The 70,257-nt window shown below is 41.0% G+C and overlaps 6 protein-coding genes and 1 long non-coding RNA gene across 9 annotated transcripts in view; 3 read left to right on the top strand and 4 right to left on the bottom strand.

Annotated features, from left to right (window-relative positions):
• LOC143134297 (protein FAM43A-like) overlaps positions 1-2,705 on the top strand; it is a 3,487-nt gene extending 782 nt beyond the window's left edge. The window contains exon 1 of the mRNA XM_076294561.1: positions 1-2,705. This exon is cut by the window's left edge and continues 782 nt beyond it. Within this exon, the coding sequence (XP_076150676.1) occupies positions 1-326 (326 nt within the window). The 3' untranslated portion in view covers positions 327-2,705.
• Positions 2,706-14,210: 11,505 nt separating this feature from the next.
• Positions 14,211-16,769, top strand: mul3 (mitochondrial E3 ubiquitin protein ligase 3). Its single transcript, XM_076294560.1, has 4 exons — positions 14,211-14,698; positions 14,783-14,870; positions 14,998-15,118; positions 15,472-16,769. The coding sequence occupies exons 1-4, from the start codon at positions 14,585-14,587 to the stop codon at positions 15,962-15,964; spliced, it is 816 nt and encodes a 271-aa protein (XP_076150675.1). The 5' UTR covers positions 14,211-14,584; the 3' UTR covers positions 15,965-16,769.
• A 22-nt stretch (positions 16,770-16,791) lies between these two features.
• eif2b5 (eukaryotic translation initiation factor 2B, subunit 5 epsilon) lies at positions 16,792-25,460 on the bottom strand. The gene is made up of 16 exons (XM_076294559.1): positions 25,292-25,460; positions 24,655-24,779; positions 24,369-24,554; positions 23,703-23,880; positions 23,473-23,553; positions 22,717-22,794; positions 22,295-22,607; positions 21,955-22,100; positions 21,720-21,864; positions 21,440-21,541; positions 21,133-21,240; positions 19,899-19,989; positions 19,684-19,807; positions 19,083-19,208; positions 18,674-18,784; positions 16,792-17,276 (listed from the first exon to the last, which is right to left on the bottom strand). The coding sequence occupies exons 1-16, from the start codon at positions 25,442-25,444 to the stop codon at positions 17,220-17,222; spliced, it is 2,124 nt and encodes a 707-aa protein (XP_076150674.1). The 5' UTR covers positions 25,445-25,460; the 3' UTR covers positions 16,792-17,219.
• Positions 25,461-25,850: 390 nt separating this feature from the next.
• On the bottom strand, positions 25,851-44,954 carry acap2a (ArfGAP with coiled-coil, ankyrin repeat and PH domains 2a). Of its 2 annotated transcripts, XM_076294557.1 has the most exons (25): positions 44,651-44,954; positions 39,944-40,001; positions 39,687-39,806; positions 39,521-39,574; positions 39,275-39,333; positions 38,829-39,012; positions 38,491-38,535; positions 38,143-38,238; positions 37,895-37,969; positions 37,166-37,278; positions 36,842-36,862; positions 36,672-36,723; positions 36,202-36,302; positions 35,524-35,629; positions 34,722-34,927; positions 34,279-34,348; positions 33,895-33,989; positions 33,286-33,479; positions 32,413-32,505; positions 31,656-31,870; positions 31,363-31,472; positions 31,044-31,154; positions 30,564-30,625; positions 27,018-27,137; positions 25,851-26,852 (listed from the first exon to the last, which is right to left on the bottom strand). In XM_076294557.1, exons 1-24 carry the CDS (start codon positions 44,701-44,703, stop codon positions 27,058-27,060), a joined length of 2,373 nt encoding a protein of 790 aa, XP_076150672.1. In that variant the 5' UTR covers positions 44,704-44,954; the 3' UTR covers positions 25,851-26,852; positions 27,018-27,057. The 2 variants fall into 2 exon arrangements, with proteins under 2 accessions (XP_076150672.1, XP_076150671.1); XM_076294556.1 differs by lacking the exons at positions 25,851-26,852; positions 27,018-27,137 and having other exon boundaries at positions 27,415-30,625.
• Positions 44,955-46,051: 1,097 nt separating this feature from the next.
• dis3l2 (DIS3 like 3'-5' exoribonuclease 2) lies at positions 46,052-59,911 on the bottom strand. 2 transcript variants are annotated; one of them, XM_076294554.1, is made up of 21 exons: positions 59,847-59,911; positions 58,719-59,433; positions 58,416-58,549; positions 58,278-58,331; positions 57,201-57,302; positions 56,708-56,891; positions 56,280-56,359; positions 55,229-55,458; positions 54,927-55,100; positions 54,522-54,601; positions 54,303-54,415; positions 53,785-53,892; positions 52,989-53,222; positions 51,867-51,946; positions 51,390-51,573; positions 50,884-50,970; positions 50,328-50,475; positions 49,229-49,359; positions 49,056-49,160; positions 48,151-48,255; positions 46,052-47,799 (listed from the first exon to the last, which is right to left on the bottom strand). In XM_076294554.1, exons 2-21 carry the CDS (start codon positions 59,413-59,415, stop codon positions 47,701-47,703), a joined length of 3,129 nt encoding a protein of 1,042 aa, XP_076150669.1. In that variant the 5' UTR covers positions 59,416-59,433; positions 59,847-59,911; the 3' UTR covers positions 46,052-47,700. The 2 variants fall into 2 exon arrangements, with proteins under 2 accessions (XP_076150669.1, XP_076150670.1); XM_076294555.1 differs by having other exon boundaries at positions 59,205-59,433.
• A 1,431-nt stretch (positions 59,912-61,342) lies between these two features.
• Positions 61,343-62,693, bottom strand: LOC143135223 (uncharacterized). The gene is made up of 4 exons (XR_012988858.1): positions 62,512-62,693; positions 62,262-62,361; positions 62,017-62,091; positions 61,343-61,529 (listed from the first exon to the last, which is right to left on the bottom strand). It is a non-coding gene; the product is annotated as an uncharacterized LOC143135223 (long non-coding RNA).
• Positions 62,694-67,367: 4,674 nt separating this feature from the next.
• ccl20a.4 (chemokine (C-C motif) ligand 20a, duplicate 4) lies at positions 67,368-68,516 on the top strand. The gene is made up of 4 exons (XM_076295932.1): positions 67,368-67,506; positions 67,686-67,800; positions 68,084-68,161; positions 68,265-68,516. The coding sequence occupies exons 1-4, from the start codon at positions 67,368-67,370 to the stop codon at positions 68,284-68,286; spliced, it is 354 nt and encodes a 117-aa protein (XP_076152047.1). The 3' UTR covers positions 68,287-68,516.
• Positions 68,517-70,257: the final 1,741 nt, after the last annotated feature.

Genomic DNA, 70,257 nt, shown 5'->3' with positions numbered 1-70,257 from the left:
GCGCACCGAAACTCGGCTCCATCACCGAAGACTCGATTGGGGAGGAGGAAGAGCAGAGAACGTCTGTACTTTTCGAATGCGACGAGTTTTTAGACGGAGACTGTTTCGAAGACAGAAAAGAAGAACTGTGTGTGATGATAAACGACCTGGGAGAGCTGTGCATGGGAAACGATCCACACACGTTGAAAACGGACATGCAAGTCACACGGTTGCTCTCCGGTGAGAGTACGGGCAGTGAATCTTCCATCGACAGCAATCAGGACTTTTGCTCCATCACTTATGACTCTGATGAATCGTCAGACGACAAAAGTTCAGAATCTACGTAGGACAGAACTGCTTTGGTCGTTATGCAGTAGGCTGCTAAGCCTGTGCAGGACTGTATTGTATTCACACACGAGTAAACCTTCATTTTCATATTCAGTAATAGCTATAGGCTATCGGAGACTTAAGGACTTTGGCTATAATGGACTGAATGAGTTGATGTTTTCATGGTCATAGACCTAACACATTGTTAGAGGTCTTTAACTGTATTTAGCGTCCCCTAGACATTGACCTTCGTGATGGTCTATATTTCTGTCTAGTTATTGTCTGATCAATACTTTACATTTGTATTGTTTTTATTGTTATCAAACTTTTCCAAATATATATTTGCTATGCAAAAGTTGGATAGTTCACTATAAAGCAGACCTGCAAGTGAAAGTTCCATGTGCTGCTGGAACTCACCGTGTTTTCCATTTTTGTTATGTATTGTGGCTGTCATATGCGGGAAATAAATTCCAAATCATTATGCAAAAATGTTTTCATTACCAAAACAAAGTTATTCAGCAATTGTTTTTGATTCAGTTTACAATGAAAGGAAATTGAAAGGAATGCTTTATTGAACAACATTAGATCATGGAAGTAATATTTAGGCTTCTTTAAGTAAGTAAGTAGGCTAACACATTGAATGAATTGTCACTTTTTTAACAGAATTATGTCTGTTCTGAGAAGGATAAACAATAGAGATGTGATAAAACTAGAGTGTATCTTAATTGCAATTGTGCTGACTTCAGCATAAACTTTCAACTCCAGCAGCATACACATTCCATATCAACGAGGGCAAAAACAATCAACCAAGGACACTGCACTTTAGTGCATTAAGAATGGCTGAGTGCAGTTTGCTTCAGCCTAACAAATCCAGATGCTGTTCAAGTGGCAAAACATCACGAAAAACAACACTTAAAAGAGACATCACTGTGTGTTCCACACTTGTGAGACAGGAAGCAACCAGGATCATTTGACATCCTGAGCAACATGACCTGGTAGAGAGAAGAGGAGCCATGTTTCCCTTTGTGGGATAGCAAATCTCCATTGTGTCCTGTCTCTCTCTTACCAAGCTCAATTTTGAGTTTTAAGCTTGCTAATTAGCATAATTCACATACTTTTTGGTTTTGCCATCATAGGAATTGCAAAAAATAAGGCATTAATATACTCTTTATGTTGTAGGACAGGACAGGAATTACCCCAATGACCCTCAAGTAGCAAATGAAAATAAGATACAATTAAAATATAAATTGAAATAATAGCTAAAATTCAGTATGACATTTAGAAGCAAAATAGATTCCTTGATAATAAATTGATACAATAGTAGGTGACTGCTCATTTTTCTGTAGAAAGTACTTTGTCACTACGTAACTATTATGAACAGTTGTCAGTCTTTACATTTACACTGTATTTTTTTTACTGTAAAGGTGACTGTGCTTGCCTAGTTAAAACATCTCACTGGTGCTCTTTCCTATCATTCAAATCCCAGCCATGCAAAAAAATGGAAGAGTGTGCATGTTTGAGGGTTGCTGAGGAGTGCTATGGAGATTGCATTATTTGCAAATAAAAATAAAATTTAGACAATATATCCTTTATAGTGCAACAAAAAGAAACATTCTCCAGTGCATCATTACATATGATGCTGAAAGGGAAGTGGATCTAGGACAAATCCTCAGCTATGAGCTGATTAATGTCCCTGTACTGTAGCTATTGCAGATAGCGATGGTTATTTGTGAAAAAATGGAAATAAGTCATCCTCACTCAAGTGCTGTCTAGCAATGTGGAATGTCCAGTTGTGATCACTACAAAAAACTGCTCATTCAACACTGGTAATAGATGCTCTAGATCTAGTTATGTCTTTAGGGCACCCATCTGACTGCAGCACATTAAAGAAGTATGCAGGAAACTTTGTAAGAAACTTTTGTATTGTTATTTGGTATTTGTTATGTGGTATCAAATGATGTTGACTATCAAAGAAATAGACCTAATGTAGGAATGCACACAGATATTGCAACAGATACGCTCAGGCCAATCCAAACAGGCCAATCCAATCCAGTGTTACTAGAAGTAAAATGTTTTTTACTTGACGGTTGTTGCTGACGGTAGATGCAGTTCTGCATTAGCCTTATTCCCGCTATCTAAGTTCATATGTACTGTAGGATATATTCTGAGTTGAAGGTTATCTGTGCAATTTGTTATTGTGATGAAATGCATTAAACACTACGAGTGACTCACTATGTTAGCAATAAAAATATGGTTGTGTTTTGATTAGAATTTCCGAGTTTATTACATGTTAACTGTAATCATGTTCCCATTAAATACGTTAATAAACTATAGTATGGCTTCTTTAATGCTCAAACATGTATTTAGAGAACACTTTTATTTGGTTTTAGTGATTACTTTTGAAATCAACCCGATTTAGGGAAAATAAACAAAAATAATCGCTATTTTATGTTAAAATTATGATTATGCAGCTTAGAACTCAGAAATGAGCTTGGTAAACAAAATATTCAGAATCAGCACCCTCAAATTAGGTAAGAAGGGTTTACCAACTTTTCCTCAAATTTGCCGTCAGAAGTTCTCTTCTGTGAAGCTGCTCTCCCTCTATTCTGGGTTTTCCCCTGATTTGGGCTCACATTTTTTACGACATAGCTCCCCCTGCAGCTTCGGTAGCAAGTCACTGCTACGCTAAACCCCCACTAGCTAGCGAGCTAGCCATCAAGAAACCAAGCTAAACACATACAGGGCTCACAATAAAACGGTCGAGCAAACACATTGTTCAAGAGACTATCAAACCACATTACAAAAACGAAGTTCACCCAAGGGGAGGCTACTTACAATTTCAACAGCAACAAAGCCAAGTCGGAGTCCGTTTTGCATTCTTCTTAGAAACTACAATCTGACTACATTTTCGAGGCCTTCCGCTGAGTCACATCCGGATTTCTTCGGTCCGGGACCAGAAAGTTGCATATTCGGTTTTTCCACGGAGAAGCACTTGGGGGAGACGAAGCACCCACCAAACGACCCAAAAAGTGTTGTAGAACCATCAGAACGACTCTCAACCTGCATAATTAAGGTCATTTTTGCTAAAATTGTTGCATAGGGCTTCTTTAACTTTCACGAGTTGAGTCATACCTCTCCCATGTCTGTACGTGTACTCAAACGCTCTGGTGCGCGGCGCAAATGTGTTAGCATGTTGCTATGCTAGCGGGCTCAGACGTTGCCATAGAGGGAGGAAGATAGCACTAATCAAAAACATCCACGTTTTCCATACTTTAATACAGTTGCAGATAAAAGTTGATAAAAATGTGTAAGGTCACACGACATGAAACGTGGTGATTTTCCAAGCGAATAAACAGAACTACAATGTGTGGCGCAATAGCACTTGGGAGTACTTCGACCTAGCGTAGAAATATTAGTTAACACCTAATTGTAGACCAGAGCATTGGAGTGCACGTACAGACACGGGAGAGGTATGACTCAACCCGTGAAAGTTAAGGTAAGAACATATATTACTACTGACATTGGGTGGCGTGTTCCTTTAAGTGTCAGTTTTAGAATGAGGTTTGATCAATTTTATCAACTACTCGTGCAACTGTATTTAAGTAGGGAAAACGTGGATGTTTTTGATTAGTGCTATCTTCCTCCCTCTATGGCTACGTCTGAGCCCGCTAGCATAGCAACATGCTAACACATTCGCGCCGCGCACCAGAGCGTTTAAGTGCACATACCGACACGGGAGAGGTATGACTCAACTCGTGAAAGTTAAGGTAAGAACATATATTACTACTGACATTGGGTGGCGTGTTTCTTTAAGTGTCAGTTTTAGAGTGAGGTTTGATAAATATGTGTAAAGCCAAGCAACCAGTGAGCCTTGAAGTCAAGGCTAGATCAGATCAAAATGCTATTGGGTGAGAACTCTTTGCCAGTTATCAGCTCTGGCTCTGATGGTGTGCTGAATGTGCTTTCATTCCATTAATTCAATCAATCTCTCTATTCCCTGAAAGGCCACAGGAGTCAATATTTATCCAAGTGAAAAGTCCTGAAAATGACTACTTAGGTTTTATCAGCCCGGCTGATAATAGCCTTAGCAAAATTATTTAACTGAATCCTTCCCATAGTCATTATTCAACACCACTTCTTAGCATTTAGCATTGTCACCACAGTCTCTCTCTCTCTCTCTCTTTCTCTCTCTTTCTCTCTCTCTCTCTCTCTCTCTCTGTAATGCCCTTATTCTTGATATTGACTCTTTCACTGACTGCATAATGTCCTGCATCTGTTTCTGTGAGTCTGTGTGTATCCCCACTAAGACTGTTACCATCTACAGTAACAACAAGCCTTGGTTCAACAAGGAAGTTAAGCGCCTGTGCAAGGAGAAAAATGACGCTTTTAAAAGTGGGGACAAAGAGCAATAGGGCAGTTCCACGGAAAATTGACTTTTTGTCACATCCATAACGCCAGTGAAATGCCTTGGCATTTGTATGATGTGAATGATAACATTCATTTTTTTGTGCATTTTTCATCACACCATACCATCCTATTTTATTGGTGTTATGGATGTTACAAAAAACATAATTTTCCATGGAATTGGCCAATACAAACTTCTCAAATACAAACTCCGGAAGGCATTCAATACAGCTAAAGCCAACTACAGAGACAAACTTGAAAGCAAACTTCAACATCAAGGGAGTCTGGCAGGCCCTACAGGCCATCACCGACTACAAGACAAAACATCATATTTTTGATTGTGACCCCACCCACCCAGAGTGGCTTAATGACTTTTTTGCGGTTTTGAGAACAACAGTGCCCAGATAAGCACTGTCCCTCACCCTCTGGGGGAGGGGCACTCTCTCCTTACCATCACAGAGCATGATGTCCGGAGACTGCTACGGCAACAGAACATCAACAAAGCAGCCGGACCTGATGGTGTGACACCACCAGCTACACTAAAGAACTGTGCAAACGAGCTTGCTCCTATTTTCACTTACATCTTCAACTGGTCTCTTAGAAGTGCAACGGTATACCTGCATGTTTTAAATCAGCTATGATCATCCCAGTGCCCAAGAAAACTAACATAACCTGTCTCAATGATTATAGGCAAATAGGGGAGTGGACGATGCAGTCTCACTTTGCACACATTTCATTCAACAAATTCCTGATACTATGTCCACCTATGCGTACTGTTCATTGATTTTAGCTCAGCCTTCAACACCATCCTGCCTGTCAAACTGTACAATTCTCTTCTGTCCATGGGAGCTAATCCCTCACTCTGTCAGTGGCTACTTAACTTCCTGTCTTGCAGGACACAGTGTGTTAAAATCCAGAACAATGTGTCATCACCCAGGGTTCTGAACACTGGCGCCCCACAAGTTTGTGTCTTGTCACCTCTGTTATTTTCTCTTTACACCAACAATTGTACATCAAACTCTGCATCTGTCAAACTGCTTAAGTTAGCAGACGACACCACTGTTATAGGCCTCATACGCGACGGGGAGGAATCTTCCTATCGGAGTCAGGTCGAACAGCTGGTGCAGTGGTGTGTAGACAATAACCTAATCCTCAATACAACCAAAACCAAAGAACACATAGTTGACTTTAGGAAAAAAGGCAGGCCAGCACCTTCACATCTCCATTAATGGCCAAGTAGTGGAGTGGGTCCCCTCATTCCGTTTCTTAGGCACCACTATCCACCAGTCCCTATCATGGAACCTGAACACCAGTCTCATTATCTCCACCAGTCCCTATCATGGAACCTGAACACCAGCCTGATGATCTCCACCAGTCCCTATCATGGAACCTGAACACCAGCCTGATGATCTCCACCAGTCCCTATCATGGAACCTGAACACCAGTCTCATTATCTCCACCAGTCCCTATCATGGAACCTGAACACCAGCCTGATGATCTCCACCAGTCCCTATCATGGAACCTGAACACCAGCCTGATGATCTCCACCAGTCCCTATCATGGAACCTGAACACCAGTCTCATTATCTCCACCAGTCCCTATCATGGAACCTGAACACCAGTCTCATTATTTCCAACGCCCATCAGAGATTACACTTCCTCCGTCAGCTGAGGAAATTTGGGGTCAGTCAAGCAGGCATGATCCACTTCTATCGGGCTACCATCAAAAGCGTGCTCACCTTCTCCATCCTCGTCTGGTGCCACCAGCCAGGACAAACAACAGCTTGAGAGGGTAGTACGCAGGGCCTCTAAAGTCATTGGCTGTAGTCTGCTTACCATAGCCTGCCTCACACTACAACACCAGAATTTCCAGGAAAGTCAAAAACACCATCTCTGACCCCTCACGCTTCAGGGATAGTACCTATTCACAAGTTATTCGTCACCTGAACATGCACTAAGCACTTTATGGTTTACTTTACGGTTTACTTCATATCCATCTGGAATGTGTCCAGATCAGTTAAACCCGAGACTGAAACATGCAGTCCATTGTTTATCAAATGCATCAGATAGATAGGCTACTGAATATTGACAAATTTGATATGAAATATTACAACAAGGTCAAAGAAAGTAGAATGCTGTTTTCCAGGGTACAGCAAAACAATGAATTATCCCATAAACCATCTCGCAGCCATAAATCCGCTGGCTGAGCATGGTTCCAGGAGAACACTGCGTCTTAGTGAGCTTGCTCAACATGTCTACATGAGGCTAATCTCTCAGAGGCCAGCATTGTTATTCAAACTCAAACCTCTGACATATCACACACTCGCTGTCTAGGAATAAGTTCTATCTCTCACTGTTGTAGGTCACCACCCGTTGGAATGAAAATGAGAAAGATGAGTTGCCTTTGACTGCTGTGATAATGTGTTCTAATTCTCATTCTATTAATGTGTTGTTTAGCCTTTAGTCCTGCTCCTCTCTGTGTCATAAAATGGTTATTTATTATCTGAACAGTACATTGTATCAGTACTGTGTCCCTCACGTCCAAGTGATTAACCTGATAACGTTATTTAGTGTGTTCAAGGCACGAGGTCAGAGGTGGGTTGATGGGAATACACAGTGTACATTTATTGTTGAACTCCCAGGCTTATAGTTCCACTGGTCACAGTTGAGGTGTCCTGAAAGAGTAACCCACATCCGTATTATAAAGAGGCAGCAAGACAGCCAGCAGTCTCCACACCAGAAGCCTCTCGTCTGGAACAGGATCCTAGAGCCTTAAACCCCTGATCAATCACCTGGCCAGGTGCTGTTAATTAAGGTCCTCACATGCCGTGCACCTGCAGAGGTACAGAATGGGAGGAGAACAGGGACATACAGCACTGGGAACACATACAGCCGTACTCAAACTGCACCAAATAGCCATCCTGACCCTGAATAGATGATTTGTTTCTTTCATTCTGATTGAGATGAAGACTGAAGCCCCCAGGGTTAGCTGAGATATGAACATGACTGGAACAGGACCTCAGACAGACCTGGGTCAGGTGAGAATCAGCAAGAGTCTGAGCTGAGCTCGCGTGCATGAGAGCGTGAGGAGCGTGAGGAGCGTGAGGGGTGTGTGTGTGTGTGTGTGTCTGTGTGTGTGTGTGTGTGTGTGTGTGTGTGTGTGTGTGTGTGTGTCTGTGTGTGTGTGTGTGTGTGTGTGGGTCCAGCAGGCCTCCACGTGCCTCTCTTAGCCTCTCAACCCCCCTCACTGCCGGCAGCTCCCCAGAGAAGGGCTCAGTCAGCCGGCACTCCGTGTGCCTGCCTGCAGGCATGGACATTGGATTTCCACTGGCACCACCACCAATCATTGCTGTTATGTAAGATGTGGTGGGTCAAAACAGACCCAAGGAATATTGTTTTTCTGGCCAAAGTACTACAACCACAGGCTCACAGAGCAACCTACAGTACCCAGAGAGAGTTCACATCTTGGTGAACCAAGAGCAGAGGCACAACAAAGCCACAGCCTGGGTCTGGTGTGTGTGTGATAGGAGCACTGCACACGTTACATCACCCAGAATGATTAACCATGAAAATCACTGTTATTATCAATTACAGCAATAGGTGCGGCTCTCCAGAATATAGGACTACATTTGATTTAGTTAATCATACATTTTCTCTTGAGAAGACAAAATTATTGACTTCTGCAGAAGAACATTGACACAAGAAAATCAGAATGCAATATACAGTAGCATCGCAGCTTCCTCTGTCTTCAGAATTGGTCTTTCATTGCTCATTCCTTATGATTAAAATAATGGTATTAATTTATATATATATATATTAACATGCGGATTGGTGTAGCAATGTGGTGTGGATGGTCACAACAAACAACAAAACAGCTCCCAAATTCTGTGATTTCAGTGAGTCACACTAATCAGGATGTGCTGCATGTGTTGCACACAACTACAAAAGTCTTTCTGAGACAGAACATTCAAACGGTTCTGCAATTAGATTACCATGGCAACATGACATTGGTACAGACATCTGAAGACATTGCTTGGAGACAACACAGTTAAGTCCCAAACATTAGTCCCTCTGTCTGAGAAATAGAGCCGTGAAGTGTTTCCCCCTCAATGTAGCACTCCTGACGCCTAACTTTGTTTCTGTTCTTCTTGGTGTATTCAAACATGAGACCTAATGTTATGCTTCATCATTGGACATAAAGTGCTAAACTAATCTTTTGACCAACTTTATAGGTCAGATCTCACAAGCATAATGCAGTAATAAAGTGTAGCATATTTTTTGTATAATCTCCCTCACACATTGATTATTAGATTACAGAATTTGGGTGAAACGTTTTCTGTACAAATCTCTCACTTGTATGTCTGTGTTTTTGTATTGCCCTAAGTAAAAACTTTGCTGGGCTTGTTCCACAGTGTGTAATCTGGTGAGGTTTGATCAATCTGTGAGTGGCACCCCTCTCGACAGTAGCCTTCCTTGTTATCCACTCTCTGCCCAGACTCTCAGCCAATACCAGGCTTGTGAGTCTAAGCACCAACGTATAATTATAACTACCTGTTTTTGCTTTATTTTCTACAGCTTTTAGGCTACACTTCTATTTTTATTTATTATTGTGCACTACTCTACGTGGTTGTGGAAACTGCCCATTGGGGTTAAAATGTTTTGAATTGAATTTAAATTAATCTTATTCTAAAATGCGGTTGATCAGCAATGCAAAAACAAAACAAACAAAAAACAGATGGGGTTAATAAGGGTTTGCTATCCAGCTGTTTCAATCCCCCTACATCACAGACACTGCAGTGCTCAGTCACAACATCATTATGCCCCCACCCCGGCTCCAAACAAAGCATTTACTGCCTTTGCCTCCATACACGTGTGGGTAAGAAACGTGGCTCCTTCACATTCATCTAATCATTTCAGTGACATGACAGTGAGGTGATTAACACAGAGAGGGATTTGTGTGTTCCCTGTACATAGCACCATTTAGATTAGATGTTTTTCTTTCTCTCTGAACAGATGTCATGAATGTTTTGGTGTTGTTCGTGCATGGCAGGGTATACGAAGTATGTTATGAAATATGTTGTCAGATGTTGTCCCTCTCATATCAGGAGAATGCAAATACAGATCTATACTAGTTTGAAAATTATTTTTGAATGTCATAGTTTACTTTGAGCTAATTTGATCATGCATGTGTGTGGAATCTGAAGCCTACTACATGGTACTATACACAATGTAGCTCTACTGCATTCTGTGCACATCCTCAGTTGAGTGTAAAAGAAACTCTTAGACAATTTCTACATTGTCAAGAACCGTGGCGTATGACAACAGTTGGCCTACATGACCAACAGGCATGCTGGTGTTATTTAAATAAACTTACTTTAAAATGGCATACAGTAACAAAGTAAACAAAAAAAGAGCTGCATATAATGAAAGAAAATGTAGGATAAGGCTTTTCATCCAATTGAGTTTATTCTTTTAGCTGCATCTTTCCATGTTTCCCAGCATGCTCTTCTGGGGTTTTTTATTCATAGAGACACCAGAGGACCTTTTGCATTATATCTGTTTATGTGCCATTTATTTTAATCTGGGAGGCTTAATCTCTACAGAATCCATCCACTGGATCAGGTATGTCACTCTCATCACTCTCAGGAAGGCACGTGTGACCTGGTGGGGTCAGGTCCGTCACTCTCATCACTGTAGGCACGTGTGACCTGGTGGGGTCAGGTCCTAATTACATTAGGATTCCTTGGACTTCTTTACATAATCAATGTATATCAACCTTCAATGTGTTATCTTTAACCAAAAATAATTCTTTTCACCTTAAAATTGAAGTGATATCTTAGGCCAGGGGTTTTCAACCAGTGGTCCATGGCCCACTTGTGGTCCGCGAGGACATTGCTAGTGGTCCCTGACCATGGAATTAGTAAGTTGCAATGTGGGAATGAGTATTTTTATTCAGTGGTGGTCCTGGGGTTGCGTAATTAGTCAGAATGGTGGTCCCTGGTTCACAATCAGTTGAAAACCCCTGTCTTTTTGGCTATTGTTAATCAAAATACCATAATACCACAAAACTGATCTCTACATTTACTGTAAGCACTGTAAACAACATAGCCAAGTTAGTGGCTACAGCAAGCTGCAGTGAGTCTGACATCCCCAAACAGGAAACACTCTGCTATCAGTCTGCATTGAACTTCCTGTTTGTGCGCACAAGGCTGGATTGGAAGCTTGTCAGGAGTGCTGGAATCTCTTCCTGGCCACCTGGGGAGGTGTGTTTGGCTGAGATAGCATAGTCTGAAAGCAGATGGTGGGCCAGTTTATATTTATACACAAAGGTTACCCCCCCCCCAGACAGACAACCCATTAATGTCTTCATTTCATGTCAGTTAATTAATTATTCAGCCCTACATGTTTTTACATTTGTGAGACATGATTGTTATCTTGAATTACAGACATGACTATAACACATTTCTCAGACTGGAAAATAGGTAATTTCACTCTCAAATCCTCAAGAAAATGTTATAGATTTGAAATGAATACTATGACCTTCAAAACTTCATTGAGCACAAATCACTCATGCCATTGCAAATAAACAACTTCCTAACTTCCATATTTTCACCTAAAAAAATGTTTGCTTATTTGTTTGAGATGATAACTGTTGAGTGTAACTGTTGACAGAGTGGCTCAGATAAGCTCAATGTACAGTACTGTGTATACATTGCTATCACTAATAATCACCTGACTCTGACTCATCCTATACTTACAGACTCTGACTGTAAGTATAGGATGTACAGTTACAGCTTGTCTCTCTCTCTCTATCTATCTCTCTCTCTCTCACACACACACAAACACAAACTCTCTCCACTGCCAAAAATGGGCACATGAGCATCAGAACTGGACCATGGAGCAATGGAAGGCTACCTTTGAGGACCACAACAATTAATTCAGATACCACAGCTTGAGAGTACACGCCTCAGTCAATGGGTCAAGATTGTCATGGTTGATTGGTTTATATATATATTCCATCTTTATTTGGAACCCTGATGTTATTTTATTCTGAGGACACCTAAAGCATTATTGATGTAACGTGACAGATGTTATCTCTAGAAAGGATGTTTAGACAAGTGTCAGGAAGTTGAGTCCCCACTGAAGGCCAGGTTAACTGGGAGAACGCCTTGGTGGTGCTCACGTTTGCTCACCAAGACCTCAGCTTTAAACACGAGGCATGAGCTTCCCCTGGTTTATTTTTAGCCATATTGATTGTTTTCCAAGTTCTTTTCTTAGAGCAACTTTGTCAATAGAGGAAAGGCCACGAATCCTCACAACATCAGAGTAAACGACTGCTGGATGGCTTTTGATATCATTATATTCATTATTATTAGACATTATTGGTAGTACTAGTTAATGAGACAGTGGTCATGAGACAGATCACAACGTGCTATTTTTCATATGCGCCATCCAAACAGCTTTATTATTTGATTATATAGTTCCAAAGAATGTTCCGAAAGACAAGGGACAACAGGCAGGCTGGAAAATGGATTCCCACTTGGTGAGTCAACCAGAAAAATGCAGTCAAGGGCATCCTGTTGTTGTAAACCAAAGCCATGACCTTCAGGATATGAAATCACTGCAAGAGGAGTTTCCTGTGATTCTCACTGTTAGTCAGACTTGAAAAGGCCACATGCATGAACGATGGGGATTTTATTCATGCTGAAAGCCTTCATTTCTGTGAGGAATGTCTGTACCTCTGACAAGGAAATAATAATAACAAAAAAGTATGCCTTCATAATGGCTTCTCCCCTACACATAGGTGTACTGTCTCCAACTATACAGAATAACATGTCGAGACCTATGTTATAGCTATAGCTTATACGGCACTGACCTCAGTGTGACAGTACTGCCACCCTGTGTTCCAAATAGGAAATTGAAATATCATAAAGTTCTCAATAACATGCCATTTTGACACGGGCTTACCACCTTTATTGAAACACATTTATGCTAGCACTTTATTTTCTTTTCAATTTCTGACGAACACTATTATTGTGCCATTTTATTAAACTTGACGTCCCAAGATCGTGCACTGAGTCGTGCAAAAAAGTGAAATAGGTTTGTAAATTGCACATGATCATTGTCATTGTGTACACTCTAACCTACAATAAGGTTAACATGTAAGAGCTTGTGTCTTTTGGTCAACACATGCCCTGTGCTGCTCTATTTGTCCACAGGCAACTCAACTGCTTATTGATGTAAAGTTTAGAAGTTGAAAGTTCATAGTCTGCAACAGATCTGACAAAAACCTAATGTGTCAACAATAACAAAGGCAGACGCTATTCGTTCTAACCTGCATTAGTATTAGGCCTATTGTAGGCTATTTGAAAGAAACAAGTCTTAATAAATGCAAACAAACAGCAAAGTAAGGCTTCCTAAAATAGGAAACAACAATAATAATCAATAAAACAATAATCTTACAGTCTAACAATAACCACAAATAGTTTGAAAGAACAGTAGTTGATGAGGCCTATGATGATTGATCAAGGTAGCCTAGCCTAGACATTCAAGATTTAGTAGGATTCTTCCATCTTCCATAACATGTCTATTAATAGCATGATTTTACAGGAGTTTTTGTTTACAACTGCTAATACACTTTTCAAAGCTCTGTTTCTTTTCTATCTACGCACAAATCCAACTACTGCATATACAAAATGCCTCATATCTTCTGCTAAATGAACACTTACATCATGTACACTGTTGCTCAAAACCTAAAGCTCTTCTGTCTTGGGCTTTCATGGAACTTTCCATTCAAGAATGAAAGTCATCTGCAGAGAGATACAGTAAACATGTAATTAACAATTCAAAAATATTGACTTTTCCTATTAATCACCTGTTTGTTGTGCGAATACAGCATTTTACAGCACACAAGAAAAATAAACAAAGCAAAAAAAACACCACATGTAGATGGACAGAAGCCAAAAAGCTTATTTTTCCAATGAAAGAATTGTGTGTGTGAGAGAGAGAGATAGTGTACATGTGAGGAGTGTGTGATAAAGTGTTGCATTTGATAGGTTGTGTTAGAAAAAGGGAATCAAAGTTCCTGTTAGATTTGTGTGTGTTTGGTGGAGAGTTGTATGCAGAATTTTGCTAAAAGTGTTTGATGAAATTAAAAACTGATTGGAAAAAAAGCTGAGAATGAGTGTACGGTTTTGCAGATTTGGTATGGAGTTATGGTGTTTGAGTGACAGGTTTCAAAAGTCATGTGACATGCAAAAGATTTTATGTGAAAGCAATTGAAAAAAACTGTAAATAGTCTAGGACAGGGCCAACTAAATTAAGGACAGAATTCTGATTATTTGAAAGTCAGCCTATTGGATGTAGACTAGTTCTAGTCTATGTCAAAATCCTATTGGCTGCAGGTACAACCAAACACCAACTACATCACCGGCCTAGGACGGTTTCAGAAGAAATGCTGTTTTTCGATTGGAGGGGAAAGAGAGAGGAGGCTGTCACCTGCTAGCAAACAAGGAAGGGCAGTCAGATCCTGCTGATAGCCCTCGTTACACTGGTTTTGGTTTCACTCACTCACACTCAACTCTTAAATGATACAAGAAAATATTGTTTTAGTCGACATAAAACGGGTGAGTGTTGCAGTACGTTTGAAAAGACTAAAGGCCCAGCTTTGTGTGGTTCGTTGTGAAGTTGCTTGGTCTTGAATTCCTCCCCTCAATGCGTTGCGTGCATGCTTGCTTGACTCCAGGTAGTTTGGCTTACAGGTAGAACCTATAGCCTACTTGTTTGTAAATTCTCAGATCGATATACTGGATGTCGATGTCTTTACTTGAACATATAACTTTCATTATAAATTGAAGTTCATACGTTTTATAAGAATGAGCGACACATTCGCTACGCCCTTTGCACTGCTAATAGGGTCCAGTTTCGCTTTCTCTGGATTGTTCTACCACTTGTACCAAGAAAAGAAGAAGGAAATAGTCAAACTTAAGGTAAGGTGCCAAGAGGATACTCTTTACGTTGGCTAGACCTACATGATGGCCTAATTTCGTCGTTTGTGTTGTGACACACTGTAGGAGATACCGAAATTCCAACCAGATCATCACCTTCTTAGAATTCTAAAAGCATCTCCGCAACATCGACTTCAGTATGTTGCAGTTGAGGGTAAGTTTAGAATGATTGCCAAAACTGCCACAAAGACGCTGCCTCATCCTTAGTTTCTGTAATGGGAGCAAGTATAATATTTTGAAGATGTCTATCCAAAATAGCCATGTTCTCTCTTCCTACTAAGGTGTGGTTCAACCTGATGGTGAGCCCTTGGCCAGCCAGTTTGTGCCTAAATGTTTTGGAGTTGTCCAGAAAGTTATTGTTCAGGAGGACTGGAAAGTGTGGAACAACATAACACAGAGATGGTTAGTATGGAGCTCTACAAGACAATATCTTAAAGATAAGAAATAGCAAAGGTTGAAAACACATGGTCATCAAAATGAACCATGATGCACAAGTGTCATAGCATAATCTATTATCATATTCTACACCAGGTTTTCTCACATTAGATAGATAATAGATACTTTTAAGATATGAGGTTCAATGACTTTCTTCTTAGTCCCAACTTGTGCTCTATTGCATGACAAACATGGAATCTAGCTGCAGTTTTGAGACTGAAGGGGTTAAAATTGCATGCTGCTAGAAGTGGCCAAAACCTTGGGTGTATAAGGACCTTATTTTTGAAATCTATTATCTGCTTTCAAAATTTATATCACAGGTCTAACAAGACAATGGACCGGAAGGTGAGCAGCAACACAGTACCGTTCAGCTTGGCGAGTCTAGGAGCCTATTACACAGACATCCTTGTGAAGGTGCAGTCCCCACTGGACTCCTCGGAGGACTTCCTGGAGCTTGTGCACCAGCAGCGGAAGCGCGCTCAGACAGGCCTAGTGGACGCGGTGTTGCAAGGCGTGAGCGGCGAGAAGCCCGTGAGCCAGGACGTGCGGGAAGAGATGCTGAGGGTCGGCACGCCACTCACCGCCTTCGGTGAGGTGGTCCTCGAGTATGGCGATGGGGTCCGGATACAGCCACCCCGGGACGGCCGGACCTATGTCTTGTCCGTGGGTGATCACCGCAGCTTCATAGAGAGGCACGAGAGCACAGCAGGGTGGTGGAGAGCACTATCGGCCTTCTGTGGCATCACAGGATCGGCCGTGCTGGCGGGGATGATCTACGACGGTAGCAAGGGACGAGGTGGCAAGAGGAACTAGTCTTAACTCGACACACAGGTGGTGGGAATCATTATATGGCAAGGCCTTGAACAGAAACTAAATACAGCCGGTAACCTGAACAATTTTGAACAAATCAGTTATTTAAATTTAATGACTACCAGTACTCCTATTATGTCTTTGACTTTCTACTTTTTATCAAAATGTGAAACGTGCCCATGGAATGTGAGGAGAAGCAAAACGCTTGGCTGCAGCAACAGCAGCCTTCTGTATCGCCATGAAAATGCACTACCTCTCCAGAGTGAAAAATCATACGGTCAAGTATTAGGTCATAGATATGAATACCTAGATACCACATTGGTATTCATATCTATGTATTAGGTGCTGCAAGGTTAGGGGTGTTCATTATCCCGGAGAGGCTGAGGGGAATCCTTCCGACCTTGGGTACCATGAAAGGCGCTATATTATGTCCCAGTTATTATTATTTTTATTATTAATCAATCAATCCTCATTTGTCAAAACAATGGTGTTTGTGTTTAAGCCACCTTTTCTTTCACAGGAGTTTGCCATTAATACTAACATGAAAAAAGTACCTGAAGCAATGTTTCTTTTAACAATTAATCCCATCATTGTCTTTTCCTAAGGTCATACCACTGTCCACCCTCCACTGTTCTTACCGGTGGTTTCGTTTCCTCGTAGAGTGGTTTTGTAGCAGTTGCCCCACTTTCACTTTAAGTGTGATTGACTTAACCTCTGGTTCTGCACTGCTAGTCCGCATTCTTAAAACATGACTTGTTCAATTGCAACACTGCTGCTCGCCCTCTCCTTAACGCCTACAATGTAATGTTATAAAATCAGTGGTGCGCCAATCAAATTGCTTTCCATCATATTGTTCTGTTTACTGGGAATTATAAGCAATGGTTCAATCATACAGTATTTTGTGTTTTTCTCTTTTGATTAACACAAAATATTTAATGAGTACATTTCAACAAATATGCCTCACCTGTATGTGGATTTCCACAACCAACTAATTAATTGTTGCAACCATGAAACCGCTGACAAAAATATCAAACAATGCTAAAATCAGCCGTTTCTCTGGCAAACTTGATGACCCTGATTTAGAGGAGTTAACATTGTTATGCCAACTATTCACAGGCACAAAATAAAACGGCACCAGATGCAAAATATCTATAAGAAGAGTTCACACAGATGTCCATGTTGGAGTAATCCCATGCTGTGCGCTGGGTCAGGGTGTGTACTTGGTGTGTCCATCTATCAGGCTCCTGCAGTTCCCACGTCAGTCCTCCTCTGATGACTCCTCTGCCTCCTCCAGCCACTTGATGAACTTCAGTAGCTGAGGAATGACACAGCTTTTTACTTTTATTATGAAATCAACTTTCACTTCTAGAAACACTATTACCAAAGTGCACATGGTGGTGCTAACAAACACATGATTTTGTATTAGGTGGATTAAATCCAAATCAGCATGCTGCTATAAAGGCTCCATAATAAAACCCACTGTCTGTCTGTTCCATTTATTTAGTATTATTACACGTCATTTAAGAAAGGAATGGTATATAAACATTTAAATTCAGACAGATTCAGTCTTTTAGAGCAGTGGTTCTCAAATGGGGGTATGTGAAGGCACTCCAGGGGGTACGTGAGATTTTAAAATGTAGCCTACATATATTTAAAAAGTAGAATCCATACAAAAATACTAGGGCTGTCAAAATAACTGATTCATTTCGATTAATTAATTTGAGGAAAAAATAACTGATTAAAAAAATTAGTGCAGATTAATCGATTCCGTATGACCTTTGACCCCGAGCCGTTCTAGTCAGTAAAAATTAGACTGTAAAATGAAGAAGAGAGAAGAAAACGTGCTGCCTGGATCATTGATTGGAACATTTACTTTTAAAAAACAGCCTGATGGTGTTGATAAAAATAAAGTGTTGAAAATAAAGTCCTCTGCAATGTCTGCAGCAAGGAATTTGCATATCACCGGAGTTCATCAACTCTATAGTCGCACATCAATGCAAAGAAATAAGTGTTGACATTGAGGGGGGTATTAATTTATTTTCATTGTGTCCCCTGTTATATCTGTGGCCTGAAATGCCTTGTATGTGAAAAAAAAAAACTTCTTCCCGAAGCACTTTTGAATTTATTTCCTCAGCATATTAGGTCATATCATAGATTATTATGGCCATTATTTGAACAGTGAAAATAATAATAAAAGAGTTTTTGAACTTTAATGTCACTAATGCTGATTATTCAATGATTCATTTGAATTTAAATATTTAAAATACTTTCACAGCAAAAATTATATATGCGATTAATTTAGATTAATTAATCACAGCGTATGTAATTAATTAGATATTTTTTTTAAATCGATTGACAGCCCTAAAAAATACTTTAAAAACAATTATTTAATAAATATTTCAGGAAAATATAAGTTCATAAAATGAATTTTATATTTCAGTTTCAGTATTTCAGGAGTCCCCCCCCGCCCATACCAGAATGGTTCGCCCCAACCTGTTACATGCCACCTGCCATCACCTGTTTTAAGTCTTTTTTTCTCAACTAAAAATGCTTTGCGCTGGTTAGGGGGTACTTGGCTGAAAAAATATTTCACAGGGGGTACATCACTGAAAAAAGGTTGAGAACCACTGTTTTAGAGGCTATTTCCTATCAGCTCAGCAACAACTCTATTTAGGACTTAAAAAGCTCAGGCCCTGTTAGTTGTGGGCTTACCCCTTGGTTTTTGCGTAGCTGTTTGCCTTTGTCTGAGGTGGCCCCCTGAGAGAACCATCGCATGATGGCATCCTCCTCCAGAATCTCCAGCTGGTATGTGTTCATCAGCACCTGAGGCAGGGTTGATAGGTTAGCTTAGCCAGTATGCCGAAACTTCAACTCCGACAGCTCCAAAGAGAATGGCCGTTTTGTGATGGCATATAGAGAGACTGTGTGTATGAATCTGCAAATCAGATGACTCAAACCAGGAAAGTAAAGTTGAAAAATATAAAATTCAAATCAAATATCAAATAACCACTACATTTACCATTTTCCACTCTACGCATCACTATACCCATACTGTATCTCTAGCCCTTTTCGTGTCAGGCTCCAGACAAGATAGGACAGGCTCTGAAAGAGCCGCTCTTACTTTGACCAGCGCTCCCCAATGACCCTCGTGTTCCAGGAAGAACTCTTCCATGGAGCCCAGACAGTCTAGATGGTCCTGGGCTCTCTTCACATAGTTCTTGAAGACAGGTGCCCATTTCTTTAAAAGCTGTGAAAAGGGAACAGAGAAGCTTTTTTTTTAACAGAGAGCTAGGGAACAGAGAAGCCTTTTTTTGAACAGAGAGCTAAGGAACAGAGAAGCATTTTTTGCTTGGAGAGCTAATATCATTTCCTGGCGAGCTTTAATAATCAATCTTTAATTGTCATACAGTAATTATCCTATAAGAACAAATGGAATGGATTAACTGATTAGCCATACGCTGCTCAAAAAGTTGCCTCATTTATCACCTTTATAAGCATTCAGTTATGACCTCCAACATGTATGCTTTACAACACTGGTCTCTGATTTGAGATAAGCCCAAATATACCAAGCAATCTTATGTTGGATGATTAATTATGTACACATTTAGAGTTAGAGAATTTGTACATGTGTAGATTCCATTGAACAGTCCTGTATACTATTACACCACTGGTGTGTTACCACCTCACTGTTAAATGAGACTACTGATATCAGGGCCACCCACCGGGACGAGTAATGTGCAGTACTGGGCTGTGTTCAGCTGCTCCCCCTGCTGGTAGAAGGGGTACTCCAGCACTACTCTCATTAGGATCTGCATGACTTCCTTCAGGGTGATATTATAAGCATACCTGTTGGAGAAAGCAAAACAAAACAATAATTATATAAGACATTTTTCTTTATTCATATGTATGCAGGTAAATTACTGTGTAAATGTCTTACTTGAGCGAGTTGATCTCTAACACGAGATTGTCACAGCCAATGTTCTCCTCCAGCCCTCTCTGCAGAGTGCCTTGAACCTCTGTCTGGAACACTACACACGCAGAGAACAAGAGAAATGCATGCACAGAATCCAGACCCATTCTGAAATCTCAGTTGAGGTTGAGAATTGATCAGGGGACACATCGTTCACTTCTGATTTCCACTGGGGCGTAATCAGAAGTGAAACTCAGTTGGTCAAAGTTGACTGATATATTTACAGATGCTTTCTTCCAAAGCAATATGGGCTTGCAACGGTTGGTTTGGGAGCCGAACAACTGTCAACTCTACCACCGCTCCACAAATTGGTACATTAGGCTCTTACCAAATGCTTTCGGAAGTACAGCAAACACATCTTTCTTCTTCTTGTAAACAAAGCTTTTAAATGCAGTTGTTTGCTTAATTCCAAAGAACAACCAACACTGACGCCATCAATGCAGCCAATGGTAGTGTTCAACTCGCTGCTAACTGTGCTCCTCTGTCTATCATCATATAATGCCCGCCCCATGCCAGATAAGTGGTTGCGGTTGAGACGGATCTGCTGAGTAAATTCAAATGCACTCACAGATTCAACTGGGTTCATCCAGGCTTGGTGCTTAGACCATAAACTAATCCCATCCCAACACTGAACATTATTGCTGATTGGAAAGCCATTTCGAACTTAGCCACGCCCACAAAATTTGAGGTCGGGAAGTTCAGTCTAGCCTTGGTCCATTGACAAGCCTTTATGAACACTTGAGAATTGGGCGGACCAATCCAGTTGTCAGGGCGGGCTTTATACAATGATGGACAGATTAGCAAAGGTGTCTATTCATTCATGTGACCTGAGTGCACTTCGGTTGAATTTGTTTACAGCAAAAAGCTTGTCGCTAGAAAAAGCTACACATCTATATCGCTATTGTGTCTGCTGTACAAGATATTGCCGGCGCAATAACTTTAAAAAACGAACAGAAAACAGTGATTAAGGCATTTGTCGAGAAGAAGGATGTTCTGACTGTTTTAAGCAGGATTCACTGTAAGCGGTTTCATTGCTCTGATTGGTTAGGTCTATCCAAGTGTGTGCAGAGGCATTTTCCCCCCAATATCTGTTGGACACACGCCCCATAATCACATCCCAATGCTTCAGTTCCAGACTCAAATTCTGAATAGAATTTTGAGTATGGCTACGTCAGGCTAGACTCCAGGTGGTCCTCCGCACCTTTCACGTCGTCGAGCTCTGGAGACATGCCCCGGCTTCCTGGGTCCTGGGAGCCTTCGCTGGCCTCGCTCTCACTGTCACTCTCCAGGTCAGCATTCAGCACCAGCCCTAACAAACAAACGCACAAACAAATATCAGGTTACCTCAATACAGGTAAATTAGCCAGGACTAACTGGCTACAACGCTGGGTGACTAGTTAAGCTAAGAAGCATAGGTCTATAGTATGGATCTTATGTATTGGAGAGATTGGACATGAAGCAGTAGTGTGCACATAGATCTGGCTTTGCAGAGAGCTGGGAAGCCTCACCCCATAAGCACTGAGCGAGCTCATCGTCCTCCGTGTCATCCAGACTAGGGTTCCTCCAAATATAGCCTTTGCCCTCCGCTCCGACTTCAGCAGGGTTGAATGCTATAAATTAAAACATCAACATGATGACAGATGATAACAGATGACAAGGACCACCCAATATAAAAACTACAAACGGAGTTGTACTTGAGCTATGAATAAAAGGATTCAAATGTCTTAAGCAAAGTCCAGAACACAGCACACACATCCTAAGTGGCTTTAAAGTTAACCTTTAACGTACCCTTCTGCTTCATTACACCTTTGCTATGGCCAGTCTCAGCGTCATCGCTCAGGAACTCATCTTCATCCTCCTCCTCCTCCTCATCTGGATGGTGCATGGACACCACGGTCCCCTCTGACAATGTGAGATTAGGTCCAACCACAACCTGTTCCAATCAGTGTGACAAAACTCCTTGAGAGCTGTTCTTCGGATCAGTCAAGCAATTACACAGTAATGATGAGTGAGTAAGCCTTACATTGAATGCCAGGACACACTGTTCCTTCAGAGTGACGCCCTCTTTAACCACCACGTTATCGCAGATGACTGACTGATGGACCTCCACATTGCTCGCAATGGTGACGTCACTCCAGATGTAGGCTCGGTCCAACACCACATTATCCCCTGAAAGAGCAGCATTTGCAGAGAGGGTTGTATTATATTACAGTAGTATGAAGTAAACATGAAGCAGCTTTCAAAAAATACCAATGCATTCCCAACATCAGCAATTTCAAAGATGCTTCTTGAAATGGTACATTTTCAAGTCACTTTGCAATAGGAGTAGAGGAAGAAAGCTTGTATGTAGTTTTGGGCGGTACCTATGGAGCAGTTAGCTCCGATGACACTATTGGAGATGAAGCAGTTGGCTCCGATGCTGGTGTCTCGTCCAATGAGAACGTTCTCCTCCATCTGACTGCCGTGCCCCAGACTGACTCCTGGGCCCCGGTACACGTTGTGCCTGGAGTGGGTGCAGCGCTGGCCCTCCTGGTCAGCGAAGTTGGCCTCTGGGGTGAGGGGGTAGACCCACCGCCGGACCATGTCTGACGAGACGGCGTCGTACATGAGCATGTTGGAGACGCGAGCCCCGTAGCCATCCTTGGTGACGTGCATGTGAATCTGGTTTCCCAAAATCTAACAGGAGGCAAATTGTGTGAAACAAAGTTACACTTGATGAAAATATGTAACACATATAATAATGTGGAACTTTCTTTAATTATTGAATTTTCTCTGTGGAACATACCTCCTCATTGACCAAAAGCCCTCGGACAAAGTCATTTCTGGTTTGGTAGTCAAAATTGTCAGTAAACAGCTCAGCCACCTAAATAAAACCAAATCAAATTCAGTAATAATCATGTCTTTGAAAAGTCAAAAGAATAATGGACCCAAGCACATAATAGATTATCATGTAAAAAGCAACTGCCTTGGACCCTATTTAAATCATATGCTGTAGATTATAAAATATTTCCATATACTGTTCCTGCTGTTGCACTACCCTTACAGAATCCCTCTATGAGTGATAGTGCATGTGAGTGATCCAAACCTTTGACTCCCTGAGTAGGACAGAGTGAGTATTTCATAAACAATTACTTTATAATTAGTATAACTAATATAACTAGTTTTTGCATGTGTATAGAAATGACCATAGATAAGGCACTTCACACAGCCCTACGCTGAGCCCTGAGGGCAATTCCATGGAAAATTACATTTTTTGTAACATCCATAACGCCAATAAAATGTGATGGTATGGTATGATGTGAATGATTACATGGAATTTGAGCATTTGCTATTTTTGGCTGAAGAATGTAAATGAGAAAAAATGCACAAAAAATGAATGTTATCATTCACATCATACAAATGCCAAGGCATTTCACTGGCTTTATGGATGTGACAAAAAGTCAATTTTCCGTGTAATTGCCCCTGATAAGGCTCCACGGTGTGTGTTCTGCAGAGATATTGTATGCCATGCACTACAGAGATAACAAAGAGACATGCTCACTTGTAGGGAACAGATGCTGATGTGACAGTCTAGGAGATCATGTCGAATCTCATATTCATCACTCCCACTGTGGAAAATATTCTGAAAACAGAAACAGATTTTACAGTAGTCATTCATTCTGATTTAACTATTGTCTCAATCATGGTTGTACCATTGTTATTTTACTGTTTTACTAACAAAATGTTCTAACAATCTAATTCACAATAATAAATTAGCTGTGTATACATTACCATGGGAAACTGAAGTTTCTTCAACCCCTGAGTCTTCTGGTAGTGAAGAACACGCTTACTTTTGCTGTCCATGGCCACTATAATATCATCTTCACCACAGCGGGACTTATGTCCAGGGGAGGACTCTTTGAAGATCATGGTCATCACAGACACATTCTTTTCCAATTTGCGTCTTTGCCTAAAGGTAAAAGTGTAGTTTATGGAACAAATTCATCATCTATACTTAAATTACCAGTATAAGTATAAGTATATATACTCTTTTGATCCCTTGAGGGAAATTTGGTCTCTACATTTATCCCAATCCGTGAATTAGTGAAATACACTCAGCACACAGTGAGGTGAAGCACACACTAATCCCGACGCAGTGAGCTGCCTGCTACAGCGGCGCTCGGGGAGCAGTGAAGGGTTAGGTGCATTGCTCAAGGGCACTTCAGCCGTGGACTACTGGTCGGGGATCGAACCGGCAACCCTTGGGTTACAAGCCTGAAGCCCTAACCAGTAGGCCACGGCTGCCCCAAAACGACTGCTCAGCGACCCAGACCGTTCACAACACCTGGCAATGACAACATCCACTGGTCCTAGGCAACCATCAGTATCTACCTCAATGCATCAGGCATATCTTAAAGTGTACATAATTGTCATAATTGCCTCTACACAGATACTCACCGATGTTCTTGTACTGCTTGGGTGACATCAATGTTGGACACCACATCTCCATAAACCAAGATAAAATCTGAACGGATCAAGGCCTTGGCATCAACATCTCGCAACACATCACCCAAAGATCGGTAAAGGTCGGAGGTAATAATGTGCACTGTGTTTGGAGAAGTGGGGCGGCACCACTTTGACTTCCTATAATCATAAACAAATGAGCGAGGCCAGGTAACATGAGTATGCACCATCAATTGTATAATTGTATGTCTAGTCATGCAATATGAAATAGCACACTCACAACAAATGGTCCTTTATCTTGTTAGACATCCAGCAACAGAAGACAAACGTCTCTTGAACACCGGTTGCGGTGAGAAATTCTAATGTGTAATCAATCATAGAGACATTCGCTAAAGGTAATAGTGCCTGTAAAAAAAAGTAAAATAAACGTTTCAACATTAACCTGCAACGCTAGCAATAATGGCTTATGTGTATTACTTTAAGACATTTTGCTCTTCTACTCAACCTGCTCTGAACATATGTTTGGGTATGGATAGGATGTGAGGTTGTTTATCACACGAAGGACACAAGCATGATGAAACTGGTTGCAACTAGCATTCATCGCTGACACAAGGGATGCTAACGTAAGCTTGCAGCAAAATAACATTAGCGACTTCATTCAAAAAACTTTACTTAGCTACCTAGCTAGCAAACTGAGTTAGTAGCTAACAACACTATCAACTTAATTATTGCAACAGGATATGTAATTAATGTAAACGTAGGTACACATGTACTGGTTTGTACTGTTAACTGGTTAGGCAAGATGAATTGTAAAGGTTAGTAAGAACATTTAAGGTTAAGTGAAAGCATCCCTGTATCACATGCGTGTTTTCAAACGTGAGGCTACTAGTCACAGCAACACTGGACGTGATACATACGCGGGGCTGGTCTTTAGTGATGGGGAAAAACCTGCGGTTGAAGCTGTCAGCAATAAGTACAGCTTGAAGTGGCTGTTCCTCTTCTTCTTGATCAGTTGCACCTTTACGGCCAGCATTTCCAGAGCGGCTCTGTTTCGCTACCCTACCTGCCATGTTTGACACCCGTCTGTTCTGAACCGACTGCTACAAACTACGGAAAGCCGCGTAAGACAACTTCTGCAACGCAAATCATAAATGTGTAGGAATATGCCACATAATAGGCAGGCAGGGAGAGAGAATATCCACATTTAAGCAAAGGAAAATGGTCTCAGGCTATTAGCATACAGATAAAACTGTTGTGGAATTGTTTCTGAATCACTTCAGATTGAATAAAACTGACATTTAACTCCACAGTGGTCTAATACAAATGCAGGCATAGACTAGCATTCTAAACTCTGCTTTCATACTTCTGTTTTCCAAAATTGGTGTCAAATCCACAAATGACATGACTGGACAACAATAGTATTTTTTATGTTGTGACATTTGTTTGATATGAGCCCAAAATGAAAACCTCTGTATGTAAAAACTGTAAGAACACACACGTTCCTTGCTAGTTTATTGGTAGTTTCATAAAGCATTCACATACTTGCATAAAAGGAATAAATAACATCAGTCACACACAGAGATGTTTTGTCCAATAAACACAATAAACATTATTTTTTTTGCTGTAAACAATATCTTTTCAAGCCTTAAAGATGATATGCTGATAAAGTCTCATCATTGTGTATTTCATGAACAATATAAACACCTAAAACAGCATGTCTTCCCTGAGTGTATTTGGGGTTAATGAGAAAGAGTCTATACTTTGTTGTGGAATGCAGAAAGGTCCTCCCGAGAAGACAGTGATGATAGCTCTTTGCCATCGGCTACGTTATAGGGAGCAAGAAGTCAGAAGACTAAGGCCTACACCACCATCACTCATAACATGGTATGGTCTGTTTGTGATCCAAAACGTAGATGGTTTATCATTGCAACACCATTCAAACTATTGTTGTAATTATGAAGAGAAATGCTTAGAAAAAATTATCCAGAGATTGTTCATTCTACTTAAATACTGTTTTCATTTAAATGTTGTCTAGGGAATCTTCCTAGCCTACTGACTGTGGAATGGTTGTAGCCCTCATCTGCAGATAGGATCAAATCAAACCAGATGAGTGCAGGTCACTTTGGGGCCAGACACAATAGGCTACAGTGTTACTTCAGCGGACAGTCATAGAGATTTTAAGGATGGGAAACGATTACTGTGTTTAGTGAATTTTATATCCAACACCATCCAACTGCCTGTGGTGGAGGAGCTCAAAGTAGTTTGAAGAAAAGTAAACAGCAAAGGGCATGTTCTGAGTTCTAAGTTAGACTTAGTTATCCTCAGCCTTGATACCATTGAGTCTCAACACTGCACCAAAATCGACTGAGTCACCTTCAGTCTTGACACCATCAGGACTCAGGAACCAAAATGGTAAAGTTGTCCCCAAGTCACAAGTGTCCAGTGTCTTGAGCCTTGGGCCAGGTGCCATTTGGGTTCCTGTGGAAAGCAGCCCATGTTGTCAATGGCACTTGGTAAATAATAGTATGTATACATAGAGTTTTAAAAATAAATACTATGGCATGGCAACAAAGACAACTTGCATATCAACACTGCTTTGGTACAACTGTCAGCCAATTTTAATTCTCCCTCTGCAATGTTTACCTGACCAAAGTCAACGTGACATGTCATCTGATCATCTGGCTTAAAAGCGCTTTAGCTTGTCAGGCTCATTGGACGCCATCTGGGAGAAGTCTCTGAAGATATCCTGATACGTCTCATCTCCTAGAGGGCACAGTAGAAATCTCATTATAGGAAGAGAACATGAAAAGCCCACTGAATGGCTTGGTCATGCATTGGATCAAAAATGGCATCTTGTTGGATGTGCGTGTGGAAACTATGACATCTCTCTCACTCACCCACTCACTCACTCACCCATTCACTCACTCACACACTCACCCATTCACTCACTCACACACTCACTCACTCACTCACCCACCCACTCACACACTCACTCACCCACCCACCCACTCACACACTCACTCACTCACCCACCCACTCACCCACTCACTCACTCACTCACTCACTCACTCGCTCTCTTGCCCGCTCGCTCGCTCGCACGCACGCACGCACGCACGCACGCACTCACACACACACACAGACGGCCAAGCACATATGGAGGACATAGGTGAGTGAGCAGGAAGAGAAAGACAGCCGTACCTGAACATGTTGTACAGCTTAGCAGCGATTGTCAGAGTCAAGCAGGTCAAGCAGTTGTTAAGCAGAGTGGAAAGTGCCAAACCCCACAAGACCAGATGACTAACGCACACAACTCCTTTTGAAGGGTTGTAAGTAAAGTTGCACAGCATGAATAAGTTATAGGAAGAGAGCAAAGAAAAGCTTACAGTTGAAATACTAGCAATAAAGCACACTAATATTAGGAAGGAAAGGAAAAAGACAACGTGGACAGCGTGTTTGCTAATGACCATACTGTATTTAAAGTGCAGATTTACAAAGAAACCAGAGAACAGAAAAAGGCACAAGCTCTGGAGTGGGAGGGCAGAAGGAGAGGGCGACTGCAGGCGTCTGCAAAGCACAGGGATCATGCCACCAAGAGGAAACACCAGGACAGACGCTCACTCCTCCCAACATATCACACCATCATCAACACAGCACTCTCATACAGAGCCTTATCGACTTTCACCTCAGATATCCAACAGATGAGAACAGGGCATACCAAAACAATTGAAGTATTCCACTGGGTCACATCTTCCCTAAACTAAGGCTGGTTTTCCCCTACACAAAGGCTTACATCTTTGGCAGACCAGTTCATATCTCTGCCCACTGAAAGTCTATTTGTAACAGAATACCCCCCTAAATAAACACATTTCACTTTCAAACACACTGCAGACTGCCATATCAGGAAACCAGTGCATGACTGTCTCATGCATTAATTCCATTGTCCAAAAATGGCTCCTTCACTTTGTGGAGCACCATAACATGAAAACAGAAAAAGGTGGTGGTCACAAGATTAAACACATATGGGATCAGTGTTCTCAAATGCAGGATGTTACAGATCTTTGTGAACAGGTAGGCAGCAAACATGGTGACATAGGAATAAAAATCTATAATTCCTGACTTCTAACTAGCCACCCCTGCAGCTACAAATGAGACTGTTTCAACACAGAACACAAGTTGAATAAAAAACATCACTATTATGAGATGCTGTATATAGAATCAACATAAAATAATGTGCACTGTAGTACTGACAATTCTTCTACATAAAACCAATATAAACATATACTTTTCTTTTTTGCTTGGACTGTGTGCTATGGCCATTTACATAGAATAGTTGGTACAGTTTCTCTGGCAGGTTAGTGTGTAGTATGGCTTCTGCAGGGCAGTGTGCTGACCTGAAGAACACAGCTACTGGTAAACAGTGACATTTAAAGGGCTGTCCGAGACCGGCAGATAAAGGCCTCTCAACCCACTGCGTGTGCTGGTTTGGTGTTCATATCTACCTATCAAGTGATACATGGGGCAAGTTTCTGAGCAATGTTGCTGGGCAACCACATGACAAGCTCCATGTGTTCTGATTGTATGATTTGCCTATTGCCCATTCAATATTCAATTTTGATTAAAGTTCTCCAGATAATAAATTGCTGCCCAATATGAACAGGAATATGCCCGAACAACAATACTCAGAAACACTGTCCAGCAGCACTGCTCAAGAAGTCTTATATCATCAGCTTTAGATTGACTTGACTGAAGTGAACGATGTGAATATCCCAACTATTGATTGCTATATATATCGTACATATGTCTACAGTTTTAGAGTATTGTATGGTGAACTGGCTGTATGCTATATGTACACTCTATAGATTCACTCAAGCCATGTGCTATTGAAGCTTAATGAGCAGTCCTTTTGAAGTTACAGTACGTAAATGTTCTACTGGAAAGATATGAAGCACATGCACAGGTTGAGAAACAGTAGACTGAACGTCTGCAATGGTCTCCACTGAATCAGTGGACAAGAAACAGGGTAAGCCTGCCTACATGGGAGATGCTGATGACCCTAGCTTGAACTAGGTACCCTATCATAGAGCCCAAGCACAGAGTCGGTGGTCTCTGGTTTAGATCGCTTGACAACAGGTGTTCAAGCTCCCTTTACTCGTGGTGTATGGTTCTGTATTAGTCTATCCTTTCCAACTTCTCTTACCAATAAGAAATTGTTTGTTGCACATGTGCATGAGGTAGCAAATGCCTTCACTTCTCTCATTAAAATCTCCAAAGGTGTTATTTGTCATTCGAAAATTGGATCAAGTTGTCTCAGTGGGCGACCAATACCAGAGACCACCACTCTGTGCACAGGGGCAGAACTTTCAAACCAAAAGGACTTCAGAGCATTTCAATGCATACAGTGAATTCTCTACATACAACACAGACTAGTATTAGGAGAGCAGGAGAGATTAAATACAATATGAAATGAACTTCATCACCGAGCACAAAAATGAAAAATAATTTAGCTGCAACATCCAGATAATGTGCAAAATATTTTTTTCCGACAGCCAGGTGATAACACAACAGCCTCTCTCTGCTTTGAGACCCATTTTATCATGGCATTGTGAAGCCCTCACAACCCAGTCCAGCTGAAAGTCACTGGGTATATACAGGTGCATCACCAACCAATTCTATGATTTTGAATGATTACAAATGCATTTGTGGTTTTGTTATAAACAGTCAACCTGTGGAACAGGTTGGGAACAAGCACCTATAGTGAAGGATTAAAAACTCAATCCTGACACCTAAAATTGGGAAACATACAAACCACATGTATGCATATTCATAATCTTATTTGGTTTCTCCAGATCTTATAACAATTGGATCATTTTGCTAGCCAGCATTAGCACACACAACATGCCAAGATGCTGAGGTTTGTTTGCCTGTACGATACACATACATGACCACCATTTGATTTTTCCCCACAATGATGTTTCATAGTGCTCTATGGTCTGGCTGAGGTATTGGATATGTTTGAGTTTATATGCTTCTCTTGTTGCCAATTGATATGCAAATACTGAAATTAATTGGGGTTTTTTTTTGCTTGTTTTTTTTAGGACTTTTAGGACTCGTCCAGCTGCAGAGTGATAAACTCTTGTATGCATTTCTTGTACTGCTGTTCAGTTTGGGTATTGTGGGAGGGATATTGACCTGGCTGGCCAAACACTCCCTCCGTCTCCCGCATCTCCTCGTTCATCTTCGCCAGACGCAGCCTGGACACAGAAGAGAGAAAGACATGAGAAAAGGAGGTGAGTAGCAGGGAAGGACCGGGAGGAGGAAAGCTATTAAAGATGTGGGTGAAAAATGATGAAATTAAATCAAATTTGGTTGGCCATATATTGGCAATACTGGACCCAGAGCCCGTGTGCAGTTAGTGCCAGCCAGAGAATGCCTAACAGAAAATCTGCCACATCAGCCCAGAACCGACAATATTTGGTTACATCCTCACCATTTTTTAGTGACGCTGAGTACACTGTCCATTGCTTTTTATAGTCATTGGTGAAAAAGTTGACATGCATTAATCAGGATGTTAAAAACGGGATGAGAGTAGTTGTGCTTGTTCTCACTTACAGAGTGACTATGTCAGATGTTAAAAACGGGATGAGAGTAGTTGTGCTTGTTCTCACTTACAGAGTGACTATGTCAGCGTTGGCAGCCTCTACAGCGATGGACAGCGGAGTTCTGCCATCAGTGTCGACAGCATTCTGTTTGGCCCCCCTCTTCAGAAACAGGCACACTTGACTGAGAGAATGGGCAGCAATTAAATTACGCTCCATGTAATAGATTTACAAGCAGGATGCTATAAGGACAGACCCAGCAAAACTACATCTGCACTGCTTGCTAACCATCTCCATGACACACCATGGTAGTAATTCATTTAGATAATCAGCAGTATACAGATCATAAGAGTGAATAAGCTCCATGTTTAAAGGTCCATGGTGACACGTACCCTGTGTGGCCCAGAATCGTGGCATGGTGCAGTGGACCTCGGCCGCGGATGTCCTGTTGGTCCACATTACCAGCGTTCTGAAGGAGGAACTCACAGGTGACCAGTGAGCCCTGTGTGACAAAGCATCAAAAATGCATAATATAGACATGACAATTTACAGACTCGCTTGACTGTGGAGTTGCGTGTTGTGCGTTGTGGAGTTCTTTGTCTCCGCCTCGTCCATTAATTCCATATATCGGGACACCTCGGTGGCTGTTATCCATAACGTATTTCACGCACTGTGGCACACCCACCCCTTGGACTGCCTGTATGAGAGGCGTCCGGTTGCTGTCCTCGGAGTTGACCCAGTTGATGTCGGCGCCATGTGCCATGGCCTCGGCCATGTCGGGGAGACTGCAGGCGCAGGAGGCCCAGTAGAGCAGCAGGTCTGACGAGAAGTCTGTCAGCTCGGAGAAGACCGGTGGAGACTCGACCCGCTGCACCGCAACTGGGGACTCGGACTCAGGCTCTGGGAAACACACACACACACACACAGGTTGTGTTAGGACTCTCGCTCAAACCTACAAAGGGCTACACAGGCCTACCACTAAGTAATTATTCTATTCGATTCTTAAGATTTGCTGTTTGAATTGAAACATGGGGCCCTAATACAAATGACAACATGGATTTGATCATTTAATACCATGAGCAACATCCTAAGCGCAATGATCAGCTCAATGCTCCCACGTGCCACATGCCACATGACATTTTTGGTTCAAGCACAAGACACAAGACACTGAGTGACTTTAAAAATTAGGGCCTATTGATATTCATTCACCCTGGTGAAACCATGTTACCCACTAATGTGTACCAGAAGAGTTTTCTAAAGGAATCACAGCTTTAGTGTACTATAAATATGTTTCTGTAGCCAAAGACAACAATATCTATGTTGTAAAACTGTATTTCATTGGTATAAATATACTGTATGTGCAGCCACTGAGCTGACTGTTTCCGTGACACACTAAAAAACCTGAACAGCACGACAGCGCCTCCATCTGGACAATCACTCACCTGGCTCACTGAGGCTGTTGCTGGAGGGAGTCGAGGCCAACATCTCCCGACTGCCATCTGCACTGTTCTGTATGCCACTATCCGCACTCCGCACTAGCAGAGGAGAACAACATCATATATGTCAGACGTCAGTTTCTCAAGGCACAATGACTTGCCTTTAAGAACACCAAACCACACAGAATAGCAAGGTGGGGTGCAGCACACTGAGAGAGACAGATATGGGATCCCAAACTGACTGCAGACATCAGTGGACATCCTGGAAATGAGATGAAGTCTGTCAAGATGCTTCAGTCAGCCACTCTTTTACAGTGCCAGCCATTGATCATAGCAACAGTGGACACTGTCCACATGACAACATGGACGGAGGTGCAGAGGACACACAAGTGGACACACAGTAACAGTTTCACTTGCAGCTACTTACAACTCCGCAGCTTTGAGGAAGTGTCAAAGTAGGAGAAGAGTGAGTCAAGCTCATCAGGGCAGAAGAGCGAATCACGGCGAACCTCCTGGCCAGTAGCCGCTACTACTCAGCGGTCAGAGTTTTTGAAGAAGGAGGGAGGCAGAGGCGAGCGTTAGTAAAGGAAAGGGAAGCACAGAGCAGGTCAGGTCAAAGGACAGGTCAGGGGTCAGGGGAGAGAGAAAGGGAAAAGAGAGAGACATGGTCAGAGGAAGGAGGAGATGAGGGAAGAGAGATGTGTGGCTACGAAGAGAGAAACAAGCAACTTTCAAGCTGAGGTGCAATTAGTCTACGGGCAAAAGCCAGAGGAGAGAGAAGACAGCCTCGTAAATGCTAGCAACACTAACCATCCAGAAATGTACGGCTTTTATGACTGTGGCTTGTGCTGGGGATTGGGGAAAGCATGTCTGACCCACCTGAGGTGCTGGAGGCTGTGCGGAGCTTTGGGGTAGGTGGAGGCGGCCGTGGGGGCAGGAACTCGGCACAACTCCTCGGCTGCTTATCCTGTTTGCTCAGGCTAATCACCTTAGCCCTCTGCTCCATGGCAGAAGGCTTCAGCACAAACTTCCTGTCAATGTACTTGGCTCTGATAAAGGCCTCAATCTCCTGTCTGTGAGGTTGCAAAAAAGTACAATTGAATTCAATTACAATTGAAAATCATAAACAACAATGGCAGAATGTTGACTGACAAACAGTAGTTCATACACTGCTTGCTACCGGTGTAGATCAGGTAGCAAATCATGTTCTGATGCAATATTCTAACTACGATTAAATATGGTCTACTAGTCTCTGCAATATTCTTACTACGATTAAATATGGTCTACTAGTCTACTACTGAATGAAACAATATTGAGTAGATTCATCCTAAATTAGCATAACCACCTTCAGTCTTTTGTGCTGTAACATACTTGAATTTCCCCTTTCTCTTGAATTTCTCCTTGGGGATCAATAAAGTATCTATCTATCTATCTATCTATCTACAATACACAGTAAAGAGTGACAGCACATTCTTAATGGAGGAGTACCTGGGGTCTCCAGGCTGTGGTTTCCTGCTTCCCAGCACCTCTCGACGGGCCTCATAGATCTGGTTTATCAGCCCATTTCCAAGTTCACACATTAACTGAAAACACATTCGCATGTCATGGCAAATAGAATAAGGAGTCTTTTAGGAGCAAGTAAGCAACACTGTTGAAAATTATACTAAAGATTTCAGCTACTCAAACATGCTGATGGCACCTGTACATACTTTTATGACTGCTAAAACAGTCGTACTCAATTAGTGACCAATTAATTGAGATAATTAAGATATTTTGGTTCACACTCATACATAAACGATCAATATAAAGTTGAGTGAACCTTAAACTCTCCCATACAGAATCCACTAAACCTGCTGCATACTGCCATCTTACCTTGAGTAGTTCTGGCTCCCAGGAGTCCAGTGTAAGGGACCTGACTTTGGAGTTGTGCACACCCAGACTCCTGAGAAGAACAGAGTGAATGCACATCAACAAAACATCAGAGTTTTGCCTCAGACCTTAGAGCAGAACACTGGCCACGAACTAAATTAGGAATCTATAAATTGGACCCCTTTTGGAGGCAAGTCTCAGCCTGAGAACAGCGACAGCAAACCTCAGCTGGAAGAACAGCAGCAGTTTGCTTTTTAATTTGCCATTTCTTAATTTCCACTGTCTTAAGTTGAATGAAGTGTGATATGTGCCTCTTTGTTTTTTCCATATGAGGACTCTACTGCAAACAAAATCTATCTCTGGGTACAAATAAAGTAACTTGAACTTGTGGAGAAACAGGAGCCAAATCCAGCAGCACAAATGCAGGAGAGTCGTGCATGCAGTACCTGTGTATGCCGGAGCACTCGATGCAGAGCGTGATGCCCAGGTTGATGCTGGCCCAGCGTGGCTCGGGCTGCCCACAGTCGGCACAGGTGTCGTTCCCGGGGATGGCCAGCACCCTCCCGAGGGCGCTCTCGCCCTTCATAGACCTGGTGTCACCCCCCGAGTCCAGACTGCCCAGGGATGCAGAGGACTTACGATCAAGCCTTGTCTAAAAGATGAAAGAGAAAGTAAACAATAATTTACTGTTAATTATTATACTTAATCATTATTTAAGTTTTGAAAAGGTCAGTGTCCTTGAACCGGTGACTTCCAAAATGAGGAACTCATGTAGACATGTAGACTCATGTAGACAGTTAGATTTTACTGTAACACTAAATCCAAGAGACAATGAAACAACGTCCTCACACAACACAATCAGACACTCAACGCTCATTTAGACAGAACAATAGGGTCCTCTGTTTTGTCCCAAGATCAGGAATAGACTGGGAGCTGCTATTTCAAATATGTTTCGGGTGATGGACACTCATGCTAGTGAGTGTTATTTCACAATATTTATTCTATACCCTGCAATACATCTAATAAAATGATCAAGATATACCCTTCTCCAAATATCCTGCAAACAGACATTTCTTGAGGCACAAAACGTATGCCATGCAGTCAAAAACATCTTCAAAAGACTAATGTGTTATGGCTTTTTGAACTATTTTTTTTTTCTTTTGCGACAACCAGTCACCTTGTAAGTCTCTTGTAAATGTATTGGTTCAGACAGACACAGGAGCACGTTCAGGTCTCCATGACACTCACCACGGGTTCGTCTCCGTTCTCCCTGAAGGCGGTGGCGATGCTGTCCTGCACCGCTTTGATCCAGGCCTGCCGCAGCTTCTCCGAGTCCGCCTGCATCATGCAGCTCCTGGGAGCGGGAGAGGATCACAATACAACTCATATCTCTCCTGTGTGTGTGTGTGTGTGTGTGTGTGTGTGTGTGTGTGTGTGTGTGTGTGTGTGTGTGTGTGTGTGTGTGTGTCTCTTTCTCTCCCTTTGTGTCTGTGTAGCCCAGCTGGTACAGCATGGCACTGGTCAGGCAGGCCCGAGTTCAATGGGTCTCCACATGAAGGGAAATCACTGATAAGTACTGATTAGTACAGAGTGTAGGCCTGTGAGCTGCAAGCTAGGATTGAAATGTAATGTACACAACAAACTATAACATGATCTATATCATACCGTATAACTATAACATATTTTAGTCATTGGATTGACTGTGTCATAACATTTCTATTTATATATAAAATAATTCTGCAATAATGAATTAAGTACTGGAATTTTTTAGTTCTTTATCAAAATAGCTGTGCTTCGTTTGACAAAATGAAACCAGTGAAACTCTGTAACTTGAAACTGTAACTGTCTGAGACAGTTTGTTTCTACATCAGTGTTCATTATCATTTCTAATCTGCTTCACTTCTGGCTTATAACTCCAATGCTCACTTTGTGGGTGATACCACTTCAAAGCAGAAGCGCCGCTCAATGTCTTCACACGGCTTCACAGTACACAGTCGCAGGTCCTCCACAACCACAGTGGGGTTATCCTACAAAACACACATATGCAAAAACACATGAAGGTCATTGCCTAAATTGACTATAAAATGTAGCTAATACAAAGAAGGCCTGGTTACTATTTTTCACTATTATGCCTCTCTCTCTTTCTCTCTCTCTCTCTCTCTCTCTCTCTTTCTCTTTCTCTCTCTCTCTCACACACACACACACATTTACATAACACACACAGGGCTTAAAGCAAAGAACAATTCTGAGTCTGAAGTTCTCAAACGTTTTTGAAGATGTCATAGTCCTATAGGCATATTGACTATTTTCAAATCTTCGACAGCCCAGCCCATGCCTAAACACTTTAAGCCCTGCACACATACACACTGACTGTGATAGAAAGTGGGTATTCCTACCTTAAATTTCTTCTGATAAACCATCTGACTATTTTGAATGGAGAACCAGCGCCTTAAAAAAATAATAATAAAGAATCACTTGAGCAAGAAGCACAGTGGGGGGTTGAAAAGAACTTAAACTCAGCACAAATCACTATTTAACAGAGAATGTCCTTTTGGATGTCATGTACCTGTTATTATCTGCTTTTTTCCTGTCATGCATCAAAACAGAAGGATGGACCGCAAGAAGATGGATGGGTTAAACAAAACCGGGGGAAACACACACCACAAGGAAACAAAACAAACAAGAAAAAAAACTGCAGAACAAATAAGGGACATGAAACATTGACAGAAACAAAACAAAAATGAAAAATGGAGTGACTGGTATGGCAAATGTTGTGAGTTGTCTGATCTAAAAAGGGAAAATAACATGCAGACATTCTTCATTTCTTTATGCCATGGACCCCAGCAGGGCCATGTGCTTTTGTTCATTTGGACTGCAACTCTTTGTTTACCTATTCCATGTTTTAAAGGCGTTGCTAGCCCTTTTGAACAGGTAACCCTCCATGGCAATCCCATTGTCTGTGTCCACATTGTACTCTAACTTAGTGTCCTCGTTGAATAAGTCCTGTATTGCAAAAAAGTTCACAATCAGTTCAACACTGCAAATCACATTTCCAAAGCACTCTTTCAGAACAAACTGGTTATGAGGCACAATAAAAGCATGTGAGTATGGAGGGCATCTACGGTATCAATTTTGTTTTGATTTGTGAAGATACGGGTTACCAGCGAGGAGTGAATGTCTGAAATATGCTGGCCAATAATAGTGGTCAGGCAAGAGAAGATGCACACTTACTTGTAGCGCTGCCTGGGAGAAGCATAGCAAGAGGAAACAGAATAAGGCAGGAATTAGGAACAGCCACCAGAGCAAGACAGAACAGGCAGAGGGTGAGAGGAAACTGCTCAGGGCTGAGTGGAGGTAAGAGGGAGCATGAATACATGTGGAGAGGAATCTGCTGTGCACTCAGGATTATCAGTGCTTTGATCTGCATACAGTGGAGAATGCAGGTCCACAGGCACAAATGTGTTTGCATATGTACAAACACAGAGTCCCATGAACACACACTGGTCATCTGGGGAGTTTTTAGTTGAGGTGACCTTTTATACCTCGGTTAGCCTTTCTTGTAATAAATGTAAATCAATCCAGTGTTGGGTTTCAAAGCCTTAGGGAAACTATAGACTACCTTCTGTTGGATAGTGGAATGTTTCTGTTCCATGTCTCTTTTCTCTTTTGCAGCATCAACCACAAGCTGATCCAGCTGAAACAGAGACAAAGAGCACAACAGCTAGAGTAAGAAAGTTACGAACAACCACCTGCCCAGCAGCAGGTAAACAACTGACCTTCATTTACATTTGACTGTATGGTATCAAGATACTAAGTTAGTCTCTAGTACTGTAGAAGCCATGAGTGTTTGGAAGAGACCGGTTTTACCTGTATGCCTAGCTGTTTCATAAGTGGTTGAAGCTCACTAAATAGGTCATAGCCTTGGTGGAAGAAGCTGAGATGAGCTTGCATGAAGGACAGCATCTGTGACATAAAATGATGGTTGAGAGAAACATTTTAAACATGCTTTTAAAAGTTAAAAAGTAAATCTGGGCAGCAATACTGTACAGATGGTTGTAATATCAGCCTATTCAAATGGGTGAATCGGTCTATCAGAGCATATTGCTTTGAGTTAATACATTCACAGTATATAATTACTGCAAAAAGATAATTGACTATTATAATCCTGATTCAATAGGGGGATGTGGAGAGATTACAAAAAGCCCCATCACTCACTGATTTGAGGATTTCAGATCTTCTTTTAGACTGGAGGACATTGATCTGGAAGAAACAAATAAGTTTCTATGATGAGCAATAAAAACACAGAATACAGTAGAATGAGACTGCTTATATTGAGGACCAATTTTTGAGAAACATCTGAGAGAGAAATCATGTCTAATTGACCTCGCAGTCTTGATTAACTGTATTTGAAATACTAATATAAATCAAGTATTACATTGTAAACACCTGTAACGCAACATGGATCCCAGAACTAGGTCAACCATATCTTTACAGGCTCCCTGTGTCTGGCAATTCATCAAAGAGGACAGCCAGCTTCCTGTTTGGACTCTCACCTGCAGCACATAGTCCAAGGCGATGTGGCGGAAGCACTTTCGCGTGGTGGTGAGGATGTTAGTGGCCTCGTCCACCTCGTGCGTCTTGTTCCGAGGCACCTGAGCGTTCTTCACCAGGGCCACCTCCTTCTCCTCACTGACCTTGTCAAACTGCTTCTTGGTCTCTTTTATCTTCCGAAGGTCTCTAAACACAAGGGTTATTTTGATATTTTTTAAAAATCATATAAAGATGGCTTATCTTTAGTTGAATGGTGATATTGAAGATAAAATGTAAGCACAATACAAGCTCTAGTGTTTGATAGGAGCTGTGTTCCACCAGGCTGATCATTACAGTCTGTAGCATCATTGTCTCGTTCTGAATGTACAGCATCTTTGGATGAGATCTATGAGACATTATGTGAGAAACCCCATAATGCTATGAGAAAGTACTTATCTATGACACTTACTCCTTCACAAATGTCTGGAGTTGGGACTTTATTGATCTCTGAGCTTGATCAAATAAAATCTGTGAATCGGAGAAAAATGGGCATAATAGGCCTATCAGAATTACAACATTAAATCAACATTGAATAATAACATGCAGTTATAACATGCAATACATTTCAAGAAACTAGTGCTGCTTCATATTTGAGAAATTTTGAATATGAACAATAACAAATGTCTCTGAGGAAATCAGTGAATGATGTTCTTACTGTATGGTAGTTATTCATCTCTTGCAGACTTTCAGCGAACTTGGTTAAACTTGACTGGAAAACAAAAGTACCAAAACTCTGAATAGCATTGACAATGAATTTTGCAGGTTAAGGTTGGGTGTACAGAAATGAAACTGTCAAATGTGCCTCACAAACATTCACTCACCTCGATGACCACATCTCTAGTGGACTGCAGAGCGAGGTCTCTGATACCGTTGACAAACTGCTTGTTGGCCAGAATATAGGCCCTGCCAGCATCAATCATCCCAATACAGAGCTTGACCAGCTAAAATGAATAATAAAAGGGAACCAAAACTTCAAAATGAAAAATAGTCATAAGCTGACAGTACTATATCTGTAAAGCAACCATGTTGTGATTTTGTGGGCTCACTGGCAGATGTGTTTTTGAGAGTTTATTCTGACCTTGTCTAGTTTGGACTCCAACTCCCCGACATCTGTCTCCACCTCCTCGATGGTCGCTCTGCACACAGAAAAGGCATTCAAACATGGTGATAAGTAGAGTAGCGTAAAGTCAGTAAGTAAAAAAAAACTACAGTCAAGAATGGGTAAATTAAATGGTAAACTCTCTTGCCATTTCCATTATGTATAAAACTTACCATTTTCTCACAAATCCCCCGACACACCAGTAACAAACATTACATTACTCTACCAGCATCACACTGTGAGCAGAGCCATTTCATTTTTGGTCTTTGTTCACTTGAAATGAACCACTGTGATCCGATCTTGCCAGCCCAAAGAGCTCCTAGTCCACTGGCTGGCGCTTGTTAAATCAATATAAAATGGATATTCACTATGTTCACTTTTCCTTTGAAGTCCAATTTACATAGTGGTACAGAGGATTAATCCTTTTCAAAGATCAATGGTGGCAGAAGTGCTAACCAAACCATTCTGTCTGCCTACAAGGTTATACAAAATCCCAAGGGTGTCGAAAGACTGGAAACACTGTAGTGTTTTATGTTGAACCCCCCACACCATACCTTTAAACTATCATGGAACCGGGACCCAGAAAGTCAATGACTTGTCCCCTAAACAATCACCATAAATGAGATTTTCTATCTAGATGGTTGACATTGGGATGTCAAAAGAATGCAACAATTATGTACATGAAGTCTTTACAGTCTATACATATTTTGAAAGATATATAATTATGGCATGGAAAATATTTTGTATAATACCTCCTCAATACCTCCTGTCTCTTTACAGGATAGCCCAAATTTAACACAGTAGCTTTTTGTTGAAAGGGTTTCATTTGTAACCAGAATATCTTGTAACTGTTAGAGTAATCTAATATCAGGGCAATGCCTTTCATATGAGTTGAGTGGAGGAAAACAACATGCCATTCTGTGACTGTACCCTCTAGCTAACAGACCCTCATGTCTGATGCTCACATGCATGCAAAACGAGAGGGCCGACACAGAAGCCAGACTCTTCACGCACGCAATCACACACACACACACACACACACACACACACACACACACACACACACACACACACACACACACACACACACACACACACACACGCATGCATAGGCCAACTGTGAGTAAGACAAGGATGCAACACATTAACTGTTCATCCACACTCCACAGTACAGCTTTAAAATAAAAACCATAATAGACAAGTCCATCATCCACTACAATGAAAACCAATAAATTGAAACCCTCTACGTTCTTATCATTCTGGCCTGAAAAAACTCCACATTGCTTGTTCACACCATATCAGCAACTCTGTTTCAAGACCACTGCAGAATTTGCCACGTAATACAAGGAAACATCATGGTAACATGTCCTTTTGATCCAATCAAGATTGTGACATTGTCAAAAATCATCTGCATGACTGAAATAGTTACAGTTGATGTAAGTATGGGTCTAACCCTCATACTGTAGTTTTTGTCAGGGCAGATCATCCTGCATGCTAAAAGTAAAGACATTGGCATAAGCCGTTATTTTCCATTTCACTCTGATGCTTTAACTTGTGCTGTATTGACAGGACACAGTAAGGACCTTAAGAAAGTTTTCTTCCTGCAGAAACTATGAAATGTAGGCCACAAGGTCCCCTGGTGGCCCTGAGTGACAGATTAGGTTCCTCTATTGCTTTGACGACAGCATACTAGAGAGTAGGGTAAACAAATCTGATAAAAACTATTCAGCTGAGTGGCTGAGGCTAAACTAAATAATGACTAAATAAACTAACTACATTTTTAATCCATTAAGCCAACTCATCCACTTTCATCCAAAAAACTACTTTCAATGCAGTTAACAAGGGTATTTTATCAACATGACTGTTATTGGAAAATCACGTTTAAAGTATTATCTCTTGGTTTTAAGGTAAGTTAAATAAATACTTTTATATTAGATTTTATTATATTAAAAGTATGTTATATGTTTTTTCATATATTACACTACAATAGAACAATACTAACCCAGTCTAAAGTACAACTGTTGAAGTAGGCTACTGTCTGTCAGTCCTGGAATGCTGATAATCATTTACTATGTCCCTAATGACAAGCCCTCAGTAACGCAGCATAATAATCTCAACCCAGTCTATACCACAGTCTGGACAAAACTGAGATCAACCAAACTCCAGTGCCTCTTGAGTGTCATCATTAGAAGGTCTAAAGACATATTTGTCATGGTTTGTCTGGCCTGCATGTGTAGGCTTACTCTATCCAAACGTAGTAGGAACTATTGAGTGAAGTAGTATATTGAAGTGTTCTTTAAGTGCAAATGGTTTAGAAATGTGTCCGTGTTAATCTAACGAAAACACAATGATTTTTATTTACAGGTTATTTATACAGCACTGAAATCATTTTGAATATTTTTTCCTAATTTTCTGCTACAAGATTTAATCCCTTCCACCTTCCATCTGCACTAGAGTAAAATCCAACTTGTGCCCTTGAGCATGACTCATGCCCCCCTCCCCACAGACTGCTTTGTCCACATCACCTCCACCATCACACGGCACTGCGCTTGTTTCGCCTGGTAGATTACATGTCTTCTTTAATACTGTATGTAGATGGGATATGACAGATGAACAAGAGCACTGAGTCTATCAGAGGTGCACAGTGATACAGCTTTCTAGTAATATACAGGAACCTGACAGTCACAGTCTGAAGAATGATATCAATGATATCTCACAATATTCAGACAAAATCTGAATTGCTTTGTCTTCAGACATATGGAAGTTGTTTTTGCAACATTAGATTATCAAATTGCGTGACCAAATTTCACTATGAACTCTAAGACTCACAATGAGTCTTACAAAGGTACCAAAAAAAGCCCCCTGGCAAATTTCACCAATTAATCTTTGTATTATCTAAAGTATTTAAAAAAAAAAAATCAATAAATATATATCCATCATGTTGCAAGAATACACATACTGAATTATTTTTTTTACATGTATGTTTTTTATATTCCACTGTAGAAAGATTGCATGATTAGCCTACCTAACTGACCACGGAGTTTACACTGTATTTGGCTGAGAAATGGCTGGACATGACAAATAGCCGGACTCTTTTTTTACTGGATATAGCCTACACCACAGCACAGACACTCCAATTTGCTGCATGACATGTTACAACTAAGCCTGCTGTGGACAAGTAAGCCTGCAGTGGGAAAGACGCCAGCTGATAAAGAAAAAAACATTGCAGGGTGACACCCTGTCTGCCAGATATCCCTATAGGCAGTCAAACACTTTACCTGCATCACAGCACCTAACTGCATCATGAAAACATGATCTTGGCATGGAACACCTACCACCTGCCTGTGTGTGCCTGCCATATTGGTGGTAGCCTAGGCCTATATCACAGAGTGCATTAGTGTTGCTGTGTCTATGTAGGGTATTGAATTGAAAATAACACAATGTGCAACTCAAAAGAGGGCTTCCATTCTCATGTGATTTGGCTCAACTGCAACCAGACCTCATTCAAAGACAATCTATTCATATTTGTAACAGTGTAGCAACACAAAGGCAAAGATGATCTCATTGCAGCCAGAGCACCAACCAACAAAGAGCTCAGACTAAGTGGTGGACAAGCCTTTGACAGTCCCTCACTAAGGCAGTAAACTAAAATGCCTCTAATATTTCCCTTCTCCAGAGCAATCACATAAGCATTACAGGACAATGAAGCTTGTCAGTGAATCAGAGCAGTAGCTTAAGGTTACCTTATGTCAGCAAGCAAATCACCTTGATTGGCATGTGACATAAGAAATGTGATGCTTTCCAAAGAAAAGGAGTAAAACTAAATTCAAAAGTTGTCCCATAGAAAGCTCACTGAATTTAGGCTGGAACTGTTGTGTTGGGAAAAACTCAGTCAGGTCTCAATCAGGATTCTTAAACCGCCTCGGGTATTCCCAAGCATCTGTCCATTGCCACTTTCTTTTTGTCTGATGTCTGGAAGCTTGACAACATCTGTCACTAGTGTTGTAGCCTACAAAGTAACATAACATCCCACGCAGCCCTGTTTTAAGAAAAGCGGGACAGTAAGTTTTTAGGCTATTCCGTGCATGGGACATTAACGTGAGAAAATCGCACAGAGCGAGAAGCATAATTTATTGTCTGTAGGCCTATATCGCACAATGAGGCATCTACAGAAAAATAGTCTACAGTAGCCTAGAACTGGGTTTGTTCATGTAAAGACAGATCAAAATAGGGTGCATGAATGAGGGAACACGTAACGCAGCATCCGTGCACCTGCAGTCATGTAATATCTATACTCTCTGTTTATAATCGCCTCTTCAACAGAGTGCGAGCGACGATCCCCCCGTCCAGATGCAGGTTGATCCGACGAGGAAGTTCGAAGTGCAGCCAGTGCATTCATAGAAGCGGCACTGTCGTGTCTCCATCATTCATCATCACAAATATTCTATTCCGCAGCCGACATAAGCAGTCGCACCATCAACTGCCCTGGCCTGAACACATTATTGTGCATGACTGTGAACATTTGCCTCGTTTTGAAAGAGATGACACAACCGCAATGAATGGGTAATGATTGGGGGGGGGGGGGGAGAAACGTAGGTTATAGGGCTTTCTTTTTTTGAATAGGCTACGTGCCACATTGCATTTCATTGCAGCATTTGGAAAAGACGACAATAATTGTTGGCCTACCGGAATCGAGGAGAATCTTTCAGACAATCTTCAAAATCCACAGTCACCTTCATTGCTTCAGTTGGAAGGAAAATGCGCTTCTGAAGCCTGCGTCTTCTTCACCAAAACCAACGATCGAGATGCAAGAAACCCTGCCTCGACTGAACGCTAGCAATTATCTAGCATTTAGCCTACCAATTATATTTCAGAATAACTAAGACAATAACTGTAAAATATTTGCAAAGCACATGTAGCCAATTATTGCTGAAATGGTCATTGCATCGATTACTATAAACCTACGTCAATCCGTTCACCAGAAATTCAGTCCCACCCCATTCTGCTTGCTATTGTCAGGCACATGAATGTCAGAATATGCGGCCAATGAGAGTCGGTCTTGCGACTACAGTCAAGTCAGGAAAAGATGTCTTGGTTGGACCAGATATTATATGGATTTTAGCCTATCCTATCTGTTGTTATAAGATGGGTTAGCAAAATCTTAATATGCTGAGAAAAAGTTATGTTATAATATTACAACAGTCAAGTAAAAAACATCATTTTACCATTTTTTTTTATGTACAAAGTCCATCTAAATTGCATGGGTTAATTTGAAGTATGAGTAATTGTTTTTTGTCTATTTAAGACACTATGATCATAATGAAATTAATTTTGTGACTGTACACAACATTGCAGGACTAGCCCCTAGAAAACGTTGTCAGAGCACCCCGCCACACCTTGCCAAGATGGTAGAATAGGGCCATCTGGCGTCTTTCTAAATCAACACTTTTGATATTTTCATACTTCTGACACCGCTTCTATTGTGTTTTATTCTACCGTTCATATAACTCTAAAAGTGAGGCCAAATTGATCAACTGAGGCAATGCAGTGATGCGAAGTGAAGTGTGTGACTATCCACACCTAATTAGCCCATTTCACAAGATGGGGCCGCTGTGTAAATCAACTTCCTGTGGAAGAGCACTGTCCCATAGACAGCAAAAGAAAAGTCCACAGGAAAGATAGAAACAGGAAGACATTTTACCCTGCCAATTAAGGTATCATTAACATCAAGGAGGCCGGACACCTGGACACTGTGAAATTGGTCTATTGGGAGCTGCTGCACCAGCAAACTAGCAGGCTACCAGAAAACTGCACTGCAACCTTGCACCATTTCCAATATCTTGAAATAGCTGCATCCAACTCATTTAAATTGCAATTTTGCATTGGTATATTTTACATTTTGTTTAATTTATTTCTTTACTTTATACATTTCTTGAATTATCTACCTATCTATCTATCTTTAAATGAAATGGAAAAAGAGTAGGGTGACTAAACATGTGAATAAACATAAGCAGTGATTAGTGAAAAATACAGTTTGTTCACGTTGTCTTATAATCTAAGTGCTCAAGGAAATAACAGGACTCGGGATTAGATGCAGAAGGCTCTTTAATTCATCACGAAGTTAGGGCCAAACAGATTCCATTTCTATAAACTCCACAGGTAGCTTTACATGTATAAGGTTTATGCCCAAACCTGCGCCCCATAAAGCTTTAGTTACTGTAGTCTCCAGTGTAAAAGCAGCATCACATAGAGAAAGTGCACTTACATCAGACTTCACATCTCATTAGAGCCCACATACAATAAGCTTGTTTTTGTGTTTTATGATCCAATCAAGAGGCCTACCTTGGTCCCAGCCAAACAATCCCACAGTCAAGTATATTCAAATTCATCAACTATGCAGGCTTAAAATAAATCTAAATAAAGCTTACAGACATAAAATTAAAAGGAAAAAGTAAGAATATCACTTTTTGTTTTTATGGGAGAATGTTTTGTTTGCTAAAGTATTATTACACTTAAGCTACTACAAAAACCTACTCTCTTGTTTGAAAGTACATATTTGCAATTATTGCTTAAAACTGTAAACACTGTACGGCAGCTGAATATGTATTACATAAAATGTTAGCTTTAAACTCCCAGAGAAACACCACACATCACATTAAAAATCATAAAACAATTGTAAAATAGAGGCACACTCAAAACTTCAAGTATTACTGCAAGCAAGCAGAAAATAATGCTTGAGAATTCTCCTCAAGTGAGCAAACAGACACACACAGACACACACACAGACAACTGAAAATATATCTATGTTAAAAATCATATCTTGCGGGTGTTTAACCGTAATGTTCTAGGTTAAAAGTGCAAAATTATACTTAACATAGAAAAGAACACTGAAAAAGGCCAACATCAAACAATAAAAAAAAACAAAAAAAAACATGAAGAAATGCTTTTGGCTTACAATGAAACCACTACAGAGATCTTTTAAAAGACAAATATTTTCTCCTCCAAGGAGTCAAATAAACAAAATGAGTTCAGTTTAGTTGAGTATTAACCAATGTAACTGTCACAATTAAAAACAATTGTAATTACAGTCAACCAGTATTTAGTTGCTTTAACTAAAGCTAATTCAGTACTGCATCCCATCCATGCTGTTGAGGGAAAATCCTTTAAAAGTCAGTTGCTCTGTATGTGGCTCTCAAATTTTCTCATGTCAAAAAAAACCCAAAAGCGTACACCATTTTGATGAGTGTGAGGGGTGGTGTGTGTGTGTGTGTGTGGGGTGGTGTGTGTGAGGGGTGGTGGATGTGTATGTGTGGGGTGGTGTGTGTGTGTGTGTGTGTGTGTGAGGGGTGGTAGGTGTGTGTGTGTGGGGTGGTGTGTGTGTGTGTGGGGTGGTGTGTGGTGTGTGTGTGTGTGGGGTGGTGGGTGTGTGTGGTGGTGTGTGTGTGTGTGTGTGTGTGTGTGTGGGGGGGGGTAGTGTGTGTGAGGGGTGGTGTGTGTGTGTGTGTGTGTGTGTGGGGTGGTGGGTGTATGTGTGTATGTGTGTGTGTGTGTGTGTGTGTGTGTGTGTGGTGGTAAGTGTATGGGTGTGTGAGGAGTGGTGTGTGTGTGTGTGTGGGGTGGTGGGTGTATGGGTGTGAGGGGTGGTGTGTGTGTGTGTGTGTGTGTGTGTGTGTGTGTGTGTGTGTGTGGTGGTGTGTGTATGTGGGGTGGTGTGTGTATGTGTGTGTGTGTGTCTCTCATTGGGCTTGCTCGGGTCTCTTCGTCACAGCACTGTATTTCGTTGGCACTTTGTCCGCCCTCAGCTGAACGTCGATCAGTGTGAATATAGAGAGCTCCTGGATGGGACAAACATCTTGGTTGAGAAACACATATAGTACAGACTCACTGTAAGGATGTATTCTACATGATAAATGGCCATCATTTTGGAAAATTGCTTTGTTTATAAACTTGACAAAAATTGCGTCCTTCTATGTTTTACTGTGTGAAGTAATGTTTTCTCCTTTTATCAACATAATTTATTCTTTGAAAGTGCACCTTTAGATGAATATATTTCTCAAACTACAGGTTACAAACACTATCTGATCCAATATATGTAGTCACACAGCATCAAATACACAAAAAAAAAGCTGTAAAATGTCTAAAAAAAAGGTAACCACTAAAAGAAAAATGTAACTGCAGCCACTGACCTGTCGTATGGGGCCCTTCGTCGGGTCCTCTGCTGCCCACACCAAGGTCATCTCCGGGCGCTTCCCCACCTTTCTGTAGTGATGGCTCTCAAGGCCCTCTAGAGCCTTAAACACAAACACACATTTCACCCACTCATTGCATACGTTGCCAAAAGCCCTCCTCTGAATCTGATGCCGGCATGACGACACCTGTCTAACAGGTGTGTCCCTGAGCAAGGCACTTGTTTCAGGGGGACTGCTCCTATACCTAGTTCACTACAAGTAGCTCTGGGTGAGAGTGTAAGCGTAAGGGATAATGTATAGAACGCCGGTCATTATTGGGAAAATAAGTCCCGACAGGGCGAACCGGACCCCACGCACCAGCGGAGGTGTCTTGCTTCGCCCTGAAGGGACTTATTTTCACAGTAATGACCGGCGTTCTATACATTATCCCGCTTATTATACGGCTACTTGCCAAAACGAAAAAACAAACTCCACGATATGTCTCTTCACATTTATTTGTTACCGTTTCGTTGTGGCTTTGCTGAAAAACAAATAGTTCGCAACACACGCTGAACTTGAATCAAACGTTCTTTAGAACACAGCTGATCAACCGTCTGCCTTCACTTTTGAATGAAAATCCGTTGCCATTAACAGCGGTCATTATTCAGAGGTCCTTAGACAAAAAATAATGACCGGTAGAACTTTGGGAAATCCCATTCAAGTCAATGGAGCGTTCTACTTGCATTGTGAAGAGCCGTATAATAACAACAGATAATGTAATGTGGGTGATGCACCTCAGTGGTGGTTGTCGCCACCTCACCCCCACCCCACCACTCCCCTTAACTGTAAAGTGTGTTTGGTACATGAAGAGGTTCTATATAAATGTAACATGCTGTTTATGGTAATGTGTGCTGCTGACTTACATTGCAGTAGATCCTTTTCTGCACCCCATAACGAAGAACCAGCACATCAAAGGACTGGTCAAGCATTCCCATCACCATGGCCTCAGACTCCAAAGGACCACTCTCCTACCAGAGGGACAGAGGATTAGAGGACACTGAACAACTAGTGTGTGTGTGTGTGTGCAACAAATTACCTTAACAAAGACACTGAAGAAGAGCTCGCTGCTTAGCTCCTGAACCCTCTTTGAAGCGGTCTTCTTGTCGTTGCAGTGAGTTGCCTGTTTGTGAACTTCCTCTCCAGTGAGACCCAGACGAGAGCCTGCCCCTGTAAACACACACAGAAGGGCGAGTGAGCAAGTGTGTGTGTGTGTGTGTGTGTGTGTGTGTGTGTGTGTGTGCACAGAGATGGGAGTGATGAGGATATAAGAGACTGATGAGAGGGTGGGCAGATGGGAAGGGCACTGAGAAGAGTAGATGGAGTGGACAGCAGGGAATAGCAGCAGTGTGGGAATGAAACGCCAGACAGAAGACCCTCTTTTGAGTGCTGAGAAAACTCTGCTGAGGAACCTTTTACTAGTCAGCTTCAGTCTGGCTATGCTCACTTCTGATCTGGCCAATTCTACCCATCTCTCTGAGAAACCTTTTACTAGTCAGCTTCAGTCTGGCTATGCTCACTTCTGATCTGGCCAATTCTACCCATCTCTCTGAGGAACCTTTTACTAGTCAGCTTCAGTCTGGCTATGCTCACTTCTGAACTGGCCAATTCTACCCATCTCTCTGAGAAACCTTTTTTGTGCAGCAGTACACATGCATCTTTAGTTATTCACCTGCTGTTCTGGCTCTCACACTAGGGAGTGGCCCCATTCCATTCATGTACACAGATTCAGCCACAGTTCTCCAATTTCAAGAGACGTCTGTGACTGAATCTGTTTACATGAATGGAAACAAACTGATCAAGAATTCAAATCTCAGAATATTAGCGTGATGAACAATAGTGAAAACACATAATTTGTGCAATCCTCACAGAAATATCAAATTATTGCTGCCCCGTTTTCACCAAGTTCCATGTTTGGCAGACAGTCATGTGGGGGAGTATCCCAGACAACAGGGACCAATGGCTCTCCTAACAGAGTAATGTTGTTCGGGCACTTTCCCATTCCATCATCAGTCGGCAGCTTATAGCGCCCATCCAATAAGAACACTATGAACCAGTTCTAAGATTGTTTTGCAACATTGCTCACAAAGTTGTGCCATGTATCATCATCACCTTAAATGGTGTCTAAACAGACTCACCGATAGATGCCGCTAGAAGCCGATGGACAATGACATCAGCGTAGCGTCTGATGGGCGATGTGAAGTGAGTGTACAAGGGCACGTTCAGCGCGTAGTGGCGAAAAAGGGTCTCGTCCTTCAGCACACCCGTGCAAAAATACACCGCCATCTGAAGAGGTGGCAGAGAACAAACGCTTTCTCAGTAAGCTGAGTACTTTCACATTTACTGGTCACTGAATGGCGGAGTACACATTTGACTTAGAATGTCATGTTTAAGTTTCAAAAAATTTTTACGTGTCATGAGAGAAAGGGTAGAACATGAGGGTGAAGTACACATTCGTAGCTAACACAACTATACAGCTGATGTATTGTGCTCTTTAAAACCATTCAAATAAATACATCAACAAAACTAGTGCCATTTTATTCAATGGTTATGGTAATGCATAGTTAACAAAACATCTTGCTCAACTGACATTTTTTTAAGCTTTAGGATCTGCAGTCAACAACTATTTCCTATTGAACAAACCCAGCTACACAGGTTTAAGAACATGAGGTGAGGCAGTAACCAAGCTCTAACCTGCATAGGCCTAGAGCACATATTTGTGAGGACTTCTTTCCTGGCGCTGGTGTACTCGTCGTTGCCCAGGGTCTCGTGCAGACTATTCTGTTCAGACAAAACAGAGACAAGCATGGAGACAAACATTGTAGCGCACTGCAAAAACTACCGCAAATACAGGACACAGAACTGTCAAACATGCCCCTTCAACAATCTCTATGCCTCGTACTAAAGATGTACGCCAGGGCAATGTTTCTGAGGAGGCAATATTTTGTTTTACAGTGGATCAAAGCTATTGGACATGCTAAGCCTCACGTTTCCTGTGTCCCGTATCACTGCCATGATGTGCAAAATCGTTCCACCAAATGTACCACTGCACTGCTTACTGACTGTCAGTAACTGCAGAAATGGTGTACACAGGACAGGCTGAAAAAAACCGGACACTGTGTCCACTGTAACTGGACAGCCTGTACAGATTATAGACATACATGTTACAGATGTAAATGTGTACAAGTGGAGGTGCTCACGTGCAGGGCTCCAGCTGAGGAGAAGTCGATGTTCAGACCCATCTGGTCACAGAACTCCTGCAGGTCGTCGATCATCTTGGTCTGGGGGGGAGGGTGCCGTCGGAGGAGGGCCAGCTCAGGGAAGGTGCGGTACAGCTGGTGGGCAGTGGCCATGTTGGCCAAGAGCATGAACTCCTCCACCAGCCTGCAAGACAGGTCATACAATCACATCGGCTGCAAAGAAACAAGCCCATTCTAAGAGTCTTTTGCTCTGGCCAATGTACAAAGTTCAGTGTTTTGACCAATGGTTTAAATTATCACCCATAGTTAGCAAAGGATCATTACTTTATGATATTAAAACAGATTGCTTATTTGCAGCTTATAAAAAGAAGCACATGAAATGACAAATGTGCCATGTTTTTTTTTGGTTTTTGTTGGGCCCTTCTATTAGGCCCTGACACCACACTGCATCTTTAATCAGGAAGGCCTGTGACTCACTTGTTGCTGTCCCTGTACTGGTAGATGTAACAGCCCTGGGGCATCCCAGACTCTCGGTCCAGAGTGAAGGCCAGTTTTAGCTGCAGGACAGACAGGATAGAACATGAACATCATCATCATCATCATATCAACAGGCCGTTCTTTATCCTCACCACAAATCTTCGTGGTGCTGACATACATACTTATCTCTTGGACTTTTAGTCTGTGATTAATCTTGTAGTATAGTACACTGGGGAATACAACTGTGTAACCCTCAGAATTCCCCCTCTGTCACTCAATGCTCAATGGGTGAATGGACAGCCAAAAAGACTGTGTTTAAGATACTCCTCCGAATGATCTTGGCCTTGATTTAAACCTGCTCACAACACAGCCAGCAACACTATTATCCTCTCAGCCACATATCCTCTAGATGCTGATCATCTGATCGACATGGAAAGGAGCTGACTGTAGGCTAAAAGTAAAACAGCAGAGACAGCAATAACCTCTGTGAGCAGTGATGACACACAGGTGCTCATAGGAGAGGGCCGTGTATATGAGTGATGACAGAAGAAAGCCTGATAAGGGGAAATGTGTTTGTGCGTGCGTGCGTGCGTGCTTGCTTGCTTTAGGGGAGGGCAGAACTCTGAGAACTCACTCATGTTCATGAAATTGAGCTTGATTAGATGTAGTCCTTTCTCGGTTATGACTAAATACTATGTAATGGAACTTTAAGGACTAGGTATGTCAACAGAACATTGGGAATGACACTGTGCTGACAAAATGCCGGACAACAACAGCTGAACAACAACAACCAGAAGGTCCGGCACAGCCTCAAGTTGCAGGATAATGTAGACACTGTGAGGACTCCAAGGATGACTGACTGGCACTCAGAATCAACAGTGGCGTCAGCTGCCTGCCCACTACCAGGAATACAATCACTTCTTTATTTCACGGTTTCAACGGTTGCAAGCATACAAAAGCAACAGCAACACATGCAGTGGTGCTCACAAGAGCGATCAGGGGAAATACCCAAATTGTACAGCACAAGACACCGTACGCTGCCCTTTAAGACATTTCAAACGATTCCATGTTTGGCAGAGCTAGGATTCCCAGAAAACAGGGGTCGATTGTTCTCCTGCTCACCTGATCGAGCCGCAGAGCCCCTCCTTCAAAGCGCTGCGCTCTCAGCCGCTTGGCGATGGCGTGCAGGTTCAGCACGGCCTGGTGGATCTCGTCGATGGGGTGCTCCGGGTCGCAGGGTGGAAGCTCCTCAACGGTGAAGAGCTTGTCCGGGGCGTCGATCAAGCTCTGGGCGTGGTCGTAGCTCAGCTTGATGCAGGAGCGGATCACAGAGCGACCGAACCACTCGCTCAAGATCTGAGGAGAGAGAACAGAGAAGATCATCGTGGGATTTAAACAGAGGAGGCAATGCAAGCAACAGAATGAAAAAACAAATAACAAATTAGTTGTTTTAGGTTTGTGATCCATACAGGGTTCCCACTGTAAGTCAAATGTAAAATTCCCTGACAGAAAACCTGAATTTCCATGACTTACTATATAATGAACTGTACAATATACCGATCAATGATTTCAGAGCAGCCATGTAGTGTTGAATAATCTTTTACTTTTTTAGATCAGGAGATGAATAAATAAATAAACCAGATACACAACCAATTCTGCGTGGAAATATATTTGTATTAATGTATTTTGACAAGTAAATTTTAAACTGCTACAGCAAAATTCCTTGATATTCCATGCCCTAAAAATGGTACAAAATCCCCTGACTTTCCATGTCTGGAATAGACTTTCCAAAATTCCATGACCCCTGGGAACCCTGTCCAAAATTCCCAAACTCAGCTAAAAAAAGCACTTTGGGCTTTATCATACAAGATAAAAGACTCAAACACTGGACAGCCTAAGCTCAAACAAGACTTCCTACCTTGCCCTCAGGAGAAAGCTTCCATATGACAGAGAAAGTGAGTCGATCCGTCAGGGGGTTAAGGCTACACAGCTCCTCACATAGAAGACGTGGCAACATAGGAATCACCTGTATGAGGCAAACATGAAAATATAATCAAACAATAACAAACAAAGCCATGGCAATACAGTGTCTAGAATGCACTAATGTCTACATTCATTAATGTACATTCATGTCTGCTTGGAAAACAGAACTTCTGATATGTTGTGAACAGGTAGACAAACAGCCTTTAAGGTAAGGGCAGAATATCTGGGGTAGACCAGAGCTGCTGAGTGAAATAGAGGAACACACACACACACACAGACACATTCAATTATTGTGTTTTTCAAGTTTTTCATTGGAAGACTCCTTCACCTAGCCACTCTCATTTACCCTTGAAACTCTGGGATTGATGCTAAGGATGAGTGCCTGGAATTTACATAGTAAAATAGAACAAACATACACAGCATGTGGAATGTTGAAATAAACAAATGAATTACCTTCTGAACCAAATAAACACTCGTAGCTCTTCTACTGGCAATAAAATCCAGTGCATTTCCCTCTTCAACAAAATAACTGACATCTGCAATATGAACTCCAACCTCAAAGTTCCCTGCGTAGAAATGAAAAGCGAAATAAACAACAAGGAGGCTACAGAGAAATAACAAATGTCTTACTTTAATATTATGAATAATAGAAAGACAAGTAGAACTGCATACCATCAGGTAGCTGCTTGCAGGACAAGGCATCGTCTAAATCTCTGGCAGTAGCTGGGTCAATTGTGAAAATGCATTCTTTTCTGTATGTAATAAACAGGGAGAGAGGGGTTAGATTACTTCAGTGTTTAGTCTTACCACAAGCATTTACATAATAAATAGGTCTGACAATCCTATGATGAACCCCAACTCCAGTCTAGTTAGACAGTGTCATGAACACATGATTGAGCCCTCAAATCCAATTCCAGCCAGTACCATTAAACATCCAGTTGCCTGTATAGTTCTTCATCAAAGACACTTATGACGATTTTATTCCTATCAAATTCATTGAATTCAAAATGCTATAGAATATTTAGAGGGTGACTAAACCAGGAAAGCCAAGTACTTGGCACTATGAAGACTCTTCACCTTAAATCTCGCCTCCTGGCAATCTCCTCAGGTGGGATGGTCCATGGTAGAGCCTGGGGCAGACAGGCCAGGACGTCATCGGAGAACTCTGAGAAGTCCACGTCATACTCCATGAGGATGCCCTCTGTCTCTGGCTCGATCTCTCCCGCCTGACCCAGGGTCTTGGCGAGGCGTCTACACACAAATGTGCACAAAGAGTTTAAAAACGAATAATGTTTTTTTGTCGGTAAAAACAAAAAACACTTACTGTATAGTGAAAACAACCTCCACTGCCTTTAGTTCTAGCTCAAACCTTCACCTACCCCTCAGCAAAGTTGTTATCTGCTGGCCAGTGAGTGATCCGACAGACAAACAGCGTGTTTGCATAGTCCCCTGGACGGGACGCGAAGTCTGCCGGACAGTCCGCAAGCGGAACGTTCACACGAGGGACACGATGGTCCACGGGGGCGAACATGGCAAAGTTCTTATCCGGGAGAAACTTGATGAAGCCTGACGCTGCACGAGAGTGCTTCTGCTCCACGATGTAAACCACCTAGAACACACACAACAAAGACAGTGCCAATGCACAGAAAAGTATTTCTGAGGTTTATTTTCCTGTCCCTGACTAAAAATGGAATGGCCGGTGGGGGACAGTATAGTTTCCTGGACACGGCATGCATGCGGTCATTACATGGTGCGGACTCACTGCACCACATGTCCACAACAGCAAAACTGGTACACTTTGGAGACACAATTGCACACATATATGCATCCGCGTTATGGGTACACAGACATTTGGACTGTGCTATACTTCAGCCCATTTGCTGATGGCTCTAAGGGCTTAAGTGTAACTGAAGGACTGGCAGTTGATCATAGGAAAGTCTCTGAATAATGCTTGAGATGTACCTTGATATATCTATTTTTGTCTCTGGTACTGATTTGTCTTAACAGATCATGAGTATGGAAGAGGGTGGTGTCTGGGATACCACCTTTGAGCCTTCTGGAAGTGGCATGGACCTAATTCAATGAAACACTAACGAAGGAAGGTGCCAACTTCACAATCCCAGTCAAACGCTAATGGTGCATCATCAATATAGTAGATGTTATGCCCTCTGATCTGTTATAACACTTAAGGGTAGGTTAGTGTTGGGCATCAGTACATGCATGTGAGGTTTGCCAATGTAGTTTGGTCCCAACCAATAGTGCACGTAATTTAACATCTTGGCATGACAAAGCTACCATCCCCTTTACTCAGTCTTACAGAAAAAATGCTTAAGAAACATAAAGTATAATTTAAAGTATTCCTTTAACAAGTATTCCATTTTTGTTCTGAAGGACAAGGAAAGTTTAGACCGCTATAAATATTGGGCTTACCTTCCCTGTCCTCTGAAGCACTCGCTCAGTAGAGGCCCGTGAGTTACCGTCATGGTCAGCTTTTTGTGGGGTATCTGGAGCTACACACATTCATTCAGAATTAGTTTGCATAAGCATGTCAAGATGCAGCATACATATAGTATATCTGACAGACAAAGTAAAGAATACATGGCTAGCCAATATTTACACTAAATGATGAATGCCTTTTAGGTATTATGATATTTAGATGACAAACCAAAGTAAAAACAGGCTAGATCCCCCCACAAAATATCCCTACATCACAATCTTGGGATAAATCTACCTGGTATGGTTACATGGTATCTAAAACTATTTGAGCACTCATATGCCGCAGAAGTGGCCTAAGTGCATCCAGCATTAATGTTTAAACCACATGTCTCTGTGAGCACAGGATGAAGGTGGAAAGACACCTTTTCCTTGAAGACTGATGTTACGAACACCCTGAGCCAAACCGTCTTCATCACCACTGTACTGAGCTTCTACAATGACATCAGGGGTGGGGGAGGGCTCTGTCGTTTTGAGCTTTAATGGTGTCTGTCCAAGAGCACTTTGGGAAGTATTCAGTCCTTCAACATCTGCTTCTGACTTTAACACCTACATAGCAAGACCGCAGCGTCAATTTAAAATCCTCAGAAACATATTATTACTCCAATTACAAGTCCATGTAATATAAATTTCATATATTTCATTAATCTTCTACACCAAGAATAAAAGAAGTGTGAGACTGCCTTTAAAGCAGAAATCCGGTGATTTTTCACGTAGATCGGCAACACAAGCTAGGTAAAACCGATTGTTTACAGTTTTTTTTTTTGTCATACCGAAAGTACTCAGTGACCATGAGAAACGGAGATCTGTGTGAAAAATCGCCGGATTTCTGCTTTAAAGGCAGAGATGAGAAATTACCTTCCACTGTTCAGGGGGGAGAACCTGCACCACTACCACATCTCCAGTCAGTGCCCTGTTGCGAGACACAACTCCATCCAGAAATATATCTGCTGTGCCATCCTGTAGCATGGTAGATTCCAGTTAGTCACCACTTACCGACTGGATATTTTCAATATCAGGGTAAGCCCTTTGTTTCACAAGGTATAAAAATTATACCTTGAAATATCATTATTCGTGAATCTATTTGGTTGCTTAATCTACATTCACTGAGGGATTAAAAATGTTTCATGGTAAATGGTCATTCTTAGATATTCTTGGTATACTTGTTATAAGTGTGTTGGAGTTGACATCTGAAAGAAATGTAGTTATTCGCCATAATGTTAAATATTTGTATACAATATGTGTAGTGTTTATTATTGTTCCTTGCCTTTGATTAATCGGTTATGTAAGACTGGTTAGGTAAGTTGCATCATTATATACTGTAGTGTACTATTTATAGCATATATAGTTTATATATGTGTTGGGAGTGGACAAAAACTGTCTGACTGAAAACAACAATACAAGTTTTACAACTATAGCAGTTTTTATGATATTCAAATTTGTGGAAATTTTGTTGTTGGACTATTACTTAGTTTGATGCATATCTGAAGTATTTCCTTATTATTGCTAAATATTTTCAACCCGGTCAGTTATATTTCTGATTTCAAATTCCCACCATTTCCGTTAAACTTATGATTATTCTGTGCTTTATTTGACATCACAATTATAATTACAGAATGCCCTAGTGTGGTCCTGTTTTCTGCCTTTCTTCATCATTCTTCATCACAGGATGAAAATGACTGGAAAATGCGTTTTTTCACCAACAAATGCTTTTTATCTGGTAGTTTTTTCCCCCTTAAGAGCCGGTAAGTCTCCAGACAAGTATTCAATACAATCGCATAATTTGAGGTAGACATGTTTGCAGATAATGTCAAACGCTTATCCTGATTGTGAAACTATCCCAATACACTTTAACAAAACATACATCTGTAGTAACAAACTATAGACACACAAATGCAGGGGAGTCTCAAAAAAACATTTTGGAGAAATACTCACTGGAGATGGAACAAATGCCTCTTGGAATTTTCTAGGGTTGATTCTTAGTGACCCCTAAATAAGAAAGAAAAAATTGATCAATTGGTTATAAATATGCACTTGCAAACAAAATAACTACTTATGTGGAAAAGAATGCACCTGAATGAGTTCTCCTCTTTTCAAGCCAGATGAAACATCATGAACACTCATGTATTCTTCGAAAACCCTCTTTTTTGATCCTCTTCCTCCCCTAGTCTTTTTGGCTTTTTCATTAGAAGAACACATATTTGACCCTAAAACACAAAGAAGTAAACACAAGTTATGACTTAATCAATGTATAACAGGTACAACAAATTCTGTAACAGGCCTATGTTAAAATGAAGGCATTTAATTTCTCAACCTCACCCCAAAAACACCAGCCCCAAAAACTAAGTGAATACTGTTGTATCTAAACAACATTACCTTGTGGTTTCTGGTTTTTAAGAGGGGTTGTAATGTTTGCTTCACACCCCCAATCATTCTCTGAACCGAGAGCTGCATCCAGCTTATTCTCTGCATTAGCCTTAGAGGCACTCTTTTTCTTTGCCTTTTTCTTGCTCTGGTCCTTTCTGGTCTTTGCGTCATTTTCAAGAGGCTGCTGAGAATTACATTTTGAGCCCAAAGCTGTGTCTTCCTCTGTATTATGCCTCTGTGAGCTTCCTTTGTGATTCAAGACTTCACCTTTCTGCTTGCTCCCTTGGTGATTGCCTTCATCTAAATCTACGATTCCATCTAGACTGGACATCGCATCTCTCCAGTTTTCGTGGTTATGCTTTCTGTCTACAGGGGACTGCTCTTGTCTGATAGATTTCTCCACACATTTTCCCTTTTTGTTCTGACGCACTGAGGTGTCACTTGAATCTGCACACTCAATAAAAGGTGGTCCTCGTGTCCTCCTGTTTTTATCACCTGGAAAGCACGCGGGTGGACGTTGGGGACCGGTCTCATCATCGTGTATCAGTGATGTTGGCTGAGAAAACTGTTCCAGGTAAGATCGGAATTTGATGCTTTGGTGTTGACTGAGCAGCCTGGCATAGGCATCTTTTTGTGACGGTATGGGATGTTGATCACGTTTCGCTTCTCGGGAGCGCGCGGAGGATCTCCCTTTCATAGATTCCATTATATTCGCTTATAAAACCTGGAAATATACAGCAGTCAAGTTTACCATGACCATCAGACGGTGACAACTTTATAACCTTACACAAGAACACTACTAGGGATAGCATGACCTCTAAGTCCTGTCATTACTAGTCAAATGACTAGCGTTAATGTTAACGTAACAGACAAATTGTCACTACTTAACGATAACAGACAAGTGTAACGTTAAAAAGTTAAACAGAAAGCAGGATGACCGGTGCCATTATGTAAAGTTAACCTAATGCTGCTAACGTTAACGTTACCGATAGCAACACACGATTGTTCGGTTAGCTAACGAACCATCATATCGATAGCCATCGTGAAAATAACTTGTACACGGGTTTCATTGACTTAATTTACCACTTTTAACGGACATGATATTGTAATGCTCGCACATATGCAACTATGACTTGCCTGGTCGATGACTAACGCCAACTTGTATTTCAGTTTGTAGCGCAGCTCTCGATAACAAACCTGCTCTTCCGGGGGAGAGCTCATTCAGAAGCATTGCATGCTGGGACTCAGAGTTTTTATACGCCGTCTCACCCTTCTTTTACTGTCTATGCGTCTCACCTGTCTGTGCTTGATGACCGCAAAGATACTTTAGTTTAACAAAGAGTTGATGTAGTATAACTAGTAGACTAGCCTACATATGAGGGAGTGGTCCATTTGTGTTATTTACACTGTTGATTTGTCAACCAATAAATTAAATGGAGGTTGAAATGTAGAAATTATGTGTAGCCTATAGCTGCAGGAAAGTGGCACAATTAAAACAGTATAGTCATAAAGTGGCAGTGGTATGAGAATGAGCAACGGTGCCATGTATGAGCAGATGCATTTTAAATGCAGAGGGTTCAACTAACTCCCCCATTATGGATGGTATGATATTCATATTAATTATTGTATTATTAACTAATATCTAAATGTTCTGATTGAATTGATTTATGTTCCTGAATAAGAAATTTAGAGCAGAAATAGGAGGCAATATTCCCTAACCAATTAGAAACAGCACTATCTGCTGGTAAAGGTAAAAGAGAAATAGCTGGTTCTCTGACTGTCATGACTAAGTATTTTATGACCTGATTGACATCCTGGGTAAAGCCAGAGGAACCTGTTGAATACATTTGAATTTACTCTGCAGATCTGTCTGGAGATCCCGGCATTGAAGCTGACAAATCACCAAAAACCCAGGAACCAGTCACAACCAGCATGGGGCGGCATTATATTAAGACAGACAGAGGAGTATAGTAGTGCTGTTCAACACAACCAATGGCTGCACTGAAGGCATCAGTGATATATGATATAGTTTTTTATTTGAAATTGAGTAAATAACTGCATTTAAAACAAAGATGCATTTGCTATACTTCTGAAAAGACTGGGTAAGAGTTTAAGTTTAATTTCTCTACATTACACCCCTTGGAAGTGAAACTGGAAGTGAATTAAGATTACACTGATTTGTAAAAATGCTCTTATATCAGTGGTTCTTCCCAAAAACCAAGGCCTCTCTTAGAAACCACTTCATTTGAACATGAAAGTTTAAACAGACATCAAGTGGATGGACCACTTCCCTATGGTCCCTATATGCTATTCAGCATACTCCGGTCTAAACTGCAGCATTTGATGTCATTTTGATCCCAATGAAAATGCACACTTGTTATCATCTAAAAATAGTCCTAGGTTGTTGTTAGACCGGAGTTTCTCTATCTGCTGACAGTGCATTGTTTATCTACTGCCTTATGCTTTCACACTTCCTCTTGTGCTTACGTCGACATTAAATTACCTGGGGAATGTTCAGATAAAATATCTCCCATCTGATTAAATGCTTACCCTTTATATTTGAAATTTACCAAGGGCATGGACTAAGACTTTCCATACTGGAATGTTGGTAATTGAAATAGGAATTCAGATAGTAAAAGTTAAATAAATGTATTTATTGTTTGAAAAACAGTAGTTTAACAGAGTAATATAAAAAGACATGTGTAGAATCACAATTTCTGATCATTTCAATGTGAAATTGTAAAAAAATTTGGGACATCCATGCAACAGAAAATCTATTGACTACCATCGTTCTTTGTTTTCAGCACTTGGACCTGTGCCCTGAAAAAAAAATCAAAATAAGAACAATGTCATGTTAGTTTTATCTCATTAAGTTTTATCTGACAACTCAAGGGTCAACATAAAGTGGTCACTAAACCCAAACTAAAACATATGCTCGCTATTGGAGTTCATTAGAGGCACAGGAGAACAGAGTGTGTGTGCTGATTTGGCTACAGAAAGTCAATAAAGGAGGAATTTAACCTTGGTGGTTGAACAGGTGAAACAGGCTAATTCTCTGTACATGACTCAGGCACTCCAATATTGAGTTTTAGATGGCATTGAAATACTGTTCCTGTAAAGCTGATGATGCACAAGATAACTATGAGCAATGTTGCTGGGCAATGTTGAAATTGTTCTGAAGAACATTAATTGTCAATAGGCAAATTTACATTGTCACACTGTGAGAACCAGTTATGTGGTTGCCCAGCAACACTGCTCAAAGTGTTGCCTCATGTATCATCACCTTAAGACAATGGGAGATGCTTACCTTAGCTTGTCGATGGCGTTAGACACCCACAGTAGTCCAGGATCCACACAGATATTGCGTTTTGGAGTGTGCAGACTGAAAAATATAAACACAACATGTAATCCGTAAGAATGTTGCCAGATGTATACATAATCTCATGGGTGTTGCAACCGTGGGGTATGTGGGTGTTATAGCACCCCCACTTTCACTGCACAATCTCTTTAACACAAGTTATATTAATGTTGTTATTTTAATGTCATACTTACATCACTGCGTTGATATTGCATTTTCCTTGATTGGTCTGGATAGTAAATCCTCTGATATGTTTCATAGGTACTATGCTACTGGAGTACATTGTGCAGCAGGCTGAAAATAAAATGTAATAATATTATATAATATGATCTCATACATTATAATGCTTACATAGTTAGTGTTACTCATTAGCCAGTTGAGAAAACAACAACAACAACAACAAAACAACAACAGTAATCAAACAAGACAATGACTTGTCCTCACCTCCTTTGCGGACAGCTGCAACCTCACTGCTGAAGAGCCCCAGGGTGCAAAGCATGATCAGGGCAAGGACAGGAACACAAATCTGGGCCATGTCTTGTGTGGTTGCTGCGCCTTTCTCTTCAGACCTTAAGATCAGGGTATGACTGAGCCATCAACTCCACTCTGCTTTATACCTCATTTTGAAGTGGAAAGTTGACAGGGTCTGTGGGTTTTCCACAGCCGCTGTAATAGTGATGCGCCAAAACTTTCCCCCGCAAGTGCCACCTGACCAGTGAATGAGAAAGAAGAACATGTAGGAAATCCATCGACACTCTGACCCAAGATACGGGTTGCCTTAGTATCTCAATGTTAGACTTGTTTGACTTTGCCACATATTTTAGATAAGAGTTTGTGTGTACTCTCCAGGAATATTGCCGGCACAGCACCATGTTATGCAGGGAATGACAGAAGTAATTGTGATTGTAAAACCTTATTGAAGAGAGTGATAATTCATCTATCTATCTATCTATCTATCTATCTATCTATCTGCTTCAGTATCTTGCTGTAGTATTTAAATCAACTGATGAATTGAATGTTCTGTTATATTATGTTATAGCATAATGAATAGCTATTCTAATCATGTGAACTGTGAAATATTACACAACAGCAATAGCATTGCAGTTTCTCCACACATATTTCTAAATAGATTTCTACAGTATATATCATATAATTTCATATCTCCGAGTCTGCATGCATATTCCTGCTGGTTTCTCTAAGTAATAATGTGAGTCTGTGTGTGCATGTTTACCATGTATGCTATCGTGTATGCTATTTGAATAAATAGTTCCATTAAGTAATAGTTCACCATAGTGCCCACATTCAAATTTGCACACAGTAAAAGACAGGTCTGTTTTTAAAGTTTTATTTCCTCCTCTGGTCATCACAGAACTATCCCCCACCCCCACCCCCGGAGGTACAGTAAAACACAATCAACTCTTTCAAATCAGTTGAAAAAAACTGTATTAAATAAAAAGACATAAAGGTCTTGATAGTGACATTATATAGAGGTAAAGTGTATTTTAAAAAAAAAAAAATTTGGGTCTTTTGGTCCCAGCACCTTTGTCCTGGAAGGACATAAGAAACTTGCAGATTATATGAACAGTGATTTGAAAAGCATTGCATCATTATCATGTTTCCAAAATCGTTTCAGTGGTTCATCAACTCGTAGGATGAACGGCACTTCTGCATTAAGCTTCGTGACCCTCTAACGGCTATAACCGCACTATGCAAGTTTGCCAGATCGGGTAGCGGATCTGTAGTTCGATGGAATGAGACATAAGAAACTACAAATTTGACTTGGTTCTGATGTCGCAATACATCATACTTTCATAAAATCATCGTGGACATTGTTATTTCCAAAGCCGGTGCTGGATAAACAAAGAGCGTGTGTGCGACAGAGCGTTGCTTTAAGATACAAAGATTATATACATCCTAGTCTTTTGATAATTTCAGTCATCCGGTCTTTGGGATCAGCACAAATCCATTTGTTTCTGTGCAGTCTAGATTGGAAACAAAACATAGTCTTCTATGGTGAATACCACAACAGAATAAAGACTTGGGCTTCTGGTTTTAAGTTTTGTTCCTGTGTTTTATACTTCAGGTGCACTGATTTTGGACATTAAAAAGAAAGAAACCAAAGGCAGTTATAATACATTTATGTTTTATGTTATTATCACGATAAAGAGAATAATGTAACAACACACATAACTTTGCACAGTGGCCTTCAGACAAAGCCTCTAGAGTAAAAAGTTGATCATCAATCATCGCACTTTCCTTAATGGTGGAGTCTGTGACTAATCCTGATACTTTTTGAGTAATACAGTGACTTATTGATTCTCATGTTCCTCTAGATGTCCCTTCCCATGGCGGTCATGCACTTAAAAAAAAAAGCTGTGTTCATACTGTCCTGGTTGTGGGGAGTGGGGGGGTTGAGCTGTGGTGCAAGCGGTCCTTTGCCGATCCCACCCCATCTTTCTCTCCCAACTGACGCCCTCCTGTCCGAGGGGAGGAAAAAGGCCCAAAAGTATACTTTAATATACGTTCACTTAATATACTTTAAATAGTTCTGGCTGTGGCTGTATACATGGAAAACAAATATAGAGACTAGAGAGCCATTAGAGCCATTAACATTTTTTATGTACTACTTACATATACCTGTTGCCTCAGGAGCACTGAAGAGAGATATTTTTATTGTCTGTTCAGATCAAATATAGAATGGCGAACCTTTTGCCAGAATTGAGGACACTGCATTTGCAGGGGTGGACAGTGTAAGTAAATCTACTTTGTCACTATATACTTAAGTATGATTTTTGAGAATGTACTTTACTTGAATATTAATATTTTTGGAACCTTGTGACTCCACTATTTGAAAGACAAATACTGTACTATTGACTATTTTGTATTGTATTGTATTGAAAATGTTTTAGATTTGTGAACAGAGAATGGATTTAACAAGTTAAAGTGTACTAGTATTGCATCCATTTTAACAGTTGCAAAGTTTAAAATTGATGGAATGTGGAACTAAAGGACTGTTCAAGTCCTAGTGACCAACCAAAGGATGTACACCCTATTATTGACTAAATAAGCATTGCATTACAATATATTAAAAATAATTTTAATATTTTTTAAAAGCAAGTTCTGTATCTCAACTTAAGTTAAAATGTGACTTAGCAACTTTCACTTATATTGGAGTAATAGACAGGGTGTATCTTGACATAAGTAAAATCATTGTGTACTGTGTCCACCTCTGCATTAAAGGTCAAATGATGGAGTTATTATGACAGTTTGGGAGTAGGTTTCAAGACTGATGCTCAAAGAAAAGATGAAATAGATTGTGGGTGTACCATGAAACATGAGGTGAGATGTTTGACTTTTTATTTATCATGTTTCAAATTTTAGTTTATCATAAAACGAAAGTGTGGCATGCCATGTTCAATGCAAGTGACGTGAACACTTATCATATAAGACTATGCTCTGGAAAGGATGTCCCATTTCTACGTATTTTTTCTAGGTCACCAGAACATGTCTTGGCTTGTCATTTGTCTTGGGGTGAATATCAAAAGGAGTAACTGAGTCTTCTTAACCACTAAAGAGGTCATGAGCCCAAATTGACATTCACTCACTAAAGATGTCATGAGACAAAATTGACATTAGCTTCTAAAATAAATTTCCCTTCAAACCCACTGCTCTAGTTCTAGAAAAAGATGCGCAATTTGTGGTGGAAAATGCTTAATTTGCACACAGGGTGTAGCACTAAGGCATTTGATTTGCATTAACTATAGATATATACTCTACGGTGGTACAGTACTATACTTTTTAATCCTGACTTGATAGATAGATAGATAGATAGATAGATAGATAGATAGATAGATAGATAGATAGATGGATAGATGGATAGATAGATAGATAGATAGATAGATAGATAGATTGATTGATTGATTGACAGATTTGACAACCAGAGTGTGAAACTATACAGCCTTCAGTAGCAAAAAGGAAAAAAGCTTCATTGTCTGTATTATCTGCAAAACATATTTGTCTGCATTAATGAGGTTATGATGTTATTACTATCTGACTTACCACTAGTATTACCAATATGGAACACACTTTCTCATTGGTCTCACAAATAAAACAATAAGGAACAATGAGGAAAAATGTGACCTAATCTTGAAGGATCTTCCCCCATTGTTTTATTTTAACACTTATACCTCACTTACAAGATAATTTGCCAAAAGGTGCCTTTTAATATCTCTTTTTAGTCAACTTTACCAGGGCAGGGTGCCGATAAATGTGGAGGGCACTGTACCAGTGTAGGTGATATAGGATTATGTAATGTCATCAAAGAAATGCAGTGAAGAGCATTACAGAATGTAGATAAGAGGATATATGAAGCAAGGGTATAGGCCTCACTTTATGATCTACAGGCCTATAAGGATGAGCAAAATGGACTTAAAACTACTGTATATCACAACCATATATACGATCACAACATTTCATGAGTCACAGGCATCTTGAGCCTGGTCAGCGATTAATTCTTTTTCCTCACCTACAGTTTGAATTCCACCTTCTACCATGCTTGCTCTTGTTCTACGTGTGAGCTGACATGTTAACTACATCATTCACTAATATTGCAATATGACAAATTCTTATCATGGGGAAGGATTCTAGTATGATATGGCATGTCCCTATTTAGTCTCCAATTACCTGTTTTCATATGGCTATTGCAGAAGCATTTATTCATATTGATTGTGTCAAAATGTTGTATACTTCATGTAGACAACATTGCACTGATCCTACAGAAGGCTATAAGAAATCAGTAGCACATAGGTGTATGTAAACATGTGGCATTCTATGCAATTAAAACGGTTATAGTTATGCCAAATTTTCTGCCAGCTATGAATTAATACAAAATATATTTATATAAAAAATAATTAATAAATCAGGCTTCTGTTGCTGTTTGGTAGGGACACTTGTCTAGTTAATTTATACTGATAGGCAATTAGGGAATCTGTCTCTCTAAATAATTGCTTTCATTTCTTCAAATGATCCCCTTTTGAATTATCACCCCGTCAATATAATGTCATCTGACCTATAGTAACATTTTAACATTGTACAGTATAATACACCACACTCATATTTCTATGTGTATTTTATTATGGCTTGTTGTCTCTTAATTCAGCTGTGACTATCTGTCAATCACCCGTGATGAGGATGCTGAGGGTTGGAATGTACATGCTTCTGCGGTCACGTTTGCCCCATGGAAATTTCCCCTGAGTGTTTTCCCCACAACAGGTAGCCTACATATACACCAGCATCTCAGCATGCCCATCATCACTTATCAGCTTTACAATCTAGAACGTACTTTGGGATCCAAGGACATTGAAGACATGGCAAAGTTCACCATCTCTTTCTGCGCTCTGCTCGGGCTTCTACTGGTCTGCGCCGCCATGGGGAACAGCAGTAAGTAGGACAAGTGATTTCACATCAGCCGTCAGCGATTGTGTGGCTTTATGTAAACTAACCTGATGTGGACTCTATGCCTTTGTAGTCTTTGACTTCTTTAGTGCTCAAAGTGCAGTAGATAAAATGTGCAATGGCAAACAAGTGCTGGTGTTTAATGTGTCGGTTTGCCTGTACAGAACCATTTAGAGGCGACGGGTGCTGCACAAAATTCCAGTCAGACCCACTGCCTTTGGAGAGAATCCGTGGTTACAGTTTGGATCGCCCTGGGAAATGTCGCCTCAATGCAGTCAAGTGAGTTAATATCCTTCTTCTTTCATGAAAGTAAAGATCAGCAGAGCAGTCAAACAAACAGTCATCTTGTGATGGAGACATTAGGTGTGACACTTCCCCTGTTATTGTGACATGGCTACAGTTATTTTGAGGAAGTTACTTCCTTACCTGACCAGTCACCAATGCATTGTGACGGAGCTGAGCCTATTCAGTCTGTGTGGTGCAGGGCAGCAACACATTCTAGCCTGCATAACCAATCAGATTATTGCAGTATGATGAATTCAAACCCACCTTCTCTCTATAGGTTCTACACTATAAAGGACAGAGTTGTTTGTGCCAATCCAACAGTGCCGTGGGCAATAGATGCCATGAAGTTTATCAGGTAAAAAAAGACTTCTTTCTAATTGTGCTTAATTCCATAAGCTTATCAAACTTGATACAAAAAGTGAATAGACAGACATTTTTGACATTTTTTTTCTCCACAGGAACCAAACTGCATCAGCTTAATCTGTGGACACCTACAGTTTTAATCGGAACCTCTGTCTGCATCCAGGGGATGCTTTTTTATGACCCACAGGCTTGATTAAAGATACAATAGGCCTACTGATGTTGTATATGTCTGTATATACATGTCTGATTGCAATGCAAAGTATACTAATAATGATACAAATGTGTATATTTCTGAGAAATACAAAGTTGTAATCTATCTTTTTAAAATAAAGTCATTGAGAAAAGCAGTGCAGTCAATCTGTGTTTTTAATTATTATTATGACCGCCGCTAGCGAAGCGGTCATATAGGGATTGTCAAAGTTTTTTTTTTTTTTTTTTTTTTCCCGTCATCTACTTCCTGAAATTTTGGTCAACGATACCCGGGGCACCGAAACACCGGGGCACATGAAATTTGGTGGGTATGTAGCCCCACTAGACTTTTACGGAAAAATTTCGTTTGGTCCCCGGGGGCCACTCCCCCTCCGCGCTGGGCCCCCCGAAACCCAAAAAATTCAGTTTTTCCTAAATAACTACCTGAACTGTGGCACCGAGGATGACGAAATTTTTATGGTATGTTGGTCTCAAGGGCCCACATCAACCTAGCCCATAATCACTCATTTGTGATTTGCACCCCCCCGGTAAAAAATGAAAATGCAATATCATTCTGTGGGGGTATGCCAAGTTTCGTAGAATTTCATCCATGGGGGGGGGGGTCTAAAAAATTAAGTTATGTGTATATTTAGTGACTGTATACTCATTGGCCTGTAGATGGTGGTGCACACATATACACACGCACACACACACACAGGCACGTATACCATCAGTATCGGCAATTAGAACGGCCGATACATAATTACAAATTTAGTAGGATTAAAGGAAAACCAAATATTCATCATAATAATAATTTGGCTGCATTTCCAGTATTGGCGTCACGTAGTCGTTTGTCCACTAGATGGCGCATCGTTGCAGTGAGACGTAATTTTGTTGGAAGTTAATCTAAAGTGGGTTGGAAAGACACTAAGCTTCCTACAAGGACAAGACTGTAGGCTACAGTAGTTTACCGCAGAGAACGTCTAAGGGTAGGATGATTTCTGCATGACATGTAATTCCCATTTCCTCTTGAAGCCGAAATAAATCTGAGAATGTTTATCGGACATGCTTGTTTTTTACTGCAGGTAGGCTACGTTAATCCTATCAATAGCATCAATAGGTAGGTAAAATAATGTTACCGTAGCATGGTTGAGTGATGGAGGCCAATTTGAGAGAGGCGGTTAGAGCCGAAACTGTACTGTACCGTACTTTTGTCCTGTCCTCTGTCTTGCGGATGTTGCGTAGTGTCTCGCGGCACTGTCTTGCGGAAGTCGCGTACTATCTTGTGGCACTGTATAGACCTCTGAAGTTCGCCTACAAAAAAGCAGCCATCTTTGACATCCGGTATCTGGCGATTTTTCCTATGGGAAAATAACATGGGGATTTTGAATTATCGCATCTTTTAAACTCTCGCAGGGATGAAAAAGTCTAAAATGCAGACGTTTTCCTTAACACACTTTTGTCCTCTACCTTCGAGTGGATACTGTGATCTCCGTTACGTGAAGGCGGCACACTTAGATTTTTGCTACCCCAGAGCTAACTTGCAATGCAACTTGCCATAGGTAGTTAGCTTCAATTAACAACCGGATCTCCTTATATGGGCAAAGATGGCTGTTTTGGTTCTTTTTTGTAGGCGAACTTCAGAGGTCTATTGCGGAAGTTGGCTAGTGGTATCAAAGATTCTAGACAGATCACGAACAAAGCTATTTTTTGTCTTTATTTGTTTCGTTGGAAAATACAATTTCAATGTCGGGATGTTAGGAAGACACGTGGCTTGTAGAAAGTGGGTTATTAACTTACAACGCTGAATGTAGGGCGACGTCTGGCCAATATTATTCTGCTGTAAAACATGTTTTTGTTTATCCAGCATTGTCTTGCTTAAGTTACGTTGTGCCTTGC

The sequence above is a fragment of the Alosa pseudoharengus genome, unplaced genomic scaffold, assembly GCF_046254945.1.
Source record: "Alosa pseudoharengus isolate Yale_2024_CS ecotype anadromous, Long Island Sound unplaced genomic scaffold, YU_APseudo_1.1 YU_APseudo_1.1_scf_2, whole genome shotgun sequence".
Classification (NCBI taxonomy): Eukaryota; Metazoa; Chordata; class Actinopteri; order Clupeiformes; family Clupeidae; genus Alosa; species Alosa pseudoharengus.
This window is presented reverse-complemented; position numbering and strand designations above follow the sequence as displayed.

Bases quoted from the DNA above. Each gene is read 5' to 3' on its own strand.
- mul3 (XM_076294560.1), top strand. From the start codon at position 14,585: ATGAGCGACACATTCGCTACGCCCTTTGCACTGCTAATAGGGTCCAGT. The intron at 14,699-14,782 runs GTAAGGTGCCAA...GACACACTGTAG, and splicing joins AGGAAATAGTCAAACTTAAG to GAGATACCGAAATTCCAACC. The intron at 14,871-14,997 runs GTAAGTTTAGAA...CTTCCTACTAAG, and splicing joins TCAGTATGTTGCAGTTGAGG to GTGTGGTTCAACCTGATGGT.
- acap2a (XM_076294556.1), bottom strand. From the start codon at position 44,703: ATGAAGGTGACTGTGGATTTTGAAGATTGTCTGAAAGATTCTCCTCGA. The intron at 35,630-36,201 runs GTGAGCATTGGA...TCCCGCTCCCAG, and splicing joins GAAGTGGTATCACCCACAAA to GAGCTGCATGATGCAGGCGG. The intron at 31,473-31,655 runs GTGGGTGTGCCA...TTTGTCACACAG, and splicing joins TCATACAGGCAGTCCAAGGG to GGCTCACTGGTCACCTGTGA.
- dis3l2 (XM_076294554.1), bottom strand. From the start codon at position 59,415: ATGGAATCTATGAAAGGGAGATCCTCCGCGCGCTCCCGAGAAGCGAAA. The intron at 53,893-54,302 runs GTAATTCATTTG...TGCCTCATACAG, and splicing joins GTGTTTATTTGGTTCAGAAG to GTGATTCCTATGTTGCCACG. The intron at 51,574-51,866 runs GTGAGTCACAGG...CCTGTCTTGCAG, and splicing joins CAGTACAGGGACAGCAACAA to GCTGGTGGAGGAGTTCATGC.
- ccl20a.4 (XM_076295932.1), top strand. From the start codon at position 67,368: ATGCCCATCATCACTTATCAGCTTTACAATCTAGAACGTACTTTGGGA. The intron at 67,507-67,685 runs GTAAGTAGGACA...TTGCCTGTACAG, and splicing joins CGCCGCCATGGGGAACAGCA to AACCATTTAGAGGCGACGGG. The intron at 67,801-68,083 runs GTGAGTTAATAT...TTCTCTCTATAG, and splicing joins TGTCGCCTCAATGCAGTCAA to GTTCTACACTATAAAGGACA.
- eif2b5 (XM_076294559.1), bottom strand. From the start codon at position 25,444: ATGGCAGGTAGGGTAGCGAAACAGAGCCGCTCTGGAAATGCTGGCCGT. The intron at 23,881-24,368 runs GTGAGTATCTGT...TTTTACCTTTAG, and splicing joins CAAGCAGTACAAGAACATCG to GCAAAGACGCAAATTGGAAA. The intron at 21,865-21,954 runs GTAAGGCTTACT...TGATTGGAACAG, and splicing joins AGTGTGTCCTGGCATTCAAT to GTTGTGGTTGGACCTAATCT.